This window comes from Alosa pseudoharengus, unplaced genomic scaffold, assembly GCF_046254945.1.
Source record: "Alosa pseudoharengus isolate Yale_2024_CS ecotype anadromous, Long Island Sound unplaced genomic scaffold, YU_APseudo_1.1 YU_APseudo_1.1_scf_20, whole genome shotgun sequence".
In the NCBI taxonomy this organism is placed as follows: domain Eukaryota; kingdom Metazoa; phylum Chordata; class Actinopteri; order Clupeiformes; family Clupeidae; genus Alosa; species Alosa pseudoharengus.
In genome coordinates, this window is record NW_027468664.1 from 31,866,930 (window position 1) to 31,939,018 (window position 72,089).

General features: G+C 40.2%; 3 long non-coding RNA genes and 1 pseudogene across 3 annotated transcripts; all 4 read left to right on the plus strand.

Annotated features, from left to right (window-relative positions):
- Positions 1-272: 272 nt before the first annotated feature.
- LOC143136752 (uncharacterized) lies at positions 273-1,148 on the plus strand. The gene is made up of 3 exons (XR_012989431.1): positions 273-408; positions 492-568; positions 643-1,148. It is a non-coding gene; the product is annotated as an uncharacterized LOC143136752 (long non-coding RNA).
- Positions 1,149-24,997: 23,849 nt separating this feature from the next.
- On the plus strand, positions 24,998-48,129 carry LOC143136506 (scavenger receptor cysteine-rich type 1 protein M130-like; annotated as a pseudogene).
- Positions 48,130-48,378: 249 nt separating this feature from the next.
- LOC143136416 (uncharacterized) lies at positions 48,379-49,159 on the plus strand. Its single transcript, XR_012989310.1, has 3 exons — positions 48,379-48,445; positions 48,695-48,793; positions 49,132-49,159. It is a non-coding gene; the product is annotated as an uncharacterized LOC143136416 (long non-coding RNA).
- Positions 49,160-61,551: 12,392 nt separating this feature from the next.
- On the plus strand, positions 61,552-63,199 carry LOC143136417 (uncharacterized). Its single transcript, XR_012989311.1, has 4 exons — positions 61,552-61,904; positions 62,512-62,581; positions 62,672-62,826; positions 63,108-63,199. It is a non-coding gene; the product is annotated as an uncharacterized LOC143136417 (long non-coding RNA).
- The last annotated feature ends 8,890 nt before the right edge of the window (positions 63,200-72,089 follow it).

A 72,089-nucleotide genomic window follows, 5' to 3' on the forward strand; every position in this document is an offset into this window, starting at 1 on the left:
CCCTCGTCACCGGTAGCCACTCTTTCTTTAGTTGACCAGCCGGGTTTAAGTTCCCTCGCTGTGCGCTGAACGACGCGACATACAGCTGGCCAACATTCTAACCCACATCACCTGCCCTGGCCGGTGGGCCACAACCATTAATGTCAGCTGCTAAGATGGGGATGCCAGTTGGTTCTATCGTCGGGACGACGAAAACAAATTGGAGGACAGATTGTGGTGAAATGGGTTTCCACCTTGAGTCATCTTGACTGACAGGTTATTGACTAGGGGGCGTACCCTGGATTAGTATTTAAGGAAGTGGCTCTCGACTGACATGTACGTCGTTCAGTCAGTGAAAGGACTTCCTGGTTAGTGACGTGGGATACCGGTAGCTTTGTGTGCGTGTAGGTGAAACCGCTGGCTCAACAGGTAAGCACGGCTTGCTTTCCCATTGTTTTAAATGACTCTCTTTGAGGTGGAATCTTAGCTGTTTGTTCGGTCGTGTGTTTTAGTGCGGTTGGTATTTGCTTTGGAAACTCGCATGCATTACATCCAGTGGACCGCAACGCGGGCAACTTGTTGGTGTCAGGTAGGCTATCATGCTCAACATACTATTACGGCCTCTCTGCTTTGTCACATATCTAACGTTGTCGTCTGCTTTAGTTTGCTATCAGCAGTAGAGTGGTGAGTGCGTTGTCTCTCCTCCTCGTACCTGTAATTGGATCATAGGATCGCCAGCTTTGAGGTATGTATGTTAAAGCAACGCTGTGCAGTCTATTTTTAGAACAAGCTGCTAATCGTAATTTTAGCTTTTGTTGTGCTTTACAGATTGGCCTATATGCTGGCTATACTCATCGGCTGTTCCCATGTCCTAAGAGACTGCTGCTTTGTCTCCTTTTAGTGTTTGTCTTGTCATTATTACTTAGTAATGTTGTGTCCAATTATTAGGATATTTGTTAGTCTGTGATCTTGCTAGCTACTGGCTCTGGCTGGTGCTAGGACTTTTGTTTTGTTTGTTACAATGCATGATTGGGCTATGCAGTGCTGTGTCGCCGTTTCTCGGGCCTAACCTGCATGCACTTCTTTTTACTTTTATTTGTTGGTTGTGGGAGAAACCCCGTTCTGCCTGTGTTGCTACTCTGCTTGCTGTGCATGTGCATGTGTGTGTGTGTGTGTGTGGGCACGTGGGTGTGTGCATGTTGGTTTACAATACCAATGCTGTGACCAGGGTTGCTGTTCTTCCCCCGCTCGGGATAACCCCCAGTCTATAATCCCAATGCTGTGACCAGGGTTGCTGTCCCATTTGACCATTGATCCGTGCTGAGCTGGAGCACCAAACCTGCTGCCGAAGATAAGTAGCATTTGTAGTACTGCTAGCATACCTGGCTTGTAAGATCAATCACCCTGTTATTTAGTGCTTGTGTCTCCTCTTCCCCTCTGTCAGACAGGAGCAGTGTGGCCCACGTGAGCGGAGGACTGAGTCTGTGGTGGAGGCCTTTACTTTCCCTTGCTGTGTGCACATTGAGGTGTCTTTCGCTTGGATTGCAGTGTTTCTCTCATGCATGGTGTGTATTTTCTGGATCCCCTCCCCTCTGTCCTGCAGTAGTCCGGCTCGCTGTGGTAAGCATCTGCCCTGCTCTAGTTATCCCTCTCCTGAGACCAGGTCACTTGCCCAATAGCAAGGTGCTAGTCAACCACATAGCTACAGTGCCTTATATAGTAGCCCCCTGGTCACTGTGTCAATTGTGTGGTTGTGTTTTACTGTGCAACTGTAATAATTAATGTGTCATGTTTGAATAAATATTTTTGATGCAACGCATGTCTCCGGCTCCTTGGGTTTGACAAAGCCTGTGTGCTCCAATTACCCTCAGGGGTTAATCTAGTTTAGTTCTTTGTCCTAGGGGCCGGCCTCCAGTCCCCTAGGTGGCATAGTCGATGCAACAAATTCTCAAAATCACCTCTTCCCTGCCACATAGGACATAGTTAGCATAGTTAGTATAACTACTAAAAATGATTAGCTAGGTTAGCTAAGTCACATGGTTAACATAGTTAGCATGTTAGCATTGTTAACATAGTTAGCATGTTTAGCAAAACTGCTAGAAAAACGTTAGTTAAGTTAGCTAAGTAGCATGGTTAGCATAGTTAGCATTGCTAACATAGTTAGCATGTTTATCAAAACTGCTAGAAAACATTAGCTAAGTTAGCTAAGTAGCATGGTTAGCATGTTAGCATTGCTAGCACTGCTATAAAACATTAGCTAAGTAGCATGGTTGGTTAGCATAGTTAAAAATCTTAGCATAACTGCTAGCAAACATCAGAGCCATTCCAACTTTCAGTTATCGTCAAATATCTACCTATACACAGCCATTAAACTATTTGAATATCAACATTCATTAAACTGCCAGTCTGTCAACAACTTTTAAACTATTTACCTTTTAAATGGTCTACTTTTAAACTATCATTAAATTAAACTAGCTGTCTATCAACAACTTTTAAACGATCTACTGTCTATCAACAACTTTTAAACTATCTACATTCAGCTTTTAAACAGTCTACTTTTAAACTATCAACTTTTATTAAGCTATGGAACCACCATGTCTATCTTAGCATCACCGTAGTAACCATCTCTGTATTATCTGTTTTAACTATACATGATATTTTACATCACAACTTTAGCATTTTCATGCACTGGTAATTCCTTGGAATTGCATTTCTAGTTAATATTCCAGATTCCACTTGCAGGGAAATATATGAACATGTGACTTCTCCTGAGTAGCCACTAAGGACATGATATGAGTCTTATAAAGGGTTTATTAGTGTTCTTATTATCATCAAACACACCTCGGAAAGAAGATTAGTGTTAATAAGGATTCACACATTCTTTTACATCCCTCCGCAAGTTTGTGTTGATGATGTTTGTGGTTGCTGACTGAGACTGTTTTGCTTTGGCAAGCACAAATCCCCAGTAGGTGCAGTGACTTCCTGCCCACAAGGATGTGTCTGTGTGACATCATTGGTGAGGGTGCACAGGGGGTGGGCTGATTGTAGAGACTCTCTCTCTCTCTCCTCTCTCTCTGCTCACTACCAGTTTGACATATATGGAGAAAAGTCTAAACAGCGCCTTCTGATTTGCCACTGAAGTGTTTTTGATGACTTCCTATCGCTCTGCTAATATGGTCACATCAAGTGTGATTGGCAGCTCAGGCATACGCATAGGGTCTAGGTGGGGAGAGGAGGGCACAGTTGTGTCATTGAGTCGTCTGGGGGAGGAGAGGTGAGGGTTGTGCTGTCTGCTGAGCCCCAAACTCAGAGCTTCTGCTGGGGGGAGATGAAGATGGAGGGCTGCCTGTGGGTCATTCTCCTGGCCTCTGTGGCCCTGACCAACCAGCAAAGTAGGATATGATTTCAAGTTTTACAATCTTATTTTTTAAATGTCAAATGTCTTTATGTTTATGAAGGTAGTCTCAGTCTCTGATATGTGAGAGAGGTTTAAAGTTTTCACTTAAAACAGTCCAAACAAAGTGTAATGAAACAGTGAGTGCAGGCCACTTAAATGATTGCCATTAGTAGTAAGTATATTGTATATGTCATTGTGTGAGTTAAGAGTAAGAGGTGATTTATCATATGTATCTCTTTGTCTCAGTCTCTGTTGTAGATACTGTGAGGTTGGTGGATGGAGGCAGTCGATGCTCTGGGAGAGTGGAGGTTTATCATGCAGGACAGTGGGGCACCGTGTGTATAGCTGGGTGGGATATGACTAATGCTGCAGTGGTGTGTAGAGAGCTGGACTGTGGTGATGCTGTAGAGGCTCTGGGTGGAGCACACTTTGGACAGGGATCAGGGCCAAGCTGGATGTTTCTTGGAAGGTGTGAGGGATCAGAGTCCAGACTGAAGAACTGTGACCAGATGAGATGGGAAGACTGGAGTACATTTTGTCCTCATCGCTATGATGCTGGAGTCCTTTGTGCAGGTAAGAATGATAACTCTGTTTTGATGTTATGATAATGTTTTTTCATTATATAATATGAAATTAACAAAAATATCCATATTACAGTACAATTCTATTGACACATCATGATTAACGTGATACAAAGTCTAATGCTTAATGTGGCCACACATCAGAATTTCTAATTGTTTCAAAATGGAAGGACAAGTACTACTAGCGATTGATTTGGTATTCCGCCATGTGTATGAAAACAGTGCACGTCTGTTTTGCGGTGAAAAACGTGCGCCTGTTAAAAGCAGAAAGCGGGTGTAATCTAAATCACGGTTAAATGCGACAATTAGAGAAACTTTTAGAGACAGCTGAATCAGTATTCAGAGCATCGGTTTTCTTCATTGTACTATGTCAAAAGCACCCTTAACTTTTGTTTGCCTTTCTAATATCTTATTTTCACTTTCACAACATACACTTCCCAATCTGCTAGACTAGGGCTAGGGTATTAAGTCATAGCCCTAGTCTATGTGCAGTAAAGTATTTTTTAAGATTAGTAGAACTAGGCCTATACTCTGTATGTCGCTCGCTGCTCGTTGACATCTTATTATCATGTCTGATCGCTAAAGTTTGATTCTTTTTAATGTCGCAATTGATTAACTCTATTCAACTGCGCTTGTGGTTCAGCTGTGGGCATGCAATTAGCGTTGTAGAGGGGGTGGGGACGGACGGTGATGAGCGCTGTTTATGTAATGAAGTGACAGCTTAGTAAAATCCCCGCAATATGGCAAAGCACAGCGTTGAATTTCTGTGCATAGAAAAACTCGGTATAATTGCACAGATAAAATAAGTCAGTAAATAAGAAAGGGGACTAGCAAAACAATAAAATATAAACAAATGAGATAATTAATAGACCTAGTTAGGCTAAGGGGTAAAAACACAAAACAAAATAAAGAACAGTAATGCTAAAGGGGTAAAACACATAGCAGTAAAATGAAGTGAGACAATAAAACACATTTAATAAAAAAGGGGAAAATAAAAATAAGAAATAAAATTAGTAGCTAGTGAGATTGGATGATGAAGCAGAAATTAAAAGAGGGTGTAGTCTTAACTTTGGGTAAAACCAAGAGTAAAAAAGATGGGTCTTTAACTTAGATTTAAAACTGCCATTAGTGGAGCTGGACCTGATCTAAAGGGGGAGGTTGTTCCAAAGCCTATAGGGGCAATGACAGTGAACGCTCTATCACCTTTTGGCGTTTGTGGGGAATGGAGAGGAGCTGTTGAGATGATGACCTGAGTGACCTACAGTAGATTTGTATGATGTCAGCAGATCAGTAATATACATGGTGCAGACCCATGTAGTGCTTTAAAAACAAAAAGTAAAATTGTGAAATAAATTCTGAATTCATAACCTTACAAACTCAGCCTTCCTGATATGGGTATAATTTAGTTACTGAAGATGAACATGATTAGTAGGCTACTATAAATTAAGATAATTTTCTACTTTTATGTAAACATATATATTGCTAAACCTGATGCTCTTCTCTTTTTTGACACTCTCATTCAGAGGCTAAGAAGCTAAGAGGTCACCTTCAGCAGTAATAAAAAAAAGACACCTTAAAACAAACTGAAACTTTGTATTTTTGTATTTTTTGTATAACATTTTAGCCAAACATCATTCTTCATATTATTTATTTATCATTCATTCAGAATATATCCTAACGTCTTCAACAGTTAGTCAAAAAAAGATTTGTGGTTTTGCATCTCGTTTCACTTTGTATATCGTTTTGTATGTGCTCTTATTAAGGTTGTGTGTTGGTGAAAATAACTAGGCAATAGTAAGTACTAGTCAGTTGCACAGCCTGTGATGTATAGTGTTTATTCTTGGTGCCTTTTAATCTGTGTAGGTTTGGCCATTGTTGCCTAGTAGGATATGAATTCAAATTTTACAATCTTATTTTTTAAATGTCAATTTAAAAATTAAATGTCTTTATTTTTATAAAGGTAGTCTCAGTCTCTGATCTGTGCAGAGAGGTTTAAAGTTTTCACTTAACAAAGTCTAATGACACAGTGAGTGCAGGTCACTTAAATTGTTGCTATTAGTAGTATAAGTAAGTATATGTTTTTGACATTGTGTGAGATAAGAGTTGATTTATCATATTTATCTCTTTGTCTCTATCTCTGTTGTAGATGTGAGGTTGGTGAATGGAGGCAGTCGATGCTCTGGGAGAGTGGAGGTTTATCATGCAGGAGAGTGGGGCACAGTGTGTGATGTTGGGTGGGATATGCGTGATGCTGCAGTGGTGTGTAGAGAGCTGGACTGTGGCGATGCTGTAGAGGGTCTGGGTGATGCTCACTTTGGAGAGGGATCAGGGCCAAGCTGGATGTTTTTAATGAGGTGTGAGGGATCCGAGTCCACACTAAAGAACTGTGACCACAGAGGATGGACAGACTGGAGTACAACTGCAAGCTGTCATCATCGCTATGATGCTGGAGTCATTTGTTCAGGTAAGTGGGATAACTGTTTTGATAATTCATTTGTTTATTGATTAAATAATATAAAATTAACAAAAAATCCATAAATACAGTACAATTCTATTAACAACTGACAACTACTGTGATAAAAAAAAGTCTAATGCTTAATGTGTTTGCACATCAGAATGTCAAATTGTTTCAAAATGTATCCTTTTTAACCAAGTTAAACACATGCCAATCTGTGGTGCTACAAACTCCAATTTTGGGACAGGAAAGTGCTTGATGGTGTTTTATGCCCCCAACGTCGTTCCAGGCAGCGTTGCCACCGCTGACCCTGAACCTATCCCCAACCCTATCCCTTAAAGGTCCCATGTGTAAGATCTTCTCCCATAGGGATTATATTGCATCCTAATAGAACTACGGAAGTCGTCGCACATCAAAAACATACAGTAACACCCAATTCACACCAAAGATCCGCGTCGAGACGAAACCGTCACAGAAGGAGTTACAGCGGTGTGAATTAAATGGTGCACGTCGTTGCTAGCTGTTGCAAGCCATCGCAAAGCATTTAACATTACCATATCTAGTTGCAACTCATCTCGTTGCGGATCTACCTAGATGATGGCCCTAGTTCCGGACTCCTAAATAGAAGTGTCAAAACATAAACTTTTCTCTTTTGTCATTGCTTGTGTGTGATGCCAATGAAACACTCTCGGACATGGAATAAATAATTTAATTTTGCCTGTTAAAGGCACACTATGCATGTTTTTTAGCTTAATGTGCAAGTTTTTTCGCTTAATTTACCTTCATTTAACAGCTTCAGAGTCATTGGCCGTCTCGCTTCCCCCTAGCGCCTGTGAGCGGAAAAACCACCCTTGCAACTGTGGGCCGGCAGGCCAACGGCCTCAGTGTCAGAAAGTATAACGAGTGTAACAAATTGCTTTACTGCATTCAAATACACATACACGCCAGGCACCGGCTAGAAAAAGGTAGCGATGGAGTTTCTCAGACATTCGTCATGACAAAGCCAGCGAAAAAGAAGCAAAAACCGAGAAAACAGTAAGGAAATTGCCAATACTGCATTGTTTACCTTTAACCGAGCTAGTTAGCTAACGTTAGCACAATAAACTGAAAGTGAATGGGAATGGCTAGACCGCTGTCACATCATCCGGAGAAATATTCTTTGGACGCCGCCATTGACCGATTACCGGCTCCCATTGACTTACATTGAACACATGTAAACAAAACGTCAATTATGTGCTCAAACTAACGCCGCTGACTTATGCCAACAAACATTCCACTTTGATACGAAACTACATTTTTGTACAACATTTATACAGCAAAAATCACAGAATTTGGATCAAGTAATGTGGAGAAATCTCGAGATGAAGAAAATTGCCGCTGCGTGACAGAGTTAATGGCATTTCCCCTTGTCCATGAGTCACGTATAACAGGTCACGTCAGTGGCCGTTATCCCTCACATGTCAGAATAATGACATTCAGAAACATTACATTCACATTACATTACAATTTATAAAGGAACGAAATGTCAAAAGAAAAACGCAATATGTTAGCTGGATGACACGAATATTAGTAAGGAAAAACAAGATTCACAAGAAAACAAGAAAAACAATCATTGAATTTACATTACATTATTACATTACATTACATTTGGCTGACGCATTTTTAGCCAAAGCGACTAACAACATGGTAAACAGTTTAAGTTTAGAGCAATTCTCAACAATATTAGGACAATTTAGAAAAACATTAGAGTACAGTAAGAATAAGTGCATCAGTGAGTGCTGAATAATCAGCATTAGTGACATTAAAGTTCAAAACTCTTTTATTATTATTTTAATAATGGCCATAATAATATATGATATGACCTAATATGCTGAGGAAATACGGAATCGCTTAATCTGCGTTATTAGTGGGTTTGATCCAGCAAGCCCACTATTGTTCTTCTTAAGTTTTCTTATTATTAGTGGGTTTGATCCAGCAAGCCCACTATTGTTCTTCTTAAGTTTTCTTATTATTAGTGGGTTTGATCCAGCAAGCCCACTATTGTTCTTCTTAAGTTTTCTTATTAGTGGGTTTGATCCAGCAAGACCACTATTGTTCTTCTTAAGTTTTCTTATTATTATTATTAGTGGGTTTGATCCAGCAAGACCACATGCTGTGGGCTTGCGGAGCAAGCCCACTATTGTTCTTCTTAAGTTTTCTTATTAGTGGGTTTGATCCAGCAAGACCACTATTGTTCTTCTTAAGTTTACTTTATTTATTAGTGGGTTTGATCCAGCAAGACCACAGCATGGCTTTGCCATGCTGTGGGCTTGCGGAGCAAGCCCACTATTGTTCTTCTTAAGTTTACTTATTAGTGGGTTTGATCCAGCAAGACCACTATTGTTCTTCTTAAGTTTTCTTATTATTAGTGGGTTTGATCCAGCAAGCCCACTATTGTTCTTCTTAAGTTTACTTTATTTATTAGTGGGTTTGATCCAGCAAGACCACAGCATGGCGAAGCCATGCTGTGGGCTTGCGGAGCAAGCCCACTATTGTTCTTCTTAAGTTTACTTTATTTATTAGTGGGTTTGATCCAGCAAGCCCACAGCATGGCAAGCACAGCTTTGCCATGCTGTGGGCTTGCGGAGCAAGCCCACTATTGTTCTTCTTAAGTTTTCTTATTATTATTATTATTATTATTTATTATTCCTGTTCACCCACTTTTTGGCCGAACTACTGCTCCTAGACCGTTTGAGCTATCGACGCGGTTCGAACTCCAAAAATTCAGGCCCGAACCGGTGTAACTTGCTTGTTGCTTTCGTGTCGCTGGCCCTTGTCGTTTTCACGGTATTCCCGTTTTTCGGCGTTTTTCGGCCCCATTGAAATGAATGGCGGAATGTTCAGAATTCAAATTTCAATTGTGACATCACAGCTCTAATTGCTTAAGCTTGCACCTGGAAGAGTTCTAAGCCACCTGGCAGAGCTCTAATGGGCTGGGCTGGGCTGTCTGTGTATATGAAGGTGTGTGCATGTAACTTTTGACCCGTATGTCCGATTTTCATAAATGAGGTACCGTTGGAATCCTTGGATGAGGCCGAGTTCCATGCCCCTGATCAAACCCACTCTTGCAGTTCCTCGGAACCGCAATTCTAGTTTATTTATTATTCCTTTTCACCCACTTTTTGGCCGAACTACTGCTCCTAGACCGTTTGAGCTATCGACGCGGTTCGAACTCCAAAAATTCAGGCCCGAACCGGTGTAACTTGCTTGTTAATTTCGTGTCGCTGGCCCTTGTCGTTTTCGCGGTATTCCCGTTTTTCTGCGTTTTTTGGGCCCATTGAAATGAATGGCGGAATGTTCAGAATTCAAATTTCGATTGTGACATCACAGCTCTAATTGCTTAAGCTTGCACCTGGAAGAGTTCTAAGCCACCTGGCAGAGCTCTAATGGGATGGGCTGGGCTGTCTGTGTATATGAAGGTGTGTGCATGTAACTTTTGACCCGTATGTCCGATTTTCATAAATGAGGTACCGTTGGAATCCTTGGATGAGGCCGAGTTCCATGCCCCTGATCAAACCCACTCTTGCAGTTCCTCGGAACCGCAATTCTAGTTTATTTATTATTCCTGTTCACCCACTTTTTGGCCGAACTACTGCTCTTAGACCGTTTGAGCTATCGACGCAGTTCGAACTCCAAAAATTCAGGCCCGAACCGGTGTAACTTGCTTGTTGATTTCGTGTCGCTGGCCCTTGTCGTTTTTGCGTTATTCCCGTTTTTCTGCGTTTTTTGGGCCCATTGAAATGAATGGCGGAATGTTCAGAATTCAAATTTCGATTGTGACATCACAGCTCTAATTGCTTAAGCTTGCACCTGGAAGAGTTCTAAGCCACCTGGCAGAGCTCTAATGGGCTGGGCTGGGCTGTCTGTGTATATGAAGGTGTGTGCATGTAACTTTTGACCAGTATGTCCGATTTTCATGAATGAGGTACCGTTGGAATCCTCGAATGAAGCCCAGTTCAATGCCTTGCCAGCACTAAGTGTAAAGGTAATGTAAAAAAAGATGAGACAGCGCGAAGCGCTGTCTCATCTTTTTTTTAAAGCCAAACCATGTTGATACAGGTCATTAAAAAAAATATATATATATTTTCCAAATCCATTCAGCCCAGTTCAAGGTCATGTTCGCGCTGTCTCCTCTTTTTTTTAAAGCCAAACCATGTTCATATAGGTCATTAAAAAAATAAATAAATAAAGTATTTTCCCAATCCATTCAGCCCAGTTCTATGCCCAGCTAGCTCCATTTAAACACAGTCATGTGTACAGTTGTATAGATTATTACATTGAGAAACACGCATTCATACAGACACCATGCACATCCACGCATCACTATTCAAGTTCAGTTACTCATTATTGCCCGGCAAGAAGTCCACACTCAATTCAATTGTCCTGCCACGATCTGTGGAGCTTACAGACAACGTTATATTACTATAGGTTCTGTATGCTATTTAAAGCCGACCTAACGATGAGTCCCTTTAAGACGGTGTGTTGCAATGCATTCTGGGTGCTGTGCTGTGATTCGACGGCTCGTCACCTGACCCACCAAACAACAACTCTCTGGGATGTGGCAAATATCGCGTAAAAACCTTGTTGCCGGAACAACAGGGAAAAGGCAACAGGATAGCAGCACGAAAGATACACAGGATACACACGGAATTTTGATGGACGTCCTTATCAGTCTATGGCAGGGGTCGGCAAATAGTGGCCCGCGGGCCAATTTTGGCCCGCCATCTATTCTATCTGGCCCGCGAGATGACGTTAATTTGCTGTTTAAATAATAAAAAAAAAAAAAATGAAATTTTTTTTAACCCCATGTTTTTAAAAAGAAAAAAAGGCCTACAGCAATCCCATCAATTTCAAAACATTTATTGAGGTATAGATGATAGTCCTACTAAAGTGACAAAACAACAGGTGGAACATCCTTGCAGTTATCCATGACGCACAGGTCGGAACGGTATTGGCACGCGAGTGCGCGTAATCTTGTGCAAAAAAAAAAAAAAAAAGTGTCCTGTCTCCCTCTTCCAGTGGGCAAGGTCAAAAATAGCCTATGTTTCGTTAAATTAATAGGCTTGGCATTAATAAATGCAGGCAGGCTCAACACATACCTCTGCTTCCATTCTTCTTTGTAGGTCCTGCATTCTGAATCAATTTTTCTTTTCAAGGCTTTTGACAACGACATTTTGCATCGATAACTAGCATATAGCAATGTTCAGCTAATCATTTACACGTCATCCAAAAGAATAATATTTGTACACATTAGTTACGACAAGTTGCTAGGCAAGTCGCCTGTTTCATGAGAGACGACAGGAGATGCAGCAGGCGGCATAAAAACAGCGCACATAAGCAAATAAACGTTTTTAATGGAATTAAATTAAATGCATTTTAAAAGTTAGATGATGTTTATTTTAATATAATATAATAATTCATAATTTAAATAGTAGGCCTATAACCCCCCCCCCCCCCCCCCCCCCCCCCCCATTACAAAAGCTATGGCCCGCGATGCCATTGTCTGAAAAAAAATTGGCCCGGGTCCAAACGTAATTGCCGACCCCTGGTCTATGGTCTAACTTATAAACGTGTCGGGTCAACGTCAACGATAAGTAAGTTAGGCTAACGTAAACGTTAGCTATTTGCTGTTGTCATATGCTAGTGCTATATGCTTTAGGCTACGTGATGGCCATTTATCACACTAATTTTAGGTACTACTTTTACGAGGTCTGTAGTTCTGTCAAAATGTATCTTATCGTTGAACAGACTACAAGGTTATCTTCCTTAGACTTCGTAGATGTAGTTACTACAATTTGGAAGCGAATTTCGAAGTGTAAATATGGTTTTAGTGTGTAAACAGACCAACCGCGATTTTGCAATGATGTTAATGGAGCCTTTTATGTAGGGCTTCTAGGCTACTTTCACGAAGTCTGTAGTTCTGTCAAAATGTATCTTATCTGTGAACATACTACATGATTATCTTCCTTAGACTTCGTAGATGTAGTTACTACAATTTGGAAGCGAATTTCGAAGTGTAAATATGGTTTTAGTGTGTAAACAGACCAACCGCGATTTTGCAATGAAGTTAATGGAGCCTTTTATGTAGGGCTTCCAGGCTACTTTCACGAAGTCTGTAGTTCTGTCAAAATGTATCTTATCTGTGAACATACTACATGATTATCTTCCTTAGACTTCGTAGATGTAGTTACTACAATTTGGAAGCGAATTTCAAAGTGTAAATATGGTTTTAGTGTGTAAACAGACCAACCGCGATTTTGCAATGAAGTGAATATGGAGCCTTTTATGTAGGACTACTAGGCTACTTTCACGAAGTCTGTAGTTCTGTCAAAATTGATCTTATCTATGAACAGACTACATGGTTATCTTCTTTAGACTTTGTAGATGTAGTTATTACAGTTTGGAAGCGAAATTCGAAGTGCAAATATGGTTTAAATGTGTAAACAAGACGCCTGATGTTTAATATATGTTAATGAATGGGCACAGTATTATTGTGTACAGTAATGGGCTATCAGTAGTATGTAAACAGTTCATGTGTTATGTGATTTACATAAACTAACAACAGAAATGTTAAAAGCTGGTATTGTGTTTCCTGAATTCTTACATTCAGGCATTCAAATGAAATGTAATTAAATAGCATATCAATCATGCAACAATGCAAAAACAATGAAACTAGTGTAGGCCTAATTATATTTTACATTAGTAAAGCAGTACTCTGATGTGCATGCTTTCACAAACTTTTGTAAACAATCTTAGCACTTTAAACATTGACTGTTTTGAAGTGCATGTAGGCAATATAGTATAAAAATAATAATTTTGATATCATTACAATTTGATAGGGGTTGGGAGGAGGGGGTGGGTTCATGTAGGTGGGCCCTATGACCCCAAAGTATGCCTTGACTGGGCCTCAGGTCAAAGAAGTTTGAGAAATGCTGATGTAGACAACAAAGCAGCAAGGAGGCGTCGTGTGATCGATCATTTAAACAAGTTTTATGACGAGGTCGATGAGGGTGGGAAAAATCGTACACTTCTGTGCAAACTTTGCCCGCACTTCAGTCACATTGTCTTTTAAGAAAATGCAGTCCTTTTTTCGGTTCCAGCAGCCAACAACCTCAGAACTGACCCTTCAGGCCTCTCAGGAGGCGCTGGCCTTTAACCGCAGCCAGAAGAGAGTCAGCAGAAATTTGATTGCCTTTAAAAAATCTGACTTCTTAAAAAATCTTAAACTGGCTGCATTACGTGATTATTTCTGAGATTCTGATACGTTTTTAACCATGACCTATACACAGTTCTGGTTTGAAAATGTATCTCTTAAAATAATCACTTTATGCAGTCAGCTTAAGATGGCTTACTAGCAACTAACTAATTACCCTAGCAACAACCTAGAAACCACCCCTGTAATGTCAACCTAGCGACCACCATAGCAACCAGCATAGCAACCATGTTATTTATGCGTTTTAGCTTATTGGATGTTGCGTTAATGCAGACAACTTTTGATCCGTGTGCCCGATTTTCATAAATGAGGTACCGTTGGAATCCTTGGATGAGGCCGAGTTCCGTGCCACTGATCAAACCCACTCTTGCAGTTCCTCGGAACCGCAATTCTAGTTATTAGTGGGTTTGATCCAGCAAGACCACAGCATGGCTTTGCCATGCTGTGGGCTTGCGGAGCAAGCCCACTATTGTTCTTCTTAAGTTTTCTTATTATTATTATATCTTCCTATTCACCCACTTTTTGGCCGAACTACTGCTCCTAGACCGTTTGAGCTATCGATGCGGTTCGAACTCCAAAAATTCAGGCCCGAACCGGTGTAACTTGCTTGTTGATTTCGTGTCGCTGGCCCTTGTCGTTTTCGCGGTATTCCCGTTTTTCTGCGTTTTTTGGGCCCATTGAAATGAATGGCGGAATGTTCAGAATTCAAATTTCGATTGTGACATCACAGCACTAATTGCTTAAACTTGCACCTGGAAGAGTTCTAAGCCACCTGGCAGAGCTCTGATGGGCTGGGCTGGGCTGTCTGTGTATATGAAGGTGTGTGCATGTAACTTTTGACCAGTATGTCCGATTTTCATGAATGAGGTACCGTTGGAATCCTTGAATGAAACCCAGTTCAATGCCTTGCCAGCACTAAGTGTAAAGGTAATGTAAAAAAAGATGAGACAGCGCGAAGCGCTGTCTCATCTTTTTTTTAAAGCCAAACCATGTTGATACAGGTCATTAAAAAAAATATATATATATTTTCCAAATCCATTCAGCCCAGTTCAATGCCTTGCCAGCACTAAGTGTAAAGGTCATGTAAAAAAAGAGGAGACAGCGCGAAGCGCTGTCTCCTCTTTTTTTTAAAGCCAAACCATGTTCATATAGGTCATTAAAAAAATAAATAAATAAAGTATTTCACCAATCCATTCAGCCCAGTCCTATACCCAGCTAGCTCCATTTGAACTTAGTCATGTGTACAGTTGTATAGATTATTACATTGAGAAACACACTTTCATACAGATATCATACATATCCACGCAGCATTACTAATCAAGTTACTCATCGTTGCCCAGCAAGAAGTCCACAATCAATTCAATTGTCTTGCCACGATCTGTGGAGCTTACAGACAACGTTATATTACTACAGGTTCTGTGTGCTATTTAAAGCCGACCTAACGCTGAGTCCCTTCTAGACGGTGTGTTGCAATGCATTCTGGGTGCTGTGCTGTGATTCGACGGCTCGTCACCTGACCCACCAAACAACAACTCTCTGGGATGTGGCAAATATCGCGTAAAAACCTTGTTGCCGGAACAACAGGGAAAAGGCAACAGGATAGCAGCACGAAAGATACACAGGATACACAGGATACACACGGAATTTTGATGGACGTCCTTATCAGTCTAAGGTCTAACTTATAAACGTGTCGGGTCAACGTCAACGATAAGTAAGTTAGGCTAACGTAAACGTTAGCTATTTGCTGTTGTCATATGCTAGTGCTATATGCTTTAGGCTACGTGATGGCCATTTATCACACTAATTTTAGGTACTACTTTTACGAGGTCTGTTGTTCTGTCAAAATGTATCTTATCGTTGAACAGACTACACGGTTATCTTCCTTAGACTTCGTAGATGTAGTTACTACAATTTGGAAGCGAATTTCGAAGTGTAAATATGGTTTTAGTGTGTAAACAGACCAACCGCGATTTTGCAATGAAGTTAATGGAGCCTTTTATGTAGGGCTTCTAGGCTACTTTCACGAAGTCTGTAGTTGTGTCAAAATGTATCTTATCTATGAACAGACTACATGATTATCTTCCTTAGACTTCGTAGATGTAGTTACTACAATTTGGAAGCGAATTTCGAAGTGTAAATATGGTTTTAGTGTGTAAACAGACCAACCGCGATTTTGCAATGAAGTGAATATGGAGCCTTTTATGTAGGACTACTAGGCTACTTTCACGAAGTCTGTAGTTCTGTCAAAATTGATCTTATCTATGAACAGACTACATGGTTATCTTCTTTAGACTTTGTAGATGTAGTTATTACAGTTTGGAAGCGAAATTCGAAGTGCAAATATGGTTTAAATGTGTAAACAAGACGCCTGATGTTTAATATATGTTAATGAATGGGCACAGTATTATTGTGTACAGTAATGGGCTATCAGTAGTATGTAAACAGTTCATGTGTTATGTGATTTACATAAACTAACAACAGAAATGTTAAAAGCTGGTATTGTGTTTCCTGAATTCTTACATTCAGGCATTCAAATGAAATGTAATTAAATAGCATATCAATCATGCAACAATGCAAAAACAATGAAACTAGTGTAGGCCTAATTATATTTTACATTAGTAAAGCAGTACTCTGATGTGCATGCTTTCACAAACTTTTGTAAACAATCTTAGCACTTTAAACATTGACTGTTTTGAAGTGCATGTAGGCAATATAGTATAAAAATAATAATTGTGATATCATTACAATTTGATAGGGGTTGGGAGGAGGGGGTGGGTTCATGTAGGTGGGCCCTATGACCCCAAAGTATGCCTTGACTGGGCCTCAGGTCAAAGAAGTTTGAGAAATGCTGATGTAGACAACAAAGCAGCAAGGAGGCGTCGTGTGATCATTTAAACAAGTTTTATGACGAGGTCGATGAGGGTGGGAAAAATCGTACATTTCTGTGCAAACTTTGCCCGCACTTCAGTCACATTGTCTTTTAAGAAAATGCAGTCCTTTTTTCGGTTCCAGCAGCCAACAACCTCAGAACTGACCCTTCAGGCCTCTCAGGAGGCGCTGGCCTTTAACCGCAGCCAGAAGAGAGTCAGCAGAAATTTGATTGCCTTTAAAAAAATCTGACTTCTTAAAAAATCTTAAACTGGCTGCATTACGTGATTATTTCTGAGACTCTGATACGTTTTTAACCATGACCTATACACAGTTCTGGTTTGAAAATGTATCTCTTAAAATAATCACTTTATGCAGTCAGCTTAAGATGGCTTACTAGCAACTAACTAATTACCCTAGCAACAACCTAGAAACCACCCCTGTAATGTCAACCTAGCGACCACCATAGCAACCAGCATAGCAACCATGTTATTTATGCGTTTTAGCTTATTGGATGTTGCGTTAATGCAGACAACTTTTGATCGATCCGTGTGCCCGATTTTCATAAATGAGGTACCGTTGGAATCCTTGGATGAGGCCGAGTTCTGTGCCACTGATCAAACCCACTCTTGCAGTTCCTCGGAACCGCAATTCTAGTTATTATTATATCTTCCTATAAGCCCACTTTTTGGCCGAACTACTGCTCCTAGACCGTTTGAGCTATCGACGCGGTTCGAACTCCAAAAATTCAGGCCCGAACCGGTGTAACTTGCTTGTTGATTTCGTGTCGCTGGCCCTTGTTGTTTTCGCGGTATTCCCGTTTTTCGGCGTTTTTTGGGCCCATTGAAATGAATGGCGGAATGTTCAGAATTCAAATTTCGATTGTGACATCACAGCTCTAATTGCTTAAGCTTGCACCTGGAAGAGTTCTAAGCCACCTGGCAGAGCTATAATGGGCTGGGCTGGGCTGTCTGTGTATATGAAGGTGTGTGCATGTAACTTTTGACCCGTATGTCCGATTTTCATAAATGAGGTACCGTTGGAATCCTTGGATAAGGCCGAGTTCCATGCCCCTGATCAAACCCACTCTTGCAGTTCCTCGGAACCGCAATTCTAGTTATTATATCTTCCTATTCACCCACTTTTTGGCCGAACTACTGCTCCTAGACCGTTTGAGCTATCGACGCGGTTCGAACTCCAAAAATTCAGGCCCGAACCGGTGTAACTTGCTTGTTGATTTCGTGTCGCTGGCCCTTGTCGTTTTCGCGGTATTCCCGTTTTTCTGCGTTTTTTGGGCCCATTGAAATTAATGGCGGAATGTTCAGAATTCAAATTTCGATTGTGACATCACAGCTCTAATTGCTTAAGCTTGCACCTGGAAGAGTTCTAAGCCACCTGGCAGAGCTCTAATGGGCTGGGCTGGGCTGTCTGTGTATATGAAGGTGTGTGCATGTAACTTTTGACCCGTATGTCCGATTTTCATAAATGAGGTACCGTTGGAATCCTTGGATAAGGCCGAGTTCCATGCCCCTGATCAAACCCACTCTTGCAGTTCCTCGGAACCGCAATTCTAGTTTTTATCAGTTATTTTTTCTCAAATTAACTAATCGAAATTAATCAGTTATTTTAATAGCCCTAATATATATATATATATATATATATATTATATACACAGACAGAGAGAGACATCATGTGCATCATGTGTAACATCATGGATATCAACCGCAATATGATCATGGAGAAGCTCACGGCTTTGCAAAGGCAAATTGAACGATTTGAGTAGTCGTGTAAGTTATATCACCATCATTTCCCCAACTCCTGCCATATGTCTGTTATTAATTAGGTGTTACATGTTTATTTGTTAGGGTTTCAGTTTTGTATTATGTAGTTAATAGTGTTTTTTACATATATAGACATAGCCTACCCGTCACATGTAGCCTACTAGAAGTGATGTTTCAGCTAGAAGTGATGGTTCATAAACTGACCCTCCAACTTTGCTGATGCACAGAACAGGTGTGCTGAGCTTTGTTTTTGCTCTTCAAAGTGTTGTAAGTAAGGTGGTGTAAGTAGCCTATAGGCAGGTGGTGAGACAGGTCAAGAAATATGGTGCAGTGAGACAGTACTATACAGTTGATTTTCAGAAGGTGGTTTAGAGTAGTATAAATGAAATATAAATATATGCACTGTATTAGCAGTTACCTTATAAGATCAGAATAAATATGGCTATGAATAACAATGGCAGTTGATATTGTTTTAAATGTTGGTGACACTACATTAATAAGAAGAATAGCAATAATAAACAATAATGTCAATGCAATATCAATGGGCAATAAATGGAAATCAACAAATACTATAACATACAAACAATGACTCAGAACAGCACGGTGAACAAATATGTCTTTACACCCCTGTTGACAGGTGCATGCAAAAACACAGAAAGCAGACAAGGATTCTGTTTTTATAACACATGTATTAAGCAATGAACATTTGAAGATGTATTGTTTTGTTCTTTTAACATCAATAGTAGTTGTGCAGAGGTTGTAACATAATTATAAATACATGCAGTCACATTATGAATATATACCCTGTCTTGTCTTGCACATCAGAAGCAGCAGTACTATATGCTATTACATCGTTCACCATAGGGACTAGGTATGAGTGAGACTGAGCTGCCAATCTCTCTTAACAGGTCCTGCATCATATCTACAAATATCCGTTCTGTGGATACGTCATCTAGTGTCTCAAACATAAGCAGGGTCTGATTTAGCATGGAGTGCTGATTGACAATAACATGGTTCCCTGCAGTGTTTGGTGGATTCCTATTGTTTGTGCGTTCTGTTGGACTGTACATTTTATGTGTGGCATCTCATTCCTCAGTTGTCTAACATGTTGTTCTCACGGCTACTGATTTATTAGCAGCTGAAAGACCAACTTGTAACAAGGTCCCAATTGTGGATACACCCGTTAACAGTCCTTGCGACCAATGACATCCGGATCAACTACAACTTTTGATTGATTTTCAACAATGAACAGTTAGTTCAGTGTAATATGGTCAGCTCTCTCCCCCATCTCATTATATGATATGACCCTATTTTTAAATTATAGCCTACATATGTTATAGCCTAACCCTTATCCGCTTTTATTTTCCATCTTTATAAATGATCTCCCAAAAATGAGCTTACACTATCAGATTCATCTATATGCAAATTATACAGTTATGTATACATCAAAACGATATATCTGAGATTCAAAACTCACTTCAATCTGATTTTAATCGTATTCAAACATGGTTTTCTTCTAATCTGCTTCTGTTGAATAAAAAGAAGTCTTATAGCATGCTTTTCGCAACCAGATCTACAGTACACACCATAAACAAAATAATTCTCTTGAGGTTCAATTCCTGGATGGTACACCACTAGAGAATGTTGAGGAGTTTAAATATCTGGGCCTTTGGTTAGACTCCAGACTTACCTTCAGACCACATATTGATTCCATTGTAAAAGAAATAAACTGTAGCTTAAGAATGTTATACCGCTCAATTAATTGTTTTACAAAACAGATCAGATTAAAAATTATCACTCAACTATTATTGCCTATAATTGACTATGCGGATGTTGTTTATCAGAACACAACCAAAACCAATCTCAAACTTTTGGATGAGATTTATAATAGTCTCTGCAGATTTGTTCTAAGGTGTCCACAAGCTGCAACTGTTTTCCTCTTGCCTGATAATTTCTTTTATGTGTATGTGTATATATTTCTGTATGTATATGTATATGTGTGTATGTCTATATGTATGTATATGTGTACATATATGTATGTCTTCATGAATGACCTTAACTGTTGAATACCTAATGGTTGGAATTGGGAGGGGTGGTTTTGGTGTGATGGAGAGCTTTTGTCTTTTGTTCGTCTGTATGTATGTTTGTAATGTATGTTTTTCTTTCTTGAGGTCCCCTCGAAAACGAGATGTTACATCTCAAGGGGTTTCCTCTTAATACATTTCCAGAAATCTATAGGTGACTGATGAGATTCATGTTAGCATATATTCATTGGCGACACAATTAATATTGGAGCTATTTCACTGTCGCAGACCCAGACGTGCTTGGTAGCCTAGGCTACGTAGTCATAGGCCAACATGAGGCTTAGGTCTCCGTGACGTCATGACTTAGGTTAGCCTATGTTCTTACTGTTGTTATTATCTGTAGGACATATTGTCTGTGGAACACAATTGTAGGCTAGGCCTATATTTGATTTTCAGTAAGCTTATATATCAATGATAAAGCTTCTTTACTTTTTTGGTGTAATTAGGCCTATTTAGTCTTTTTTTTAAATCTATGTAGGGTATCTCTTTAAAGGGAAACTTGGCAGGATTTCCCCCTCTGCTGGAGAAATTGTACATTATGCTATTTCAAACTGTGTGAAAAGGTAACGATAAAGCACATGGATTTGTTTACAAGCTAGCGAACTGTTAGCATAAGTTTGGCAGAACTATGTGGATGTTATACAAGGTAAGAAACACGATTTAAAACGAGTTTCTTGTTTCTCACTTCTCTTTCATGGACGGTAGTCTCAATGTTGCAAGGTTGGTTTTCCGCCTGGGGACGCTAGGTGCAGCGGGGAAAGTCATAATTTTCACCGGAACAGGTCATTTAACCATCCAAATGATTTCTAAATGGGTTTATTAAGTTGAAATAGTTGCCAAGTCCCCCTTTAATGTTAGGCTACATTATTATTTTGTTAATTCTAAAGACATGGAATAAATCACCACGGACACATGCGACTGTAGCCTATAGGCTTCTTCTGTAGCCTACCCGCTTGCACAGTGTGGCTAACAACGCCCCTAAAATCAGAGTAGCCTAACCGTTGGCTCCTCGAGGCTTATTACTTAAACGAAGTTACAGCAGCAGGCCCGATGTGCAGTGAAATTGCGTCATCTGGTGGTCATACAATTCACCTGCTATTAGACCCGAAGTGCAGGAGAAGTGGATGTTCAACCACGCCATCCTTCAGGTCGCAGCGACACGTAGGCGTACTTTATGTGCTGTGTCATGCTGCTATCTAGTGGTTGTGGAATATTTAAAGGAAAATTCCGGTTTTTAGCACTTTAAGGCCCTTTTCTGGTTTGTTTTGGATGAACTAGAGTGGTGGACACCGAAATTTTGACGATTGCTCCTGTCTCGACTTTTCTGACTCGTTTTGAATCGCCTTTTCACTTCTCAGGGTGGCTGGCAATGGGCATACTGTAGTAGGCTACTCAAACATGTCCTAAAACAACCCTTAACGTTCGTTTTCAAAACTGTGCAATTTACCGAGTGGTTAGTGGTGTTCAACCGGAATTTTCCTTTAACACCCATTATAGTTCTGGGAATAGATGTGCCCTCGAATAAATGCTACTTTGTTACAAATTATTTGGCTAATCCATCTGATAAATTGTGCTTTTCTTTTTATACTTCGTTCCTTTATAAATTGTAGTGCATCATTAAGGTACCTTTTTCAATGTCATTACTCTGACATTCAACATTAGACGACCATAAATTTGGGCAATGGGTACATTGTTAGGGGTTGACACTTTGCATAAGATTTCTCGTCATTGCTTAATCCAAATTCTGTTATTTTTGCTTTATAGGCCTATATGTCGTACGAAAATTTAGTTTGTTATCAAAGTGAAATGGTCGTTGGCATAAGTCAGCGGTGTTAGTTTGAGCACATAATTGACGTTTTGTTTACATGTGTTCAATTTAAGTCAATGGGAGCCGGAAATCCATAAATAGCGGTGACTCTGGGTAGAGCCTTTGAACAAGTGGCTGTGCACAAGAGCTTTGCTGAGACAGTGACAGATCATGAACAACATTATGTTTTCTCTTTATTTGTTTCGTTGGAAAATGCAATGCCAATGTCAGAATGTTAGGAAGACATGTATGTTGTAGAAAATGGGTCCATAACTTACATCGCTGAATGTAGGGAAATTCAGTAGATGATTCCAAGAAAGTTTATTCTTTGCATGCCAAAGACGGCGATGTATTTCACAAATGTCCCTAGCCGGCCACCATTATTTTAACATGGCGCACGTAGATGGAGCGTTTATAAACGCTATGTATTCAATGGGTTTCATCAGGTCCCTTTCCACAGGTGTATACAATCATGCACCTTGATTATGAATGCAGACTGCATGGTGCTTGATTAATACACCTGTGTAAAGGGACATGATGAAACCCATGAATATGTAAATGCCGATTTCTAAGCCCATAGGTAGCCTATGCTTTGAATTGGTGGTGGTGGTGGTAATTAAACATGAATGAGGCCACATTTATGAATGGGAAATGTTAATATAGCTAACAAACAACTGAAAACGTTCCACACTGTCCCTTTAACCCATGCCTAACCTTAGTGCCTTCCTTCTGTTTATGAAGTATTGCAATAAATGCATATGTATATCATAAGATCTGCTTAAAGGAGAATTCCGGTGTGATTTTGACCTAAAGTGTTTTGAAACATGATACCGAGTGTGAACGTATGTCTCATAGCCCATCTCGGCTTGTCCCCTGCAGTCCGAAATCTGGCGCTAGTTAGCCGATGCTACCAACAAGGCGGTCAATGGTGGTGCCTCGGCATCGGCATAGCCATGCAAATAAATCACTGTTTTACACCATTTACGAGGCTCAATGTATCTCCACACTTCATTGGTAGACTTCCGAGGGCCCTGACATTTAAAACGAGACATTGAGAACTTTGAAAAAGCACTGGTAGTTTACTTACAAGACGATTTATACAGACAGTATCTTCACAAAGTTTAGCGTTTGCAGCCATCTTGAATTTAGTCACGATAAGTCGAGCGACGAGTAAGAATGAACAGGTATGATAAGGGATCAGATTCCAAAAATAATTCTGTGGAAATGCATGGATTACAGTTTCTTCCAGTAGCAGCAACTGGAATCCATGCATTTCCACGGAATTATTTTTGGAATCTGTGTCTTCACACAACCCTGTCTCGCGGGTCAATTCTCTCAACCTTTGTGGCTTGGTTTTCACTCTGACATACACCATCAACTGTGAGACCTTATATACAGAGATGTGTGCCTCTCCTACTAATGTCCAGTGAATTCATTTAGGCGCAGGTAGACTCAAATCAAGTTGTAGAAGCATCTCAAGGACCATTGATAGAAGTAGGAGCTCAATTGCAAGCATCATAATTGAATACTTATGTAAATGGAATATTTCAGTCTTTTATTTTTTATACATTTACAAAACACTCCAAACACCTTGTTTTTGTGGAGTGTTGGAGTATTGTGTGTAGATTGATGAGAAAAAAAATGAATTGAATCCATTTTAAGATCAGTCTGAAAAATAACAAAATGTGGAAAACTTGAAAGGGTCTGAAAACTTTCCGGTTGCACTGTACAGTAAGCCTTTTATTGTCAGTATGCATTTTGGGTAACCAAGAGGGCTGAAATGTGTTCAGTTCAGAAATGTTTGTATGTTTTTGAAAGAAAATACAATATTTTAGCCTCTAGTTTCCCAATAAACTACAGTGTCTCAGCGAGGTCAAGCATTTGATTATGGGCCAAGTTAGGTGCAAACAGTGGCCTCTGAAGTAGGCTTTGTGCAAAACAATTAATATTGGCCCTTGAACTAAGCCATGAAGTAGCTTTAATGGGGGATGTAGTTTGGCATAGATAGAGAGATAGAGAGAGAGAGATAAACAGACAACAGACAACAACAGGACAACCACCCAATCACATAACACCCACTCAAAATCAGTACACAACACTAAGCATCTCTACATTATGGAATAGTAAAGTACAGCATTGTCAGTGACATTTTAATATAGTACTAAAGTGCAGTATTTTCTTTCTAGCTTATTCAGCAGTGTAATGCTGGTAGGGATGAATGATCTGTGAGCCTGGTTGGTTTGGAGGGACAGCACCCTATACCTTCTGCCTGATAGCAGCAGCTTGTACACCTGCAATAGGGGATGTAGCGCATCAACACTAATTGCTCATCCATTCCTCACCACTCTGCATTCACAGATCATGGTCGAGGAATTAAACTGTTGTCCCGCAATCTTGCTGGACACATTGACTACCTTGTATAGTCGTTATGTAGTTGTGTAGTTGTCCATCACTAACAGTAGAAAAAAATAGGTAATGGAGCAAAAATTAAAAATACTCTCAACAAAAGAGCGATAGAAAAGAACCATCATCTCTACTCTGAACTGTCTCAGCCTCTGCATAAAGTGTAGTCGCTGCAGACCCTTTTTGTAGATGGCATCAGTATTGGAATTTCATGATAGTTTAGCATCTATTATTGCTCCTAGGTATTTATACTCCCCTACCACTTCAATCCCTTCCCCCTCAATAGTCATCTGCTGGTAGGTCTAGGCAGTGCCTCTTTGTTTCAGCTGTTGACCCTTCGTTGGATTTGACCTCTCCCCGTTTTGGTTTCACTTTGTGTTGAACTGCTGGATGTCGGCGACCCCAGGCGGCTCCCTCCACGGCTGGAGGGCCATGTATGAGGGCAGTCCTCCACATCAACACACTATATGTACTATATGTAGTGTTTCTTGCTCTGAAACACGTCGCCCCCCCGGCTGTTTGGTTGTCATGTCTGAATAAAAGCAGACAACACAGCGACGGTGGCGTTCATCAACCACCAGGGTGTCTTACGCTCACCTCAGCTCTGCCACCTGCTGAGGAGACTGTTGGCATCTGTGGTCACTATCTGCATTTCATTTATCTGATGCACAGAATGTTGGCGTGGTCTTGTAAAATTTAAAAATGTAAATCAGGTTTCTAGGACAAGTATATTTGTTTATACAAGGAATTTGGTCTCTTCATCCGTGAATTAGTGAACACACAGTGAGGTGAAGCACACACTAACCCGGAGCAGTGAGCTGCCTGCTACAGCGGCGCTCGGGGAGCCGTGAGGGGTTAGGTGCCTTGCTCAAGGGCACTTCAGCCATTCCCACTGGTCGGGGATCGAACTGGCAACCCTCTGGTTACAAATCCGAAGCCCTAGTAGGCCACGAAGCTGCCCGCAACTGTCAGAGTGGCGCCTGAACATCGAACACGCTTTGATGCTGGACAGGTCAACCTGTTTACATAGAGAGAGACTGTCTGATACTAGGTGTGGTCCTCGATCATTGACGTCAACTCATGTAGTGGTGTGTAGAGAGCTGGACTGTGGAGAGGCTGTAGAAGCTCTCAAAGGTGCTCAGTTTGGACAGGGCTCAGGAGACATCTGGATGAGTGATGTGGAGTGTGTGGGGTCTGAGTCCACAGTAAAGGACTGCAGGTCACAAAGATGGGGTGCAGACAACTGTACTCATCATCAGGATGCAGGAGTCATCTGCTCAGGTGGGCTAAGTGAGAGCAGTGATAATTTAGTTCATCACAAATGTGGATGTCATACCTCAGGTTGACTCCTAATGGTCAGTCTTGGCAACAGCTGATGTAAAAGGACCCCCAGAGACAGGTGCAGGGCTTGGTATGACATCCAACGCCCAAGAGCTGGCGGCTAAGCGCCTGGTTCCTGGACTGGCGAGATTGCTGAGTACTGGGCTGCTCTCCTCAGTCATTGAAATGACAGTATTCATACACGTCAGCATGCTGCTTACGCTAGACTGCCAGCTTGTGTTCATGACTGCTAACCATGCGTGGGGCACTCTGGTAGTAGTTAGTACATCATATTATCAGGGCTCTACCTATTGTATAGCATCGGCTTGATGAGCACTCTCGCCACAGCCAGACACTAGGGACACGTCAGTATCCAACTTGTGTTGTCGGCTTTTGTTCATGACGCCAACCATGTGTGTGCGATGCCCCCTGGTGGTGAGTCTTATACTGGACGTGTTGTCCATCGTCACCAATGAGGCGCTTATGAACATCACATCAGTTCTCTAAAGGAGAATTAGAGACATTAACCCTTTCCTGCTCCATTGGCATTCTGGAACTGATCTACTGTAGTTTGATCCCTTCAGGATGTAAATGAGGACCAGACCGTTTGCAACGCGGCTATTTATCTAGTAGCCTAGCAGCCAAAAAACTCTGAGGTTTGGTCTGAGCTTTGGTGAGGACACTACCCACTAACCCCCCCCCCCAAAAAAAAGGCACTCAACTCTTTCACCAGCCACAATAGATATATAAAATGATTAAAATTATGTGCTACTGTCCAACTACTATCCATGATTGAAATGTGTTACTGTCCAACTTGATCCAACTATACTGTGTAGCCTACATAATCTGATTTTAATATGTACAGATATGCAGGCTATATTTAACATTTAACATTTATTTTCTATTTGGTCTGTTATGAAATCATGCATTGACCCATTTAAGCACAGCTCAGTTTTAAGAAACTTAAATACATGCATGCTTAGCATTTTGTGAAAAGAAATCATTAAGGCTACATTGACAAACTCTTAACCGTGAGCTGCCTATATATTCTCTGATTCTAATATTTACAGATATCTAGGCGATGTAAGCACAGCTCAGTTTTAAGAAATGCTTAAAGCCGAAAGACAATGTTGAATTTTGCTACAATTTATTTCAAAACCGGATTACTCTGGAACAGCTAAGTATACGGGAATGCATTAGATAGATAGATAGATAGATAGATAGATACGTTATTGATCCCCAAGGGGAAATTCAAGGGTCTCAGTCACACAACATGCACTTACAGCAGAAATGGTAAACATAAGTATAAGTGTAAACATATAACTTAACACCACTGTACAATAAAGACAGTAGAAGATAAGAAAGATAAGACAACTAACAAAACTAAATACTAAATACACTATATAAATTAAATTAAGAAAGTTCAATGTGCTTGAGGGTGATCAAGCATAAGACGCTTGTAGTGACAGGGCCGGGACTGGTAAGGTGCTAAAGGGAGTGAGTGTCATGGTGAAGGTGCAAACAGTAGTCCAACCATACTGTAGTCCTTAGTTATGTGTGCATGGCAAGGTGCTCAAGAGAGTGAGTGTCATGGTGAAGGTGCAAAAAGTAGTCCAACATTAGTGCAACAGTGCAAGAGTAAGGTCTAGAGACCAGCATAAATAATATGGACAAATAGGAGAGTAAAGTATAATGTAGACAAGGTAAAATAAAAAACTATTTCAGTGCAAGAACAGGTTGAGGTAATAGGGTTATAGCCATTCATTCATTCAGTATTGTAGCAGAAGCTTGACCGCAGCCATTGATCATGTGTGCTAATATAGCATGAAAAACAGTGTAGCAGTAAAACAGTAGTGAAAACATTAGGCTGTGTACATTAGTAAAACAGTAGTAAGCAGTAGTGGGCAGTCAGTACTCAAACATGGACATGGAGAGGGTGGAGAGGCAGACAGACTAAGCAGAGAAGTCTATTTCTCCTCTTCCCTTTAGTGAGGCATTGAACAGTTCAATGGCCCTAGGAACAAATGACTTCCTTAGCCTTTCAGTTGTGCATGGCAGTGAGTGAAGTCTCCAGCTGATCAAGCTCTTTTGGTTTTTGATAGTGCTGTAGAGGGGATGACATTCATTGTCCAAGATGTTGATCAGTTTGTTTCGGGTCCTTTTGTCAGATACACCTCTGTGTTCGGTAAAGTCTGCTGTTTATTCTGATATATGGTTTGTCATGTGTTGCGTGAAGAGTGTGTAGGCCTATGATATTCCACCGAGACGAATGGATGTGGAGATGGGCGCAGAGAATAATTATTAAATCTCTTGAAGTTATTTTTCTCGCGAACTGTGTATCACAGCAAATAGTGGCTAGCCAGCACCGTTTAAACGCTGAGAAAAGGCTCTTTCATGTGACATGTGTGATTAGTAACCTACTTCTCGAGGAGTTCAACATAGAAGAATGGGTGAATTTGGACGCACTTCATATGCCTTGTAGTGAAGTGAAGCTGAAGCGATGCGCCATGCTGCGCAAGAGATTGCGGCTCACTGGTAGTTATTATAGGTAACTTCAAATCAGCGCGATTTACCCTTATTGGCTACTGCACATTACAAGATCTGTACGAGATGATCCGCAGCACTGAAGTGAGAAATGATTTAACTCTTTGTGTAGCACATGCGAGCGCTTTTTTCCCCATTTCAACCTGAATATTGACATTTCAGTCGTAATTTGACATTGGTGTGGACACGTCCTTCAGTCCCCAAGCAAATCTACGCCCCTGGGTCAAATCATCTGAGAGCGAGCTCCCATTTTTTAACGTCTTGTGTTCTCCTTCAAAGAACAGAAGACATACTCATAACCTTACAAGCTCAGCCTTCCTGATATGGGAATCATTTAGTTACTGAAGATAAACATGATTAATACTATATATTAAGATAATTTTGTACTTTAGTTCAGACACATATATTGCTAAGCCTGATGGTCTTCTTATTCTGACACTCTCTTTCAGAGACTGTAAGCTAAGAGTTCACCTCCAGTAGTAATTAAAAAAGCAAGCCCTTCAAGTTAACTGAAACTTTGTATTTTGGTTAGGGTCAACATTTTGGCCAAACATCATTCTTCATATTATTTATTTATCCTTCAGAATGTATCCCAGAGTGTTCAACAGTTAAGTGTTTTTTAACAGTTTAGTTTAGTTTTTCCATCTCTTGTTTCGCCTTGTATATTGTTTTGTATGTTTTCTTGTTTGGTGCTACCAGCTCTTGTTAAGCACTTTGTGACCCTTGTCTCAGAAAAGCTTTATAAATGTTACTTACTTGATTACTTCATTAATCATTTGCTACACTATGGAAAGGGAATCTAATGGGCTGGTTATCAACCATGAATAAAAACAATGTCAAAGCCAAGCAACAACCGAAAAGGGTACCAGAGTAACAGAAATTAGATTGATTTCTCACCACCACAACAATTACTTAACTTACATTTAAATTTACTGCAAAAGTGACCTTTGAAACAGAGATAATTGGAGAAGAATGACAAGTGGCTGTGACAGGGTTTTAAAAGTTGAAAATGATTGACAAAGAAACTAAAACATAATGGTATTAAATTCTCAATACTACGTGTCTGTCAGACGTGAACACATGAGCAGCAACAGGCTTGAATGTTGTCAAGCATCCTGTCCTTCTCTGATTTGTAATGGCGTTTACAAACGGAAGTTCGGGAGGAGCGTGACGGAATTTGCCACACCTCCTTCTTCAATCAGTCCGGTTATTTAATCACAGTCTACCTGTCAAAGTTGCAGCATCGGTGTTACTCCGCTCGTAACCCACCACCTCCCCTTACGCCTCCCGTCTTCCATAGTTAAAGAATAAGGGGGTGTATGGCGGAATCCTGCCCGACTCCTGCCTGCGCAGTCGACTCCGGCACGATTCCGCGAAGCCCTTCAGGACCATGGACAGAGACCTCGCCAAACATGCTCTTCTATTATGCTTTTATGTATTATGCTTTTATGTCTTTATGCAAATTCAGGAATGTGAACTAGTGACATACATAAAGATAAATTTAGGTGTATGCAGCATGTAAAAGCTTACAACTTTATAATAATTATGCATTTTTTCTTAACTCACAAAACTCTCTTATCTGTTGAAATTTGAGCCAGATCACAGGAGTAAATGCATGAGATTCTAGTGTGTTGGTGAAAATAACTAGGCAATAGTAAGTACTAGTCTGCTGGTTGCACAGCCTGTGATGTCTAGTGTTCATTGTTGGTGCCTTTTAATCTGTGTAGGTTTGGCTATTGTTGCCTATTTTTCAAATCAATAATAACAATCAATATTATCATCAAAAATCAACAGTTCAAAGTAGTCATATACAGTAGCCTACATAAAAATACGAATTATAGTATTAGACTAAATAATGTTTATTGGGAACGCCACATAAAAATATGCAGTATGCAATTCTAATGTCCATACACTTTTTGTCAAATTCAGTTAACTGGTCCTCATGGTCATCCAACTGTCCGCTCAGTGTTTGTGTTTCACAAAAGTACACTCTGATGTTTGTGCACAATCCTCACTGCTCTGTAAACAAGCAAAGTTGTTTAGAACAAGCCAGAGCCATAGAAAAAGAGAGTTGCGACACTCTTTGAAGTCGCCGCCACGCGGTTCACGTACGCTTCAACAGTTCCAAACAGCTCTTTGCGTGTCGTGTTATTTCAATGGGATAGACAGCAGCGAGTGCGTTATTGAACGTGAAACATTACAACAAACCAAAACGAGTGTTATTACGTGTTAACATGCTTACATTATAGTGTCAATTATATATTGCGAGTATAATTACTTTGCAACATCAATCTAAAATATGTTCTTTGGTAGTTCTAACATTGAACGTTTGTTTCCTTGCTGGACATTAGCTGTTATTGGATTCCTACATTTGCCTGTATCACGCTACATATACTTTACTTACATTGTCAAAACGTAGGCTATGCATTTTGTATCCTTTTTGTGTGTGAACATTAGATCCAGTGTCCTTTTCAGTTCGTTTGGTGAGATGAAGATGAAGACGCGCCCCCCCCCCCCCCCCCCCCCAAATCTGCACAACTTTGATCATTGTAAGACTAGCAATAAACGTCTATCAAATATATAAATGGCATTCAGTAGCCTAACAGCTTAAATTTTAAAAGTTTGATCAATGCATTAAATCTGTTCAGTTCTTTTAGAGAAATAGCATAAAGGTGGGCACCACACAGCCTTAGTAACATTTTAAGAGTAAGCCATAAACATGTCAAAAACACATAGGCTAAATAAGAATCAATAACAACTTAAATGTGAAAAATTTGATTCATACTGCAAGATAAGACACCCACTGTTTCAATAACACACTTGTAACTCAATAAGCAATCAACTATTTCAATAAAATACTTATAACTTATATTTCAGCCGGCTGGTGAGACTACAGCATGAAAAGGATGACTGATGTTAGGTTTTCAATAGAATTTTTATTAAGTTTTCAAGAACAGGAACAAATGCAAAAAAGACTGGGAGGGAGGTATGGTGACACTGCAACATAAAAAGAAGGTCTGACACTCATTTAGGTTTCCAAAAAATAAAAAGATTTCAGTTTCCAAAGTTTGAACAACAATTGTGTGTGAACTACACAAAAGACACAATGTGGAAGGGATGGGTAGCCCTGTACTCTGTACACCTATAAGAGGGACATGGTAAGGAGGATGCAACATTTGGCTGGAGTCGGGAGTGTTATGGGAGGTGTGGAAGATGCTGGATCAACACAACTCCATTTGTGTAAGGGCCCCATCGTGTGGACCTCAAACATAAAAAATGGTCTTTTCTGACCATTCCAGTCATATATCGCACACCCTTCTTGTCCTCTGCATCGTTGGTCCTGGATAAGCAGAACAGGCACAGTGGAGAATGGAGGGAGAGAACAAAGCAGGTAACACTCAGTGTATACTTGGGACAACACATTAAGTAAGTAGCAGAAACCTAAGCAAGAGGCCATCTCCAGCAAGAGGCCAGCAAGAGTTTTACATACCCATACACAGCTAACCATTTGCAAGGCTGGTTGGGGGTGCCACAAGTCCACACAAAAACTATAACAATAACAACATGAAGAATGATTTTGTTGGGGATTACTTTCAGAGTGATCTATACCCTATTAACCTGACTACACTTTTCAGTTATCCAAAAAAAGACATTTGTCCTACTTACAAAGATCACTGACCTAATGAAAGGCAATGCCCTCTTGTCACGTCAGTCTCTTCCATGCAAACTTCGCTATGTATTTGACAAATTACTTGGCAGATAAAGCAATCAAAATTACACCAAGAACACCAACACGAAATGTACAATTACTGAAAACTAAATGAACTGAAACCGATCATCAGTTGGAGCAAAAACTCCTAGGCTACTATACAGACGCTATACCTACTGTCCCACGACCACGCTCGTGCCACACTCGCCTACTGCTTGTGCCACTGTCCCGTTTGGAACTGGACTGGGCTGGCAAGGGACACAAGAGCCACGCACCAGTAACAACAACAATAACTTATAATAGTCTAGGTTTTGCTCCTACTGCTTCCCCTGAAATTCATAATTGAAATCCCCTCGTTCACGAGTCGTGGACACTAGCCTATATCATGTCATGTTCAGCCCACGGTTCAGTTCATAACGCCATACAACTCGCCATCTAGCAAGCTAGTCTATATCAGGTTTAAAGACAATAATCACATTAATTTCCTCCATTTTTCACCTGAAGAGCGTTAATCACAAACCCATTGATAACCAGCACATCTGAATATAGTTACCATGCTGTATGGAAAGTATTTTATCAATGTAGCATTTAATATGAGAACAGCTTTCGTGTTCCCCCTAATAGCATGTCTAACGTTAACACTATGTATGTGAATGAGCTAACCAGCTAATGTAAGCTAGTAAGCTAACGCAATCAGGTTTGAAAAATATAGCATTATAAACATAATAAAAATCTGTTGACAACCAACATATCATCTAAAGTTGCCCTACTACAATAGGCTAACCAAATGTGTTTTGTCTGAAATTCATTATTGACGTAGGAACATTATCTTTAAGCTAGCCTCTCTCCACATCAAGGTTTGCAGGCTAACTTTTGGCTTTAAAATTTCGGTCAACATTTAAGAGTGTGTCCATGAGAGGACCAGGCGGGGGTGACACATGCTACGTCACCGATTTTGATGAAACTTGGACAGTTTGAAGGGTCCACCTAAAAACTCAAAAAGCCAAAATAGTACAAAATTTGAAACATCCCAGGGGGAGTTAGGACCGCCTCCTTGTTTTTGGGCAAAAAATCTCAAAAAAAGGCCCAAAATTGCATAAAATGTTGACATCCCTCCTGCTGTCAGATTTAAACACAGCAAAGTAACAATCTATGCCATCAAAGGTCCATCCAAGGTTAGTTTAAAACTGGAGTTACAAGGCGTAAGGTGTGACGGGTGTCAGTCCAGGACTGCACATGTCCACTATGTCACATGCTTTTTGGCGAATACCCAAAATAGCAATATTCAGACCTGAAAATCTCCAATGAGCAACCTCCTTTTTTCAAAATTCTTTCTGCACATGAAAGGGCCATCTGTGGACTTCATATATCAAAAGAAAAATGCTCGGCCTTTTTATTATTTTTTTCGTGACAACCGCCTAAATAGTGTGATCCAGCCAGTGATTTCAAATACATATCTACTTCAATGATTGGTTGAAAATAATGCTTAGGTCATTTATGGTGGATAAATGGAGATATATTATCATCAATCATATCTGCTGATCAAATCCAAGCTACATTTAATGTCCTGAGTGTAATATATTCCTTAAGGTAGCTCAAAATGACATCATCGGGTGACATACACCAGTATACCCGTAGGTCTAATTTTTGCAAATGTGATATCTCCAACATATCTCAGGGCTAGAAACAGTCACTTGGACTCAAATAATAACTTGTAAGATTTTGATAGTCAAAGGTCAAGGTCACTGTGACCTTATGTACATCCCATTGTGGTGAATAAACCTCTAAAAATCCCTGACATAATTGCAAATGTGATACAAACATTCACACTGGCCCTTTCTGAAACCAATCCCTACCCACTCCCCTAAGTTACGGTGTGCACTCAGGTGGGAATCACCCTTACAGCTAAATCGAGTTCTCCATGTAAATGGGAAAATGTTGGAGTTCTTTTATCACTTTTGGGTGCTATAGGCTAGTTGGAACTGCTCACCTCAATGAACTATGATAAGCTATGCTAACAGTGGGTGCTTCAGACTGAGGTACTGCACACACACAGATGAGAAGGGTATGTATCATCTTGTCTAACTCTGGCAGAGACAATAAGATAATTTCCCAAAATGTTGGCGTGTTCCTTTAACACTTGGTTAGGAGTGCAAGTGGCTAGGGAGAGAGTGTAGCTAGTTTCGGAAAGGGCCTTTCACTCAAAGATAACAAATTAATTTGAATTTGATGGTCAAAGGTCATAGGTCAGCGTCATTGTGACCTCACATTCTTGTGAGGAATGCCTATAGGAAGTTTTTTTTTTCAAATTCGGCACACACAGTCACTTACACTCAAAGATGAACTGATTAGATGTGAGTGGTCAATGTTACTGAGACCTCTCAAAAAAAACAACATGGGCCTACTGTATTTTTACACCTTGAACACAATATCCTGGAAACACCTTGAGGGAGTTATTTCAAATTTAGCACAACTTAGGCCCTGTACACACATAACCAGATATTTTATGTTTGGGTCTTTCGTCCACACATAAACAGTGTTTTAGCCCACACAGATCTTTTTTAAAACCTTCTAAAGAGAATGCTGGTTTACTTGGATCTGTGGACATCCAAAATGGAGATTTTTACGAACAAGTATATACTCTTTTGATCCCGTGAGGGAAATTTGGTCTCTGCATTTATCCCAATCCGTGAATTAGTGAAACACACACACAGCACACAATGAACACACATAACAGTGAGGTGAAGCACACACTAATCCCGACGCAGTGAGCTGCCTGCTACAGCGGCGCTCGGGGGGCAGTGAGGGGTTAGGTGTCTTGCTCAAGTGCACTTCGGCCATTCCTAATGGTCGGGGTTCGAACCGGCAACCCTTCGGTTACAAGGCCGAAGCCCTAACCAGTAGGCAACAGCTGCCCCCGTGTACAAGGACGTGATGGTTACTTTGGGTATAGGTTGGGCTTTACTTGTTTCGTAGCCTACTGTACCTCAATGTCCATCCATCGTAAAAACATGTCTGTAGACCCTGCTTATTAGCGCAAGTTGTTTTAAAGCAGATACTCTGATATGGTATAACCACCTAGCTTCATGTTAGGGTCCCACAAGGAAATCTGTCTGAAACATTGAAAACATGATAATGTACATTACTTGTAAATCTGTTTCCATTGCATGTCACATGACCAGTGGATAAAGTGGGATTTGGCAGGTGGGGGAACCCTAAAATCCAGTGTCGGTGCAACGGGGAAGAATGACTCACTGTTGGACAACATATTGAGTGTTGTGGTGTAGCAATACTTTTTGGACAAGAATTGATAGCTTCTTGGTCACCTCTGTACACACGAAAATTAACTCCCCAATTATTTTAACAATATAATCGTGCTGTATCGTTGGTATGAAAGAATATATTTATTATTAAATTATCCGAGGTGGCGGAACTGCGTTCCTCCCACTTTAATTCCTGCATATGATCGCTGTCTGCTGTGTTGGGCTAATGGGACAGTGCTAATTGAGTAATGCCAAGCTAGATTAACATTTTCCAATGTTAAAACCATTTATCACATGAAAAATAACAATGTTATTATCATGTGATAATAACAATAATAACAATACTCTGTGTTTCCAGGATATCATGTGAATAGTGAATAGTGAAATCGTTTTTTTTGTGAGGTCAGAGTAATATTGACCTTTCACCACCCAAATATAATCAGCCAAACTTCTGTTAGACTTTTTTTGAGGACGGTCACTGAAAGGAGCTGTAACAAATATCGGAGGCTGCTGAAAAGGCAAGCCAATGGCTATGGCACTCACATGCTATTTGGGGTCATGTTGTAACCTGAATTGACTCTGAGACGCTGCTGCTGTGTTTCTGGAGTGGTAGTTGTTGGTGCCTACATCAAGGGCTTGCATGTCGGCTGTGTATGTTGTTGATCAGATCATAAGTGTCCACAGTAATGAAGAGGAATGACTGGAGAATTTATGATATTGCTTGGTATGTTGGTATGTTGCTGATCGGATCATAAATGGCCATAGCAACAAACAGGAATGACTGAAGAATTTGTGACAATGGTTGGTAGTTGGTATCTAAATATTTGTTGGTATTTGTTGGTGTCTGCATCAAAGGCTTGCGGTTTGACTGGGTATGTTAATGATCAGATTTGATCAGATCTGATTGGATCAGAAACTGTGGGAGCAAAGAAGAGGAATGACCAAAGACTTTGGTGATACTTCTTGGTGCCCTCATTAAGGGTTGGTGTTTTGTTTGCTGTATAGTTGCTGATGGGATCATAAATGGCCACAGCAAAAAAGATGATTAACTGAAGAATTTGTTGGTATTTGTGGGGGCCCACATCAAGGGACTGCAGTTTGCTTGGCTGTGTTGCTGATCGGATCATAAACGGCCACAGCAAAGAAGACAAATTACCAAAAAATGTGTTGGTATTGGTTGGTAGACAACCTATCATGAGTGTGGAGGGAGCTGGGTCTGAGATGCCAGATACCACGATGAATGACGAAGACAAAAGTGCAAGTGAATATTTGTACCAAATTTGAAAAAACATCCCTACAGGCATTTATGATATATAATTTCCTCAAGAATGCAAGGTCCTTGACCTCGACCTTTGACCACCAGATTCAAATATTTGTTATCTGTGAGTCAAAGTGAATATTTGTATCACATATGAAATTATGTCAGGGATTTTTTGAGATGTATCCACCACAAAGGGATATACAGTGACCTTGACCTTTGACCTTTGGCTACCAAAATGTTACAAGTTATTATTTGAATCCAAGTGACTGTTTCTAGCCCTGAGATATGTTGCAGATATCACATTTGCAAATATTGGACCTACGGGTATACTGCTGTATGTCACCCAATGATGTCATTTTGAGCTACCTTAAAGAATATATTGCACTTAGGACATTAAATCTAGCTTGGATTTGATCAGTAGACATGATTGATGATAATATATCTCCATTTGTCCACCATAAATGACCTAAACATTATGTTTCAACCAATCATTGAAATAGATATGTATTTGAAATCACTGGCTGGATCACACTATTTAGGCAGTTACAGCGACAAAAATAATAAAAAGGCCGAGCATTTTTCTTTTGATTTATGAAGTCCACAGGTGGCCCTTCCATGTGCAGAAAGAATTTTGAAAAAAGGAGGTTGTTCATCGGAGATATTCAGGTCTGAATATTGCTATTTTTGGGGTATTCGCCAAAATGCATGTGACATAGTGGATATGTGCAGTCCTGGACTGACACCAGTCACACCTTACGCCTTGTAACTCCAGTTTTAAACTAACCTTGGATGGACCTTTGATGGCATGGATTGTTACTTTGCTGTATTTAAATCTGACAGCAGGAGGGATGTCAACATTTTATGCAATTTTGGGCCTTTTTTTGAAGTTTTTTGGCCTAAAACAAGGACGGGGGCCTAACTCCCCCTGGGTTGTTTCAAATTTTGTACTATTTTGGCTTTTTGAGTTTTTAGGTGGACCCTTCAAACTGTCCAAGTTTCATCAAAATCGGTGACGTAGCATGTGTCACCCCCGCCTGGTCCTCTCATGGACACACTCTTAAGCTATAAATATCAGTTAAACAAGCAGCACAAAATCCTCAAAGAACAATACCAGTATCTACTAGTGCAGTTGGTATAGGAAATGCATATGACAATTAAAAAAACGTCGTACATTCGTCTACTTACCACTGACAATATCAGGCAGAAAGCAATGGAAGTCAATGGGGCTACAGCCGTGAATGTCAAAGTTTGGAACTGTTGAGCTCAGCATAAAGCGGAAGTAGCGTGGAAAAAGTGCCGCCGTTGTTTCCTATGGAAGTCTATGGGAGTGTCGCAACTCTCTTTTTATATGGCTTTGGAACAAGCCATAAACAATTCCAACAGCTGTTCAGTACAAATATCAACAACCTATTGCAAAACTGAAACTGAATGGTGGATCCTTAAATATGAATTATGTCTCTTATGAACAACACATTTCAAGTCGGTCACATCTGAAGCACTTTGTAAAAGTCCAAACCAGGAGTTAGTAAGCGCAACTCTGAACACTTGTGCCCAGCTCACCTGTAGGATACAAAAGCAACATAGAGACAGGAGGAGGAGCCAGGCAGGGCCGTGACAAATCATTTGAAGCCAGACTTTTCTGTAAAAAAAACAAATTCTTATGCCGTATTGCAGAAGTCCAACTGGTGGGCGGTTCTCACTGCTCTGGGAGAGTGGAGCTGCTTCATAAGGATACCAGACACACTGTATGCAACACCACATTTGACCAGCAGGATGCTGAGGTTGTGTGTCGACAGCTGGGCTGTGGGGCTCCTGTAGAGGTGCTGGGAGCAGCTGCATTTGGAGAGGGAGAGGGCCAGGTGTGGTCAGAGGAGATCCAGTGTGGAGGCACCGAGACTCAGATTCATCTCTGCCCAACATCTCCTACACCCTCACACAACTGCTCTCACAAGCACGATGTTGGATTAGTTTGTAATGGTAATTTAAAAGAAAAAAATAAACAATTATTGTTCAATATTCCCTTTTTTGACATTTTAATGTAAAAGTTGAGCTGTATCTCTATTTTCTCAATCCCACAGATATAGTGAGGTTGGTAGATGGGCCCAGTCGCTGCTCTGGGAGAGTGGAGGTTTATCATGAGGGAGAGTGGGGCACAGTGTGTGATGCTTATTGGGACCACTTTGATGCAGCAGTTGTGTGTAAAGAGTTGGGCTGTGGTGATGCTGTAGATTCCTTCTCAGATGCCCACTTTGGAGAGGGAGCAGGGAGAGTCTTGATGGCTGAGGTTGGCTGTGTGGGATGGGAGACCAGACTGAAGTCCTGCCCTCATAAGAGATTGGGAGAGCATACATGCCAGCCTAAAAACAATGTTGGAGTCACCTGTACAGGTAAGCTGAACACATGGCTGCAGTATAAATACCCGTTTGTGACTGGCAGGATGCACAGGATGTGTGTCGAGAACTGGACTGTGGGGCTCCTGTAGAGGTGCTGGGAGCAGCTGCATTTGGAGAGGGAGAGGGCCAGGTGTGGTCAGAGGAGATCCAGTGTGGAGGCAACGAGACTCAGATTCTACATCTCCTATGAACCACAACTGCTCACATGATAGGGATGTAGGGTTAGTTTGTTCTGGTAAGAGCTGATGTCCTTTAGCCTGACGAGCCAGACCCACATTAAAATATAGGGTCTGGGCACTCACCGTTCGCAGTGCTCAGTCCGAGGGGCGGGATAATCAGTTGTCTTTCAAATTCCCTCTGCACGCAATAGGACAGCGGCAGCGCTATGAGTCCCATGCGTTAACCACCAGCGGAGCTAGTTGGCTAGTTCAAACGTTTGCCAACTTAATAAAAGCTTAACTCGTGTCACACTGTTCGCCAACAGCAACATCCATCTTATTTGTTTTCAAGTAGCAAGGAATTCAAGCCAAACCGTTGCAACTCTGCCATCAATCATTATGTTAAGCCCACCTAACGACTCTATACACGATTTCATTGGCCTGATTAAGTTTCGATTTCTGGAGCTCACAAGCCAACGGAGAGTTGCTAGACTAGCCCTGGCAGCAAATGTAATTTGCTGCCGCTAGGGGCGCGTCTAGATTTCTAGGCTAGATGTCCTTGGAAATTATTTTAATTCTAATTTCCCATTTTTAGAATTATGTATTTGCCTACAACTCTTTGAAAGGAACCATATGTAAGAAATGTATTTCAATTATTCATAAAATGGCCCTGATATGTCACTAGACGTTAAGAAATCATTTTCATTTCAAATACTTATATAACAGTAGTCCGGCCAGGATATTGCCATTTAAAAAGTGAAGTTGCAGCCCTCAACTGATGTTGATGTTGTGTTTTGTCATGTCATTGTTGTGTTTTGGCCTGATGCGCCACCCTCCACCTATCTACTAATTACAAAGTCAGTAGTGTTTCGGCATCCGGGTTGGCAACCTCGAGTCAGGGGGCAGGGGGAGGGGGATACACCGCTCTACAGTCATTTGAAAGTGATTGCAGTACCAGTTTTGGCCACAATCTTACATATGGTTCCTTTACAAGCCCGACCGTTCTAATTTCGTTACAAAAGTAACGTTGGCCAATCGTCTAATCGTAGTGGTCCCCAAACTACGGCCCGCGGGCCGGATACGGCCCGCCAACTCATTTTAGGTGGCCCCCAAAACATGCCCGTGGTATATAGCATCTGGCCCGCATGGGAGTACGACATCGTGAAACTATAACCTCCGTAATTTCCCCCATTCATATCTCTATGGCGAGTCTTAACAGTACACATGTAATTCTCTTTTTGTCCACTGGTGGTTGTTTTGGCGCTGTTTCGCGTTTTGCCATCGAAAACGGAATGAAATGTAGGCCTACCTGCAAACAATGTTAAGAGGCCTATGCTGACTGCATCAGTGCTCAAAGTATTCTAAAAGTTTATCAATTAATTGTTAATAGCTAACTAACTTCTATTCAAGTCATATTTCTGGGTCTTTCTGGGATAATGATTTCTATTTTTTATTCACTCGTTCAAATGTTCATACAAATTCACAAAGTTCTCATCAGGTGAGTGAAAGTGGTCTTTTCAGATGTTTTTGTCAGCACTTCATAAAACTCATAGTTTGAGAACTTCAAAATATTTGTAGGATATTGCTTGTTCACAACTTGAGCTGTGTATGCAAAGACACAGAGTTCAGAGTTCACACATTTTGAATAAAATACACTTTTGCGACTCCCTGCTAATACTTTTGGGAATTCTATTTTTTTATTAGTATTATTTCATTTGAGATACATTTTGCACTGATATGGCATGATTGCAATATAAACACAGCTAACAATGGTATTAAATTGCAGTATCCTATGATTAAATGTAATGGAATATTCAACTAAGGTAGACTGCTGTTGTTCACAGCACTAAGCTATTTATGGTTACTAATATCAGAGAATGTCTAATAAGGGGAGAACCGCCACTCTCGGGAAACTTCCGGTTTCTGAACTGGTTGCAGTTCCTTTTCTGGTTCCACATGAGGGCGCTCACGAATAAGTGCAGAATGAATAGAGGCCTATGGAGCTGCACCCCTCAAATCCACTTTTCTCGGGATATAATTTTGTGCCCAGAAATTCGAATGTTGCAGTCAAAAGAGGGGGCAGAGAAAATACAAACCGCTGAGTATTATATTTTTTGAGTCACTTATTTGTTCTAAAAAGCCTTTCAAATGTGTCAATGATGTCATTCATTAGCAGAAAGCTAGTGTGTTGTGGGCAATAACGACCCAACCTGTAAGAAATCGAAAGGACGTGACTACTCGTTCATTCAACTTTTGACCTATAATCCATATTGAGCTTGCAGAAACCACAATCAAATCTTCAATTTCTCAACGACAACCAGGTGAAAGAGACAAACTTAGCCGTCTAGCTCCATAGACCCCCATTGTTTTTGCACTTAAGTTGGAGTTTACCTCGACTGGAAACCACACAGCTGGATAAACTGAGGTAATATTGTTTTTACATCGGTTCTAGTTATGGTTAATCTTAATTTGAAGTCCTTAAATCATATTATTTGACAGTAATATGCTTTCTCATCAGCGTCAACATTATGGCTTAGCGGTAGCGGGGGGCTAGTGCATCGTCACATAACTTTAGCTAACTGTATAATTCTGAACTGCTTGCAATATTATCGTTTGCTTCTGATGTCAGTTATTTTCATTTGACAGTTTCATTTAAAAAACCTGTTAGTATATAACCTGTAGGTAAGTTTGTTTTCTAGTACCAATTTGCTTGTTAGGTAAGCATTATATTGGCAAGACAGTAGCCAACGGTATAGTGCTATAGCAAACCAAAGCTGAATAAATCAATGGGCGCCGCGTTTCTAAGTTGCGTTCTCTTGAGCGATATTTTTACTCCTCTCAATATGTAACGTTAGTTGTAGAAAATAAGATGTGAAATCACATATTCTGTCAGAAATGTAATTAACTTATTGCCCCTCCAGTTGTTATCTGTAGTGCAGTCTGTAGTGAACTATTTTAGCTTGCTAACTTCTAAATGACAAACATCAGACGTGCTTGTCTCAACATTTTCTAAGATGGCATGACTTGAAATAGATGAAGCACAACTCCTCTCAATATTTAGTTATAAAAAACATGATGTGAAATCACATATTCTGTCAGAAATGTCATTATTGCATTTCAGCAGTTTGTTACTAGGTGAAATGTAATCTGTCTTTATCTTGATGCCAGCCAGGCAATCAGATTTAGGGTAGCTAAACCCATGTGTAATACAATGACTTTTCATAGGCCTACTTAGAAATATTTCGTGTATATTCTAAGGATGCTTCAATAGTTTAGGCTACATCTTCTTTTGTGTGCATACATGCACAAATCTGTAGTTTTGTGATTTTATTTTTTACATTAATAAAGGTATTTGTATGATTTCGCTCTTGTTTCAGATGGAGGATGACAAGACCTACACAGACCTTCTCGCATGCCTGAAGAGGTTGCTGACTGCTCATGAGCTTGAGCTCACAATGCTGAAGACCATGAGGGGATGGAGGAAGAAGGTATAGATTTATGTGCTGTGCGTAGGATGGTGCAGACTAAAAAACTGTGTGAAATAGACTTGTTATGTTCTTTTTTACTCACATTGTTGTCCCAGGCATGTGGTTTTACCAACCGGAAGGAATGGGAGCTTGTGCTTAGTAGGCCATCGTATGCAAACAGTGCATGGGCATGGGACAAAGACCCCAGAAGAGTTTCACAGGTTTCTGGGATTGATAATTTACATGGGGTTCACTTCCCTCCCTAATATCCATTGCTACTGGGGAACCAAGTCTTGGCAGGGATCAGGGGACATTGACCAAATTATGAATACATATTGTGTACTCCAAAAAACGCAGAATACCAGAAAGCACTTTTTCTCCATTGACATTGTCGTTGTCAGTAGCCTCTTGTTATTTCAAGTTTGACAATGCAATGCAGAATCTGGTGTTGAACCTAGGTTTGGTAGCTACAACCAGAAAGAATTTGGAGGAAATCTATCACAACAGCTGGTAGGCATTTCCATTGAAATTTCAGCCTCACCTTCAGCTGCTCCAACTACTACTCTGTCGTCTTTCCATCAAGTACATATTCCTGTACAGCAGGAGCTTGTTATAAAAAACGTACATAATAAAACTAAAGTAGCTTGTATGGCCCTGGAGTGTAACAGTAAGCGAATTTGTTTTATTGATAAACAAATTGCTGTCAGATTTGGCATTCTGCAAAAGGGGATGCATTTAGTAATGAGTCATAGCTCTTCTGTGTTCAACCTTCAGGTTCCCCACCCCACCTTTCCCTATCCTCCTCTGTAAGTGTGTGTGTGTGTGGGTATGAGTTTGTGTGTATATGTGTGTATATGTTTATTCTCCACAGGCTTGTTCTAAGTATGTAATCCACTTTCAAATGTTTAGAACACATTGAGTTTTGAGTGATGTTGATTGTATTCCTAGCTTTTCATGAATAATAATACATTTTATATATGTATATAATTTTCATATTATACTGATTTATATAAGGAAGTTGTATTTGTTGAATCAAATGTATTTTATGTCTCTTTTCCGAAATGGTCTTCAATGAATACAGTATACTTACTTCCTGTATTACTGGTAAGGTACAGTATGTTTTTTTTTATGTCATTCTTATTGACTGTAGCATTTGCTTATATACAAATAAATGGTTTATTCTTATAGACCAAATACATCTAAACAATTGTTTCTGAATTGATTATTAGTTTTTATGCATACTTTTATGTTGTTGGTGAGAAAGTGAATGTGAATTCTGTCAACATTCTAAATCCCGTTTCCTGCATTTTTTTACACTGATCACTAAAATTATCATAACGTTTGAAAGGTTAATGATATTCCAATACAGTCTTTTTTGTTAAATAGCCCACAACTTGCTGAACATTTCATACACTCTATATGTTTCTCTATCTTGTAGAGAAATATGATGAAAATTATAAAAATTTTGACAAATTCCGGATATACATTTGGAGAGGATTTTCAAATACTGTTCATTACTATATCAACATTACCATATGTATTTTACATCATTTCATAGAACTGATCCTTCTGATTACAATGGTATGTATATCCCATTGATGGTATGTATTATACTCAAGAAATAAGGTTTTTTGCGTGAGGAGGTCATCCAGCACCAAAAATGGAATGTTCGGCACGGGCACGAAAGGGTTAAGTCTTGCAACAGTGTCGTACATAGTGTGAGAACAACATGGCGTGTCATCATTGTGCTTCAACATAATATTCTGTTCACAAAAATAAAATGAAAGGGTTTTTCTCTTAGATCGATAGATACAGTAGATAGATAGATAGATACTTTATTGATCCCCAAGGGGAAATTCAAGAATTCTTGTGCCCTTTCCAGGATACACTGATGCCAGACTGGCCAATGGCAATGAGTCCTGCTCAGGCCGAGTGGAGCTCAAGTACCTCAGAGAGTGGGGCACAGTGTGTGATGCATCCTGGGATATGAAGGCCTCCAGCGTGCTCTGCCACCAGTTGAAGTGTGGTAGTGCTGTGGCTGTTGTAGGGGCAGAGTGGTTTGGTGAGGGGAGTGGAAGCATCTGGCCTGATGTGTTTGTGTGTCAGGGGAATGAAACTGGCCTCTCAAGATGTGGAATCTCCTCGTGGCGTCGAGCTGCATGCTTCCATAGACGGGATGCTGGAGTGATCTGCTCAGGTGAGCTCATGACAAGACCATCTCTGGAGAGTAAATGGTAGTTCATTTATGGACAGTGTTGGGCAAGTTACTTCAAAAGCGTAATGCATTATTTATTATTTGTTACTGTCATATCAAATTAATTTGTTACATTACAATATTACTGTCTTTGAATTGTAAGGCATTACACTATGTTTACATTACTTCCACCAAAATAACAGGAAATATGGATTTGGTGTTCTCAATAGATCTTTATGTGTTCAATGCAGCTCATTACACGGCTGGAGGTGATGTGGTATGACATAATGACTGAGCTAGGCTTAAGGCTAACAAAAGAACAATATAATGGTTGCAGTTATGGCTCATAGGACAATGTAGGCCCCAAAGGCCAAAGGTCACTCACAACTTAATATAGTAAAATATAGCCATAGTGAAATTGTATGTTGACTTTAAATGGTTCTCATCATTGCTGGTTGCCTATCATTACACTTACAGTGGTGTAAACTTGATGCAAATAGTTTGAGAATAATGGCTACGATCTTTGTCTGTAAAAGCAACATTTTAGTTATTCTCACTGCTTGAAATGAGAAGTATAGCCTAACCATGTTAGATCTGTTGCATGAATTGCAGAGATAACTCAAATTCCCTTTCTACAGTCATCTAAACAAGTCAATCAAATTCCAGGACCAGCATAGATGACTTTTTTTAATTCTTGGATAATCTTCTCTGTTACCAATTGAGCATTTCTCAATTTTGGATTAAAAAGCAAAGTAACTTCAGTTACTGAGAATTGTACCGAGTAAAATATTACTGAAATTGTATTGGTAATGCCTTACATTACTGCATTACAGCAAAAAGCAATGCATTACTGTAATTACATTACTTTTTACTCCCAACACTGTTTATGAATGTATCAAGCTAAATGTGAACTTCAGGACAGAAAGGCAGTATGATGTTTTAGTTATGAGTGAATTAGAAATATAATGTTAGCTTTACATCAGAGTAAGCACTATGTATGATTAATAGATTATTGGCTGACAAAAAAGTTTGGACACACATAGAATGCTGAAGTTATCTGCTCAGATGAGCACATGATGAAGACCAGCTCTAGGAGAAAACATCAGGAACGGGAAATGTTTAGGCTGCTCAGCATGAATGCTTTTTTTGATAACTGATTTTTGCTTTTAACTATTTTCATGTATTATGTAGGTCATGTATTATGATCATTTATAGGGGATGGAAATTATATAAGCATGTAAACTGTTTATTAAACTGAAGATGTTGCAGGTTCCTCCCTCTCCCAGTACAATGGGACGGTGCGCTTGTCTGAAGGGAGGCGGTGTGAGGGAGTGGTGGAGGTTTACGTCAGTCAGAGGTGGAGGAGAGTTCTGCTGGACTCCTGGAATCAGTCTGTAGCCTCCGTGGTGTGCAGACAGCTGGCCTGCGGTTCTGCTGTTACGTTCCTTGGTTCTACTGACACAGAGGGTGATGGGTGTGTCTCAGGGATCTATTGTTCTGGACATGAGGATCATCTGGGAAACTGCAGCACTGCACAGATACTGAACTGTACTTCTAGCCAGCAGGTGACCATCGTCTGTTCAGGTGTGTATATCGCAAAGTCTACCAGTGATCCTACCGCACAACTATAGATAAACATCTTTTTCTAATGTTTTCATACATCTCTTTCCCCCATATCAGGCCCTCAGCCAGTCAGGTTGACAGGATCTGGAGGAGACTGTGCTGGCAGGCTGGAGGTTCTCCACAACGGCTCGTGGGGGACTGTGTGTGATGACTCCTGGGACATGCAGGATGCCCTGGTAGTGTGCAGACAGCTGCAGTGTGGCACAGCCCTCAGTGCTGAGGTCCCTGCATCCGTTCCCCCAAGAGATCTGCCCATCTGGCTGAGCGAGGTGAACTGCACAGGAGACGAGACGAGTCTGTGGGAGTGTCCCCCAGCAGAGTGGGGGCGGCACGACTGCTCACACAAAGAGGATGTGCGGGTCATGTGCTCAGGTACAAACATCATTAGGCTGCTCACTGCGCTATACATGTTCACCTTTAAATGTACACTTAGAATGTACACTATCCTTCATGCTCATGCGCTTCAGACACTAGCACTTCTCCCCCACATCCCAGGATGCCCCACACACTAGCACTTCTCCCATCCCAGGATGCCCCACACACTAGCACTTCTCCCATCCCAGGATGCCCCACACAGTAGTGCTTCACCCATCCCAGGATGCCCCACACAGTAGTGCTTCACCAATACCAGGATGCCCCACACAGTAATGCTTCACCAATCCCAGGATGCCCCACACACTAGTGCTTCTCTAGGATCCCTCACACAGCTCACACATTTGGCCTCCGATGGCCTCCCAGCAAGCCGTCCCACTGACCTGTACTGGGTCTCCAAACTGGGTCTCCGGGGTGCTAAACCTGCAGGTGACCACAACCCCTAAGAGCCAGGCTTATTGGAATGGCAGTCAGAGTGCATACTCAACCGCACCGTCACATACTGTACACATTGTCTTCATATGTATGACAGTGCTTTGACACTCCAGTTATTCACCAGTGTGTATTTGAAGACCAACATGGTCTCTGTTTAGATGGGTAGAGCTGTTACAATTTGAGACAGGTTTCCCATGGAACTCTTTCTGTGTGGTTAATTGTGGTCCTGTCATAGACAGAATTACTTTCGTGTGAAATACAGTATCTATTGTCCACAGGGTTCATTCAGCTGAAACAAACCACAGACAGTCGTAGGCCATGCAAAGGTGTAATAGATGTCTATTACAATGGCACCTGGGGAAACATCTGTTTCAATGGCATGGACACAAACACAGGCTCTGTGATTTGCCGTCAGTTAGGCTGTGGAAGACTTACAATGACCATTGATGCCACGCCAACTGAAGCCAAGCAACTGAGCCCTCCACAGTGTAGGAAGCACGATACACACCTTGAGCAGTGCCAACCATTTCAATGGAGAACAGACTGCAGGAGGGTTGCTGATCTAGAGTGTAAATATCAATATTGGTACCGCCTAAAATTATGCTGTAATGATATTATTATTACTATTATTCAAGTGGTAATCAATGTGGGCAACATTTTTATTTAATTTTTTTACTTTTCCCTCCTGACACAGGTACTGAACCAAATCCCATCATCAACGAAGACTCAGTTAGGGAATGTTCAGGTGAGTTCAATGCTGTTGGTTTTCTATCGACACTTTAAAACTGTAAAATGTTTTTAAAAAAATGTATATGCTATGCTATGTGTTTGTTGGTTTGTGTGTGTTTGAGTATGTGCATGTGTGTGCATGCATAAATGTGTGTGTGTGTGTGTGTGTGTGTGTATGTGTGTGTATGTGTGTGAGTGTACTTGCATGCATGTGTGAGCGAGTGTGTGTGTGTGTGTGAGAATGTGCATGCATCTGTGTTAGTCTTACTTGTCCACATTTGCATTGCAGCCACTCTGGGGTTCGTGCTCCTGCTGCTGCTGCTGGGCCCACTGGCGGTGCTGGTGGGGGAGAACAGGACACTCATGAGAGGTGCTGCAACCTCTTCTTTATTTCATCAATACCTGCTTTTAAGTGTTACTTTATTGTGCTGTATATGTTCTGTACCGGTTTGATAATGCATGCATTTGTTATACATGTGTAAATTAAGCCATCAAATGTACAACAAATGTACATTTGCCATCAAATGTACAACATTAATTTTACTCAATGCTTTAATTCATGACTGTATGTATTAAATATTATCATGGGGGTCGGTACTTTACTCTTCCTATCCTGCAGCTCTCTCCAAAAGGAGACACGTGGAACTGAGTGAAGCTGTCGATGAGGAGCTGGACCACAGACTGACCACAGCCTGCTCCTCCAGAGGTCGTCATAGAGGTGAGAGGTCCTGCAAGGAGAGGTGCTGCGACTTGTTTTCCGAGATGGAGACGGAGATAAATTGACTTGCGTGATTTATTTTTGTGTAGAGAATGTGCGGGACTGAACGGCGGTCATATTTTGTACTGCTATGCGGTATATCTAGTTGAAAAAGAAATAGCAGTGATTTCATAACGTTACATTTGACAGTTATTGAGTGAGAAAATGGGGTTAATAGAGTAGGGTGACTGTTGAATGTGTTATTCTTTTATGCCATGTATAACATGCAGCTCAAATGAGAGATGATATAGAGTGGCTGGTGGAGTTGGATGATTTAGTGAGAGGATTTCTGTCAACAGAGTCTTTGAGAGAGGAGGTGCTGGAGGATTATGATGATGTCACCACTGATGAGAATGCCCCTAAAATGACCAAGGGTGAGAGTATGTATCAATCAGCATTTTATCAGTTATCATGCCATACCATATTGAACGTTGTGAAGGCCCATTCAAATGAAGCATTATGCAGCATTATGAAGAGCCGTGTAATAATCACAGATTAAATACACACATGAAACATTTGTCCCAGTCTTTCTTAATGAGCATGACTGTTGGATGTTTATCTAATACTATAAATAAATAAGCAAAACAACATTAATTTCAGTATTAATCAGTACACACTTTTGTGTTGATTGGTCAGTGGTGTCAGTGACTGTTGTTGTTACTAGGGATGGATTATGATGATGTGGGGGCGGAGTCTGAGGAGTGACACATGAAGAGGTCAGCAGAGCAGAGGACTCATCAGCTGTGGTGGACTGGAGTTCTGAGCTTATTGTTGAGATGCCATATATATTTGATAGCTTATGACAAAGTATGTGCAAAGCTTATTTTTTCAATGGATATTTTGTAATTGTTGAAGTTGTAATGCCATTTATATTCCAACAAATGTATTCTTATGATTTGTATAGTAGTCAGGGGGAAAATTTGCAAAATTAGATTGGACCCCTTAAAAAATAAGGGTAACATTTTAAGGTAAGGGTACATGAATGATCATGAATTCATGCCAGAATTAATTAATGGTTTATATATAACTTCATTTCATAATATCTCATGAATCATCAGGAATTGACATGAGTTCATATTTTGTCATCCGTGACCTAATACATGAACAGCCATCACCTAAAGTATTACGTACGGTGGGCACATCATTATGAGTTATGATTTATTAAGCATGATCATGATTATTTACAGTATTTTTCTGCCAAAAATGTGGTCATCACTGCTACAATTCACCACTGTAGTTCAGGAGCCACAGACATGATGAGCAATTAACTTTAATTAATGTAATCATGAATGTCATGCTTAAGAAATCATAAATCATGATGATGTACCCATCGTACCTAATGCTTTAGTTGATGTGTTGTTCATGCATGAGGTCATGAATGAGAGACTATGAACTAATGTAAATTTCTGATGATTCATAAGATATAAAGGAATGAAGTAATGCATAAATCATGAATTAATTAATGCATGAATTCATGATAATTAATGTACCCTTACCGTAAAGTGTTACCAAAATAAGTTATTGATTTTTTTGCATTTTTGGTATCTTCAGGACATCTAGTGAACATTTCTGGATGATAACAAGAAATGTAGGCCGTGGCCATTTTTTTATTGGCTTATATCCAAAATGGTCGCATATCTCCACACCTAATGGGTCAACTTTGATGGTTTTGATATTGAATCATAGGTTTTGGTATTGCATACACGGGGTCACGTGTAGATTTCTGCAGAGGTGCACTCACTCATCATCAACATGCCAACATCTGTTTGATTTTGCGCTCCTTGCTCTTACAGGAAATGGTAGATGTCACTCATTGTTTTAATAGATGTTACACCCAAAAATACACTCATAACTAATTAAGAAACATAAGGCCAACGGTGATCAGTTTTTACCGTTGTCAAGACAGCATTTCAACACACTTTAAATGAACATGCACATCAGATCTGAATTCCACCAACTTAAGATTCTGATACCATCCTACCATCCAGGATGTGGCTAGGCTGGTATCCAGGATGTTGCTAGGGGACGGTATCCAGGATGTAGCTAAGATGGTATCAGAATCTAAAATTTGTGACATTTCACTTGAAAGGGTTGAAACGCAGCTGTAATGAAGGATTTTTGCTTTCACCATTTCATCCTGGAGTTCTGTGATGAGGCCCTAACCAGTAGGCTATGACTGTCCTCATGTGATTCACATGCACTAGGCATGCTTACCAACTTGAAGAGACATTTGGAATATGGAAGTCAATCAATTCATTGACATTCAAAAATCAAAAATCTCTAATCGCAATCCAGATTCTCAAAATCTCAGAAAAATAATTAGATATTTTCCCCAAATAGTGCAGCCAGTGTAGGCTAGTTCCAGATGCTAAAATTACCTTGACTAACACTACAACCAATTTCTCAATTTTAGTTAGATGGTGAATACCAAACCATTGAAGATAATTTTTTGTTGCATTTTGGGCCAGAAATTACCATCACCTTGACCATTGCAATATTAACCCCAACCACTTCATTCACTTCAGAAAATAAACTTGGCATCCTAGAAAACCTTTGATTTGATAGCAAAACCATCAAAAGTGACCCATAAGGTGCAGAGATAAGCTATTCTTATTTTATGTCAGACTCACTTTTGGCGGGCATTTTGGAAATATGGCAATAAAACATTTGACACAGTCTACATGTAATGTTATCATCCAGAAATGTTGACTAGATGTCCTAAGGATACCAAAAATGCAAAAACCTCAATAACTTATTTTTTAAGTGGTTCAAGGTCAAGGTCAAGGTAACTTTATCCTTAATTTTGTCCTCCACTAATGTTCAGCTGGATTTCCTCCTAACTATAGGGTTTTGTATTTCCTGATACTTTTGCTGACTTATCGGCAATGTACTTTTGTGTTTTTCTATGCAAATAGCATTTATATTTACGTTAAACGTTAGCTAAATAGTTTGTGTCACATTGAAGGCTTTAGTAAAAAGAAAACTCAAAAATTGAATGGTAAAAATTTAACCACTTCTTCAATATCTAAGACTTGTAAGCAGCAATATAACATGAGGAGTATAATAATCTGTGCATATTTTTCTGCTTTGCTGACATTTTCCTTAACAGCTTAAGCTATCTTCTATATTAATCATTTTGTAACAAATTCATACCATTGCACTGTTGTTGGACTGTGAATCATAGAACCAATTTACTCATGTGTTTGGCAGCTCAGACATCCACGTGTATATCAAGATACACAGCAGAAGTAACATTGTCTGATGAGCAAGATAATATTTAATGCTCACAGCCACCCATCATCATTCTAACATTTGATGGGATGACGGATGTGTTATTTGTGTGTATATAGACCAGCAGCAGAGTATTGAGATATATGTATCTCTCTATAGGGCTCAGCCTGAACACATTCCTTAGATGGTTGTATGATCCCCCTACAGGCCAAAATGTGCAATTGTTATCAATCACCTAGACATTTGAAATGCTTCTGGACCTGTGATGTAACGCTGAATAGATGATAAATAAACTGTTCCTCAATAATTCTGCACTTACTAATATTTTCTATATTTGATTATATCTGGGATTTTAAAAAGTGTACAAAAGGAAGGCTTGTCTAGAGTGAGCATCTTCAGATAGATCCTAAACCACTAACATTTTTCAAAGTCAAATTCACTTGCTGCACGTGTATCGGTACGGTTGTGCTTAGTGGCCCTTACACTCTTCCATACTCATGATGCAACATGCTGATTGGGTCTGGAGTGAGCATCTTCAAATACTGTAGATCCTACACCACTAACAATTTTTACAGTCAAAATCACTTCAGGGTGCTGTTCAGGTTGAATTTGATAGTAATAATTTCTGTTCATTTTAATTTTAATTTAATTAATTAATAATTTTAATGAAGTTAGATTTAAATAAATGTTAAAACTCTCCCATTTTCTTTGGTACTAGGAACAGGCATTTTTAGTTGTTAGTGCCTTATTCAACAGAATAAGATACACAATAATAAAAAGATAGGTTGATGGAGTGTCCTCCACTAATGTCCAACCCATGGTGAATGAGCGCCTGGTCCCATTTAGAGGCTGCTGTCCATTCAAACAAAACACAGTAATTCAATTACATCACATTTGTGTCAGTATATCACTGCCTCAGACAGTGCACCATGGTGACCCCGGGTACTCACTGGTGTCATGGGCCTGGTGATCTCTGCTGTCAGGAGCTCCACAGTGCCCCCATATTGTCACATGTAAAACTGTGGTCAGATAATGAACTGCAGCTAACTCTTCAAGGCACCCTGTGTTGCCTGTGTTTTGTTTGTTGGAGTTTTTCCAAAATCATTTTGATGGCACCTAACCTCATAATATGATGAGCGGCTCTTCTGCCATTGTCTGAGCAGCCCTCTATAGATGATTACCGACCTAGCAACTTTCTTTGTCCGGGTAGGAACACTACCCCCACTCCGAAATTGAAATGGAAAAGAGCAGCTATTATGCTACAATTCGGAGATCTCTTTCTACAGACTGATGTTGGTGCATTTCCTCTATATTATATCAGAGTTATGTTCATACTTTATTGGTGTAACAAGCTATAAAGAGCCAGAGAATATTTAATTCAATTACAGTAATAATGTCTGTAGGTTATCCAACACAGCAGGGTGAGAGCCCCTAGTGGTTTGAGATGGTACTGATGGGAGAGCAGTATCATAGCAGAGTGAAGTGCCGTAGATGGCATCCTTTGTGCTTCTGTTCTGATGGTAGGCGAATTGGAAGGGGTCCAGTGAGGGTGGTAAGCAGGTCTTGAGGTGGGCCAGGACCAGCCTCTCAAAGTGCTTCATGATGATGGGGTGAGTGCAACTGGATGGAAGTCATTAAGGCTTGTTGCAGTTGAATGTTTTGGCACCGGCACGATGGAGGTGGTTTTAAAGCATGCGGGGACAGCTGCATGGGCTAGTGACAGGTTAAATATGTCAGTCCAAACCTCAGTCAGCTGCACTGCACAGGCCCTGAGTACGCGTCCGGGGATACCATCAGGACCAGATAGATAGATAGATAGATACTTTATTGATCCTCAAGGGGAAATTCAAGGGTCTCAGTAGCATACAGACATAACACACAACATGCACTTACAACAGAAATGGTAAACATTCGTATAAGTATAAACATATAACTAAACTCCACTGTACAATAAAGACAGTAGAAGATAAGATAATAAACTAACAAAACTAAATACTAAATACACTATATAAGTTAAATTAAGAAAGTCCAATGTGCTTGAGGGTGATCAAAAGGGGTGCAAAAAAAAGTAGTCCAACATTAGTCCAACAATGCAACAGTAAGGTCTAGAGACCAGCATAAATAATATAGACAAATAGGAGAGTAAAGTGTAATGTAGACAAGGTAAAATAAAAAACTATTTCAGTGCAAGAACACTGTGAACTGTGTTGAGGTAACAGTGTAGCAGTAAAACAGTAGTGAAAACATTAGGCTGTGTACAATAGTAAAACAGTAGTAAAACAGTAGTAAGCAGTAGTGGGCAGTCAGTACTCAAAAAACATGGACATGGAGAGGGTGGAGAGGCAGACAGACTAAGCAGAGAAGTCTATCTCTCCTCCTCCCTTTAGTGAGGCATTGAACAGTTCAATGGCCCTAGGAACAAATGACTTCCTCAGCCTTTCAGTTGTGCATGGCAGTGAGCGAAGTCTCCAGCTGATCAAGCTCTTTTGGTTTTTGATAGTGCTGTAGAGCGGATGACATTCATTGTCCAAGATGTTGATCAGTTTGTTTAGGGTCCTTTTCAGCAGCCTTATGTGCATTAGTCCTGCTCAGTGCCGCACACACATCGGTGGTGGAGAGTGTGAGGGGCTGGTGATCTGCAGAGACCACAGCCTTGATGGCCACCTCCTTGTTGTCCCTATCAAAGTGGCCATAGAAGTGGTTCAGCTCATCAGGCAGGGAGGTGTTGGTGATAGGGGGGGTGGAGTTAGTAGTTTTGTAATCTGTGATGGCCTGGATGCCTTGCCACATGCGTTGGTGGTCAGAGTTGTTCTTGAAATGATCCTCAATCTTTAGCTTGTGGTTGTGCTTGGCCTTTTTGATGCCCCTTTTTGAGCATCACCAGATCTGAATGCGATGTCTCGTGCCTTCAGCAGGAGCAGGGACGTCACTAGGATTTAGAGACTGGGGGGGCTTAGCCCCTATCAGTTTATCCAATATGTGCGCGCAGCGCACGCCGAACATTTTTCATCACATCTTTAAAGTGCTTCTTTAATTCATAATTTCTTACAGTAAAGAGTATAGCAAAGCATCTATCAGTGTCGGTTTTCTGTCTCACCCTCTTTTCTTTACCTGCCTCCTAAGACCTCCTGAGTCTTCAGGATGTCCTCTTTAACTCATTGAGTGCCAAAAACGTAATATTAAATTTTTCCTTCCCATGCGTTGAGTGCCAAAAACTTAATATTACGTTTTTTAGCTTTTTTTAAAAAAAAATTACTAGAAGAAAAACTAGACACTCTAACACACCTTATATGTGATTTTGGGAACTCTGTGATGAATGGAAATGAAATATATACAAGGATACAAGGAAGTTTGTCACATGCATATAGTTACTGGAAGTAAGAAATGCAGTGAAATTATGTCTGGTGTCAGCCTATTTGTGCATTTATGGGGGGGGGGGGGGGGGTAAAAAGTGCAGTAGAAGAGGGGCTTAGTAGATTAAGTGGCAAGGGCTGCATAAGAAAGGTGGGGGAGGATTGGGATTAGGGGGGGCACCAACAAGGAGCACCCAAGAGCAACAGGGGCAAGGAAAAACTCCCTTACCAAGGAAGAAACCTTGGGCAGATCCATGGCTTGGATTGCCAGGGGTCTTGGTGTGTGTGTTGGGGGGATGACAGGGGAGATGGGATAGTGTGCTGTGTATGTGGGGAGAGGGCAGTGTGCAATATGTGTGTTGGAGAAGCTTCCTCATGAGACAATGTGCTGTGTATTGGGGGGGGGGGGGCGCAGTGTGCATATGATGGGGATGTGTGTTGGAGAAGCTTCCTGATGAAATAATGTGCTGTGTATGTAGGGGAGAGGGGGGGGGGGGGCAGTGTACTGCAAGTATGGTGAAGGGACTTACTATTGCAAGCAGAGTACTGTATGTATGATGTATGTGAGTGATGACAGTGAATATGTGTGTGTGGGCGGGAGGGGAGTGGAGCAGTGACTGTGTGTGTGTGTGTGGGTAGGTGGGGGCAGTGTGCTGTATGTAGAGGATGTGTGTTGGAGAAGATCCTGAAGACAATGTGCTGTGTATGTAGGGAGGGGGGGGGGGCAGTGTGCAGCAAGTATGTAGAGGAGGCTTACTGTAGCAAGCAGTGTGCTGTATGTATGTGAGGTGATGACAGTGATGATGTAAGTGTGTGTGTTTTTTTTGTGTGTTTTGGGGATGGACCTATGATGATCGAAAACTCATGAAAACGCACAATCTGGACATTTTATCATAACTCGGTTGCAGCTTTGGGTCGAATCAGTGACGCATGCACGTCAGGTCAAAACCAGGCCATTTTTGTGGGTCTATCACTAGGTGGCAGTCTCGCCAGGTCTCGCTGATCACTTCCCGGAAAGTTTACACGCAACACTTCATATTTCATGAAAAACGTTATATCTCCATTTCTAGAAAAAAAAACTGCGCTTTTGATGAAAACTAGCCACTGTTTAGCTTGGGATTTCTCAGGAACAGAGGCGTGTAGAAATACACGGTTTGCACCCACTGAGAGCTTAAAGTCTCACCTTTTAAACGAGCCATTGTATGTGTTCATAGCTATAACACAGAATATGCTGTGGCTGTACAAAAATCATCAACAATGGTCTAGATTGCTGGCACTCTAGGACAAAGCTTCCGAAAACAGCTTGGCATTCAATGAGTTAAAAATATATATCCTATATTTAAAGGCAACATCCATAATATTCATCCAAATTATGTCTATTTAATTTATAAGGCTGCCATCTAGTTAGAGGGGAATTCTTGTGTAAAATGGAATGCTTAGCATTAACTCTTTACAGGGCTAGTATAGAGGGAGAGCAACTTCACAGAAGAGAACGTCTGACGGCAAATTTGAGGAAAAGTTGGTAAACCATCCTTCTTACCTAATTTGAGGGTGCTGATTCTGAATATTTTGTTTACCAAGCTCAATTCTGAGTTCTAAGCCACAGAATCAGCATTTTAACATAAAATAGCGATTTTCATTGCTTATTTTTCCCTAAATTGGGTTGATTTCAAAAGTAATCACTAAAACCAAATAAAAGTGTTCTCTAAATACACTAAATACATGTTTGAGCATTAAAGAAATCATAGGCCTACTATAGTTTATTAATGGGAACATGTATTTAATGGGAACATGATTACAGTTAACTAAGTTCCTAGGGCACAAAAAAAATTTTCTTGGGTTCCGGTTTCCGACCGACCCTGTCAATTTATGTGCGACCCAAATTTATTTTATGAGCTTGGGGAAGATATTAAATAAATCCACAAATAAAAGGCGAACTATAATTACATTAATTACCCCTTGCGTTATGTATAGGGATGAGCGTATTCTCTCTTTTACAAAGTAGCCTATGCACAGCTAGCTGTTCACGAAGACGATTGTTTTCGTCACTTACCAAGGCACTCGCAATTTTGTCCAAACACCGCAACTTTTTCGCAAATTTGACCAATCATCGTAGTTTCACCGTGAAATTTCACCTACCACAACAGTCCCTCGCGCAAAATATTGAGCCAGATGGCACACTTACTTCTGCACCTTTTGCATATGACACCAAAGACTGCCCTAACGTGTTCGTTCCTCTACAGTTTTGACGACAATAAATAGAAGGCTAACGTTAATGATCTGCTTACTTGCATCTCTCAACCTGGTGTTGCTAACCTACCTAGGCTATGAAAGTAAGTTAATTAAGGCCTACTTGGTTTACTGATTTTTGAGTAGGCTATGCAACCCATTGGCAAACGTTTACCTGGATATGTCCTTTTAGCTTATGTCATGTTTGCTAGCTTGTGGGCTTAGTTTGAGTAATGCTACCAAAATCATAGAAATTAATAAAATTGCAAGACATTTACCTCTTCTATGATCCAATAATGATTTCATTCGAGTTGTTTTTTTTAACATTTATTTTAACTAATGACATAGAAGACATTCCCAATTGCGTCCACATATCGTAATGCACTATGCAAAAAGTGATTTACACTCGTAGCCGAACACAGTGAGATGCAAGCCTTCCAATCCACTCAGAAATGTACTTAGGCTACTCTCACGTCCAGGGGCAGGCAGTCAATTAGACGTACACCACCAATGTAATGACATTAAACAGAAGTGTAGTCAAATAGTTTAAATCAATATGAAATTACTAGATACTTACTTGACTATTAGTAATTATGCAGGCCACAGACTATTAATTATTAAAAAGATATGAACTTAATATGAATTACAAAATATATGAATGTATTGAAACATATGACATGATGCCATCTCTTTAGGTGACTGTCTTTTTTGGACAGTTCTACTATAATGCTTTGTGAATGACCTCAGTCAAAGCATTTTCACAAATAAAGTAGGCCTACTTTGATTTTCTGTAATCCTTACTGTTTACCTTTGATTATCCTTTTTAATAAGCATCAAGATTATCAGTGTGATTTTGGTCTTACTAACCTTAATTGCCCTAAATTTAAACTATTTTTGCAATTTTCACTTCCTCCCGCAATTTCTCCACAAGAAACAGCTAAAATCACCGCAACTTCCATCCAGGCATTTTAGGTCGCAACAGTCTCAAAAAACCTCGCGAAATCCTGGTGGGATTGATTTTCTACCTATCCCTTACTGCCACTGGAAAAAAAAAAAAAAAAAAAAAAAAAATTCCCTACCGACCCATGGCCTCAACTGACAACCAACAGGAACCAAACATTTTTTTTTTTTATGCCTAGGTTACGGGGACGCTGGCGAGACTGACGCCGCTCCGTCTGGCTTGTTTTTGTTTGAGTTTTTCAATTTTTCGCAATTTAATTTTATTTATTTTTTCTGACGTAGTTTGTCACACGCTTAAACTACGTTTCAGCTATCTAATGTTATAATTTTCTTGAATTTTACCCCATCGTGGGTTTTGTTTTTTGGAGGACTAACTAACACCTGACCTGGACTGACTGGGCAATCGTTGCGCTGTGTTCCACTGTCTGCTGTTGAGCTTGAGGCTGTTTTTGGGACTTTGGCTACACGGTGTCTCTCTCCCTCTCCATCCCATCCTGTCGGCGGATTTGACGCGGAGTTTGTTGACCAGCTGCTAGGTTAGTCGGTTGACTAGACCTTCCAGGGAGATTGAGGCTTTGTGCTGTTGTTGCCTTAGCTGCTGCGCCTCCACATACAAGACCTACAGTGTCTGTGTCTTGGACATTTGTACTAGCCTACATGGGATTTCTCTACACCGCCGAGCAGCTCCAACAACTTGCCTCCTCAAATGCCAGCACTTCTATCGATGAAGCTGTGCTCCACCTTTGCCAGGCTACGGGGATCCTTCGGAGGAAGCGCTACATGCACAGAGGGTCGCGTCGCTCCTTTACCATCTATCATCAAGCAACGGAGGATGCTATCCCGACTCTGCAGTCCCGGTGTGGCTCTCCTGTGTGGTACACTCCTGTAGTAGGCAACTCTGCTCCCCACAAGAAAGTCTTCCATCAACACCTCATCACCATACGGACTATGCCTGTTACCGCTACTACTGCTGCTGCTGCTGTTGCTACTGCTCCCGTCACTGCTGCCACTGATTCCACCTGTGCGGGCTCTGGTGGAGAGGCTAATCTCTGCCGGGTAAATCTCTCTAACTGCGGCCCCTTCCAAGAACGTCATGAACAGGACTCTTCTTTGGTTAAGTTTGCTGTCTTAAATGCTCGCTCTGTTTCCAACAAAGCATTTATTCTGAATGACCCATAGACTGTATATATAGAACAGTGTGTCGTCTGTTAAGAGTGATGCGAGCGCTAGTCCAGAGCCCCCTGGTGGCTGGTTGCAGTACAATGTGTAACTCCGCCCATCCCCATGTATTTCAATGGCCAAGTAGCCAACTTTCCGTGTCACTTTTCTCACCTAAAACTATTTTTGTATCTACAACTTTTTATTCGAAAAAATAGTTTTCAAGATGCTTCAATACACACAATTTTTCTTTTATATATATTAACAAATTATATTAACAAATTTAAAAAGGGCGTGTTTACACCTATGATTGACAGCTGGCTGGCTGCAGACACGACGCTTTGTCCATTATGTTTTAACGTCTAGGCTGCAGACACTACCACGTCATCGCTCACTTAGTTTAACGACACCTGATTTCGACACATAATCTAACCTAAATAAGTGTTGCTGTTATTATCATTAGGCTATATCTTATCACAGTCTGACTAAATACAAAATTGATAGTCATACATTGTGTAGTTGTTTGTAAGAGACATCGTTGTTAGTTGTGACAGATTCTTTGTGAAAAAAAATATGTGCTGTTCTTTCGTAGATGCTAAGTATATTAGCTCATAGCATGCTACATCATGCTAGCATTAGCCAGTTGATAGGTAAAGTAAAAGGGCTCTGCTATATTGAAGTGACGTTAGCCATAGTCACCATCATTTACAGTCCTACTTGTTTCAAATGGTTTAACGTAACCAGTGATTGCCGCCATCATCGTTGCAACTTAATTTGAATACACTTAAGTCACTGGAGAAGGCGATGTTAAGTTTCATTAACGTTAACTCTTGCTTAGTTTTGCAAATGGCAATAAACGCCACCTAGCCTGCTAGGTCGACAACCTCGGTATGCCCATTTATGAATCAGCCCGACTAATAACGTTACTTGTGTTTTAGTGAACACATTATTGGACCATAGCTTAACGTGAGGAGGGATTCAAAGTTACAAATGCTTAGTATGCTCAGAACAGCGGTATCTGAAAATGCGTTAAGGTATCGTTGTTACCTGCGATTGCACTGCTGGAGAAGCATTTTGCATTGGTATGATTTGATCAGGTCTTGCCAGTGATGTGTAATCCTCCCGTAGACGTACATCATTTCAAAATAATACGTCTAAATTGAAAACTGTGACAACTCATTGATAGGCTCTCTCAATATGTCTGTAATCGTTTGCCTCTACCACAGGCTTGCTAGTCAGAGAGGGTGCTCCATTACCAGAGAGGGTGCTCCATTATAAATCAAAAATGTAATATTGCAGCCTTCATGTCAGCTGTAAAAATATGAGAACATGGACCTACTACATCAGGATACTCTGTAAACATTTTACACATAATCAGGAAGCTACTTTGCTGTTCAGTGTGTGATGTGTTTAAAGTGGTACTATGTTTAAAGAAACATTTTTATTCTTTGTTTCAAGTGCATAAGAAAATACCACATTATGATGATGGTTATGGTTACCCTTAACAAATACAAAACAATATAATACTTAAAACAGGGATCAATCAATAGCCTAATGAAATAAACAATGAAAATGAGGGGGGAAAGCAATAATAAATAATAATGCCCATTCAATCAATAATATAATAACAATAACATGGTAAGACTACATTAAGGAGAATATCAATAATAAACACTGTCAAATTAATCAACAGCCTATAATGAAAATAAAACAGTACTACTGCATACAAACCATAATGTATAAGAAGTGCTTAAAGTGCCCATATTTTGACTATTTTTCAACAAGTTCAAATAGGTCTTTGAGTTCCATAAAACATGTTTCAGAAGTTGTTTGGTGGAAATAGCGTGTAGGAAACGATTGTTACCTACCTCTATTACCCTCTGTTTCAGCCCCTTCCAGAGTGTGCTGTTTTCTGCTGCTCATTACATATTCATGATCTGCAGCTAATTTGGCCACGCCCAAAGCTTCTAGAATCTTTGCCCACGCCCCACTGACTCTTACCACTACTACTACGTTAACTTTCACATGGACATGGCGGCAGTAGTTCAACCATACATGTTCGAACCAGAATCTGATCCTGAAGGAGGGGAGTCTCCTGCACTACCCTAGACTCAGAGAATTCAGCAAGACGCTTCTAAATGGTTAGTGAAACTTTCTATTTTTTTGAAACTTAGATAGTCAGTGTTTAGCCCGTGAAAGCTAAGTTAGGCTAGTCTAGCTATCGATAGCTAACGTTAGTGCCAGGTCAGGCACTATTATGAATTATTATTCATTATTTATTAAACTTAATGAATTTGTATTCACACAGTAGTAAACTATATTGTGCTTCTTGTTCACTAAACGTGAAGTTATGTCTTGTAAACACCCCGCTGCTTCAAGCTTCGCTCGGTTGGCAGATCCTGTAACCTGCTCTAACTTATAATATTTAATAACGTTAACGTTACAGTTTTTTCACTGTACTGAGTGTTCCTAAAGTACAGTAGTATTTTTCTGTCATACTTATGAGACTTGCATGTATGCGCTTGATATATTGGTGTATACTGATGTGTTCGCATTGTAAACTTGAGAAAGTCTAGCCTAGCACTACTTACCATTCACCTACTTACGTCAGGCTGAGAAAAAGTACTAGCTAGCTGGAGCACGCTCGTTCAAATGTAATCGTGGGTGCTATTATTGGGTAAAAAATACCAGGTTTATTATTTCTTTAGCTTTATTCATGCATGACTCCTTTTGTATTTGTTTGTTTAGGTGCACATGTGGAAATTGTGCAACAATGCTGTCAGAGCCTGAGAATTTATGCTGCCAGGAGGTACCACAGGTAACATGATCTTTCCTATACTTATGTCAGCAATGTATGATTGCAGACAAGATGCCACTGCAGATACTTACCTTATGTTATGCATAACAGGTTACAAGACGGCTGCAGCAGCTGGATGAAAGGCCTCCATGTATGATAGGCAAACAGGTTCTAAACCTGGACGGTCTAAATGTGTTCTCACTGCAGAATGCATGCAACATTTACAGGGCTGACTACGGTCCTTTACAGTTATGGGGAATAGAGCAGTGAGTTATCTGTAATAACCTACTTACATTCACTGTTCATACAACATAATAAAGCAAATATAGTCTGCCAAAGCCTCTTTCAGATTTTTTTCTTGAACATAGCCAAGTATTTCCTTAGCAAACTGTATATTACACAAATTCACATGAAGCATTTTACACATGCAATAAACATTTATTTACCACTGTCATTGTACATAAAAATACAGTATTGAATGATTCACTGATTCCAAATTAGACATACATTATAAAACCTTTTGACTAGCAATGTTCATTTTTCTCAGTCGTTACAGGTATTAAGCCTACAGAAGTTTTGTGAGCTGGTGCTGGGGCTTCCTTGGTAGAAAGATACGGGTAGTGATCGCCTCATGTGTCGTGACGGGAGTTTCCTGACGCCCATGGAAGATATGTAGGCTTCAAACTCCCGCCCCTTGATTGAATCTTGAGACATAGCTGGCGATGACCTCCTCCTTGTCTGGATGCTCATATTGTGAAGACAGGTCCGGCGGGATGTTTATCTTCAGAATCTTGTCTCCATACGATGATGGGTCAACAAAGACTTTCTCCATGATCATGTCCATCAAATCAACATACCCTGTGCAATACACATACACACAAAAAAGTGAATCACTAGTATAATTTACTACATTATTCAACAACTGTTCATTTTGCACATGAGATTTTGTAGTTTCTCAGGTATTTAAATACGTTTGTTTGGTTTTATTTATTGTGTTGAAAGCACTGTTGCAGTAATTTGTCATGTACAATGTAAATGTTTGTTTTTGTGTAAAAAAAAAAAAAACTTACGGAATGTAGCATCTGTCTTCACTGGTCTGGCTCTGCACTCTCCCTTCCTGGATTTTGGAAAGCGCAGTTTGTAAAGAGGATCCCCTGAAGATGTGGTGGCTTGTCCTCGATTAGCATTCTCATTATAATGCAGTGCAGCCAGTCTTGGACAGTAAAAAGAAAATCAGACATGAAGACAATTTCAAGGAATGGGCAAATATTATCAAAGAATAAACAGTTTCATTTACCTGCACAGCATTCCCAGATATGGATAGACCATGTTTTTGGGTGCGAACCGCAGAATGACACTATGGAACGCCTCCAAAGAGGACGTCTGATAGTGGGGACCGAGTTTGGCAATATCCTTCAGGACAGTCTTCTTGGTCAGCTCCTTTTTCTAGATTGTAGAATGCAGGAGTTCCTGCAAGACAAAAAAAATATATATAGTACATATCATATTTTTGGTAATGACCAAGAAGACAGTTGTGTGCCAACACTCTTTCTTTCAGGGGGCTCAGTCTGGCAACCAATATATTTTGTAGCTGGTCTTTCTTCTGTATGTAATGTTTATGAGAAGTTTACTGCTGAACCTGGTGGGTGGAGACACTGTACGTATGCTCTGAGGGGGTGGGAATATTCAAATATTTCGGTTTGTGACGTAGAAAACCCGTGGCGATTTTGAACAGCTCACCCAGAGGCTGAAGGTGGGATCAATTCTGAAACCTGTATCTCACTCAAAACAGCATGGATGGTTTTTCTTACAAGTTTGTATGCATGTGGAAGCACCAGAGACACACAATAACACCCCAAATCCCAGAAAAAGTGATTTTTGCATAATATGGGCACTTTAAAAGACCAAAAACTATCACAAGAACGAAGAGCACTGGGCAACTCATTCCACCAACATGGAACCACTGAGGAAAAGAGTCTTGAATTTGACCTAGCGTTTAAGACTGGTCGACACAACAGACGCTCATCAGAAGACCGCAGTGGGCGGTTGGGGATGTATATCTTGATCATTGAATTAAAATAACAAGGAGCAGATCCAGTCAGTGTCCTATAGGCCAAAGTGAGAGATTTACATTTAATTCTGGCTACTGTAGGGAGCCAATGGAGAGTAACTAGGAGAGGAGTTACGATGTGTCCTCTTTGGCTGATTGAAGACCAGTCATGTTGCAACATTCTGAATGATATATCACACAAAAGAAAAAAAAAGAAAAAAACATTCAATATTGATTTAGTATCAACCAATAATTATTCTGATATTAATATTCTTGTAACGTCTACATCTTTGTGTAGGCTACAGTTAAATACTAAGCAATGGCCTCTGACTTAAATACCAAGGCAGTTAAATGACCGTGGTATGGTATAGTCTACGTGATACACAGGACTACACAGTAAACCCATTTAAAAAGCATCATCATCTCAGTATACCCATTTAAAATAGGCAAGGATACGTATTCAATAACATTTGGGGTTGCTCACAGTATACCCACCACTGCAACTAACTAACTAGACTACACCACTGGTTAATTGGCGCATTGCAATTTACAATTTGTGTGAGTTCAGGGGCATACAGAAAGTTGAAGTTTGGGTGACATCAATAAAGAAAATAGAAACAAAGGGATGTGTACAGCCTCAAGTATGAATGATGTCACATTAACAGAAGGTTCAGAGCAGCGGCAGACCTTTCTTGGTGCCACGCAAGTTATTGAAAGTCATGTGTTTTCAGAACGTAGTGGTGCTGTGCCATGTCCCATGTATAAGGGGCTTCAGGTTGATCCAGTGACGGTGGGTGATGTCAGGGAGATGGATGTCAGGGGACTTGGAGAAAGGGGGAGGACATGCCACCTCAGACCACCCCAGCCAAACCACTTCACGTAGGCCAGTGGTGGGCAAACTTTTTGGCTCAAGGGCCACATTGGATTTTGAAAATCGGGCGGCGGGCCGCACAACAACCCCCCCCCCCCCCCCCCCCCCCACACACACACACACATAAAAAAATACATTTTTTATAGCCTATAATTTAGTATGAAAAGTATTTATTTTAAAATATTAATTGCTTAAACATACTGCTAATTTTATGCTGTTTAAACAAATGTATAAATTGTGCACTGTCGCTTTAAGACAGTCGCTTTAATTCACGTTTATTTCTCAATGATCTTCTGCCTGCTCTGCTAGTGCTGTACCTACTGCTGGGCCATCACAGTTTTTACAGTTTTTCTCAGTCGCTTTGGTGCTTTTTTCAGATCAGAATGAAAATTCTCATAACTATTAGTTCAACCTCCACAACATTTAGTCATTTATGCACATCATAGTAGCAATTTCTCCTTCCTCTGAACAAATTACAAATACTTTTGGACATGTATCAGTTGCTTTCATACAATTATCTGCTGTTTTTTAACATTATCATTTGCTTATGTCATGTCAGTCACTATACTTATGAATGCTGAATAGTCGTTCCCAATAAAACTAATAGTCTTCATTTCATTGCTTGAGTCATTACATACAAAATTGTTGAACTAGTTATCAAATTCTGTCACAATGCTGTAGAATTGCAAAGGGCATACAGTAAAAATGTACGTATTCAGTGTGTTGTACTCACTTACTCACCTAACTACAGAAATGTGTAACTTTACTGTAGATTTCAAATGCCTGTACAAGTACTGTATAGTGCTGTCTTGAGCATGTTCAGGTAGTGTCACCGAGTTCTGACCTTTTTTTGCATTGGAAAACACTGAGAGAACTGTCATAAGGAAAACATGACAAAGCCATTTGACTATCTTGTTCATAAACGATGGTGTCAAAGACTTCTCATTTTGATGACACTGACAGTTTCATTGACATGAATACCTGCTTTTGAGGAATGGACTATCCATTTTGAGCAAGTGACGTGCTTTTGCAGGTCATCCACTAGGTTTTGCAGTTTGCACTAATTGTTTTGAGAATTGCACTAACTGCTGTGCAAATGTTAATAGTGATGTGAGAAAAGCACCAAAGCAACTGAGAAAAACTGTAAATGGTCAGTAGTGGGAACTACTGTTGCCTTCATGATTTCCTTTTAAAAGTTTCTTATAAGAAGGAGATATCAATTATCAACATTTACAAGCCAGCTGGAACCTGCTGCTCTCTCTCCCTCTCGTGAGTGCAGACGCGTTCCCAATTAAATGGATCGCATAATGTTCACGTTAGATCTGCTGCAAAGGAGATAACTAAGAGTTAACTTAGTTTAACATGATCTCTATTTAACATGATGTTTTGACATTGACATTGTAAACGTTCTCTAAGGAGAGTGAAAAGCAGTTTGCAGTAAAGCTAACCAACGTCGTCTCTATCGCAGGAAAAAAATAGCGAGCAGCCTGATAACCAAATGAAATGCGCGGGCCGGATGAAAGTGCTTGGCGGGCCGGATCCGGCCCGCGGGCCGCAGTTTGCCCACCCCTGACGTAGGCATTCCCTTGCTTGCAGAGTAATGTAGACCATGGAGACCACCTTGCCGCCACCTCCAGTACATTCAGCCATCTTACCTGCAAAAAGGAAAGTTACAATAAAGTTAGTCAGACAATTTTACAACATTACAAAACATCTAATCAGGCACTCAACACCACTAGTAATACCAATTAATTAAATATATGTGTGCAATAAACTTCACAGCCTACCTAATGTTAACTACACATTTAAATATGCGGTGGGAATGTTATTAACTTGCGTCAGCTTGAAAAATAACGTTATCAGTATGACTGATCATGGATGTTAGATGACAAACTAAGGTCTTTCTCAAATGTTCACCGATATCCCTGGGAAGTGACTGGTTCTTGGCGTAGTGTTTAATGCAGGCGTTTCATTTATCGATCATTCACTTATGCGGTCTACAACTACCGACCTACCGATCTATTTTTTACACTCTATGCTACCGACCTACCATCACAGAAGTAGCTCTAACAGAGGTGTGTCGTTAACGTTAGAAAAAATGCAACGCTGGCAAACTGGCTAGTAGTTACATTAACATGACGGGTTGATGAGGTCCATGCTTCACATTACGTTAACGTTAACTTGCGTTGCTTTATCACATCATACCGTTGCTTTATCACATCATATACTGTACTGACTGTCTAGTGTTATTAATCCCCATGTACAGTCAATGGTTACTCCATGTTGAGATGGCATACATTAAGATTGAGATATTTGAAAATAGCAACAACTAATAAAACCAAGTATATCATGCATCGACTGTTACGGGAGCTGTGTGCTAATCTTCACTTCAACGACTAACTTAGCCTCCCGTTGACGGTAACGTTAATGTAGCTGCTAACGTTAGCATGTAATTCGCTGTCCGTATTTCTGTTGTTAGCTCATTAGTATTCACCATACTAAATTGTCACAGTCTATAATCAACATAATAAGCTCTCTTAGATGTATTTAAGAACAACAATAGACAAAAAAAAACTTTTCAGTTGATACAAAACACTTACCAGACAAGAACAAGCCGATTGTTGTTTGTACTGTTTAGCTAACTCACAGCCGCAAAATTCATCCAGCCAGCTAGCCTTCGGTGCCGAGTCGACCTGCGTTGTGGAAAGGAGAAGGGGGCGGGTTTCACTTGACAAGGGGCGTGTTTAACTCGCTGAGTGGCAACTGAGTGGGCGTGCCTGACCGCGACTCCTCTTCACTGCGCATGCTTCCACTTCTGCTGCGCAGTCGCACTTCAAATTGGTTGCAAATTTTCCAAGATGGCGTCGCCTCGGCGGCTTCAATTCCATAGAACACTGCTGAATGCAACCACACTGTCCAGTTCTATATATACAGTCTATGGAATGACCGTTTTACGTCCCACCATCTAGAGTCTAGACTTTCTGTTTATCAGAGTCTTGGCTCTCTGGTGATGACATCATTGCACTTGGTGACCTTTGCCCTGCTCACTGTAGTTTTTTAAACTCACCTAGGGTCTCTGGTCGTGGTGGTGGTCTAATTACAGTGTTTAAGAACAGTTTTAAATGTAGAATTGTACCAACTGATCTGTTTTCTACTTTTGAACTACAGCTGTTTAAGATCAATGCATCTGTACTTTGTGCCTTAGTCTACCGTCCACCAAAAATTAATTGTAATTTCATTCAAGAATTTGCTGAACTTCTATCTTTTATGGCCTCTCGTGCTGATAAGTTATTAATCTTGGGGGACTTTAACATCCACATATGCTGCCCATCTAAACCTTTGGTCAATGAGTTTTTAGGCCTTGTGGACTCTTTTAACCTTGTGCAGTCAGTTATGGCCCCAACACATCAGAAGGGTCACACACTAGACCTAGTGTTGTCCTCTGGTTTCTCAGTTTCCAATGTTAAAATAGTTGATACTGGTGTGTCTGACCCTTTTATGATTTTATTTGAATCTTCACTGTTTTGTTCCCCCCCTCCACCCCCCTCATCCTACTCCCTTGTCAGAGCTATTAATTCCACCACAGCCTCACAGTTCACTAATACTTTTATGCTCTCTCTTTCACCTGCTGTCTTAGATTCTCTTTCCACCTGCACCGACACTGAGGATCTACTTACTTTTTTTTTTAATACATCTTGCCTTGCCACTCTTGATTCTGTAGCTCCTTTAAAACAAAAGCGGTGTAAATCCAATAGGTCAACTACTCCTTGGCTAAATTCCACTACCTGTTCGCTCAGAAAGGCTTGTAGGAAAGCAAAATGGAAAAAAGATAAACTACAGGTCTCCTATGATATATTTAGAGATTCTCTTAAGGCTTATCAAATCACTGTCAAAGCAGCAAAGGCAGCTTTCTATGCTGAACTTATTCACAAAAATTGCTCACAGACCAAAAGTGTTGTTTAACACAATTAATTCTGTCATAAATCCTCCTACTACAATGTCCTCTCTTCCTGCTATAACAGAAACCTGTGAGATGTTTCTCAATTTCTTTATTGACAAAATTGACAACATAAAGTCTCATATCACACCCTTAATTTCTGATCCTGCTTTGTATCAGTCTGTAGTTTGCCGCCTCCAACAATTCCAACCAGTCTCTTCCTCACAGTTGTCAGACGTGGTCTCTCATATGAAGCCCTCTTCTTGCCACTCTGATATTCTTCCATCTCACCTTTTCAAAGAAGCTTGCCCTATTTGCCCTTTTATCTTGAGCATCATTAATAGCTCCCTGGCTAATGGAGTAGTACCCTCTGGCTTTAAACACGCTATTGTGCAACCTCTCCTGAAAAAACCTTCCCTTGATCCCATTGATTTGAAAAATTATAGGCCCATTTCTAAACTGCCCTTTCTCTCTAAGATCTTAGAAAAAGTTGTTCTGTCACAAGTCTCTTCCTATTTAAACACCTCTAATATCCTTGACAAGTTTCAATCTGGTTTTAGACCACTTCATAGTACAGAGTCTGCCTTACTTACATGTAAGGTCCATAATGATCTATTGCTCTCTGTTGACTCTGGCTCTTGTGCCCTATTGGTCCTGTTAGATCTTAGCTTTTGACACCATTGACCACAAGATCCTTTTAAAACGCCTGGATGTTGAAGTTGGTGTGCAAGGCACTGTATTAAATTGGTTCAGATCTTACTTAACTGATAGATCTTTTTCAGTGCATTTAGGCAATGCTTCATCGTCATCTGCTCCCATTAACTGTGGTGTCCCCCAGGGTTCTATTTTAGGGCCTCTATTATTTTCTTTATACATGCTTCCCCTGGGCTCTATTTTCAATCAATTCAATATTCGTTACCACTGCTACGCTGATGATACCCAATTGTATATACCGTGGCCCCTGAAAATTCCTGCTCATTGACAAACCTTTTTCTTTGTCTTAATGACATTAAGAATTGGATGGCTAACAACTTTTTACAGCTATAAATGACAGCAAAACAGAAGTAATAATTTTTGGACCACCAAATTCTGTCAACAATGTAAGCAAGTCTCTTGGCCCTCTGTCTGTTAACCATCACAGTGTGGTCAAGAACCTAGGTGTTTTCCTAGACTCTTCTCTGACTTTTAATAAGCAGGTCAAGGGAAGTTTTTACCAACTTAGGACAATAGCAAAGCTCAAGTCTTCTCTCTCCTACAGTGATTTAGAAATCCTTATACATGCCTTTATTTCCTCTAGGCTTGATTATTGCAACTCACTGTATGTAGGTGTAACTAAATCTACTCTAAACAGACTCCAGCTGGTCCAAAATGCTGCAGCCAGATTACTGACTGAATCTAAGAAACGTGACCACATTTCACCTGTGTTGGCTAAACTGCATTGGCTTCCTGTGGAACAAAGAATTAATTTAAAAATTCTTCTGTTTGTTTTCAAAGCTTTACATGGTTTAGCACCTCAGTATTTATGTGATCTTTTAATTCCTTACTGTCCTCCTAGACCTCTTCGATCATCTTCCCAGTGTCTTCTTTGTGTTCCTTCTGCCTCTCTTAAATCCAAAGGTGACAGAGCTTTCTCTGTCTATGCTCCCCAGCTTTGGAATAGCCTTCCTGATGTTGTGAAATCCTGCCCCACTATTAGTAGTTTTAAATCCAACCTAAATATCTACCTCTTCTCCCTAGCTTTTAACACTCCCTGACTCCCTCACCTCTCCCTTTTTTTTATATATATGTTTATATGTATGTATATGTATTATTTTTATTATTATTATTTTTATTATTATTATTATTTTATGTAAAGCACTTTGGTGCAATGCTACTGCTTTGAAATGTGCTATATAAATACATTTGACTTGACTTGACTTAACATGTAATAAACTCGGAAATTCTAATCAAAACACAACCATATTTTTATTGCTAACATAGTGAGTCACTCATGTGGTGTTTAATGCATTTCATCACAATAACAAGTTGCACAGATAACCTTCAACTCAGAAAATATCCCACAGTACATATGAACTTAGATAGCGGGAATAAGCCTAATGCAGAACTGCATCTACCGTCAGAAACAACCGACAAGTAAAAAACATTTTACTTCTAGTAACACTGGATTTGATATGTGTGCTTGCCTCCATAGTAGAGCTTGATAATGAGCTCTTCTAATATGCCACTGAGCAGCATCACTTGTTGGTGGTAGAGCCTCCGATCCTCAACATCTAGAAAACAGAGTGGCTCTGGCATAGTGTTGTCACAATACCAAAATTATGACTTCGATACAATACCTGCCATAAATATGTTGATACTCGATACTGAAACAATATCAAAATCCTAAAATATCTGCAAAAGTATTGAGTCATTTGTGTTGAATTTGGTACACTTTTGGTCAATTCTGGGTTTTAAACTTCTAAACTTCCTACATTATTATTTTTGTAGTCAGTAAAATAGTAGTTTCTGTGTGATTAAGTCCTTTATTGTTTGTTATAGCTCAATTATATTGTGTGGTGTTTTGGCAATAAATTACCTTTAAATAGCCAAAGTAGGCTAGATCAAGGTCAGTGTTCAAATTACTGCATGCAAATCACTTAATGCTATGCAGAAGAGCCTAATCTTTAGGCCA